Source organism: Nomascus leucogenys, chromosome 22a (genome assembly GCF_006542625.1).
Source record: "Nomascus leucogenys isolate Asia chromosome 22a, Asia_NLE_v1, whole genome shotgun sequence".
Classification (NCBI taxonomy): domain Eukaryota; kingdom Metazoa; phylum Chordata; class Mammalia; order Primates; family Hylobatidae; genus Nomascus; species Nomascus leucogenys.
In genome coordinates, this window is record NC_044402.1 from 18,128,922 (window position 1) to 18,201,010 (window position 72,089).

The window sequence follows — 72,089 nt, forward strand, 5'->3', positions numbered from 1 at the left end:
ATTTGGCTTCAGTGTCACCACTTGAGTTTGGAGGGGGATGCAGTATGAGAAATAGCAGCGTGGTGAGATAATACAGGTCTTGATATGCACAAAAGTTAAATCCTGGGCCTCATGCTTCTCTGGCTAAATCTATGCCACGGACTCTTCTGCTGAGTCAACCCCTTAGGTTTCCACCTGTACTCATTTCCTATTAGTGCCGTAACAAACATAAACATAGTAGCTTAAAACATCACAAATGTATTCTCTTATGGTTCTGGAGGTTAGACATTCAAAATGAATCTTCTGAGGCGAAAATCAAGCTATCAGCCAGGTTCCACTCCCTCTGGTGACTTTAGAGGAGAATTTGTGTCTTTCAGCTTCACGAGACCACCTGCATTCCTAGACTCATGGCCCCTTTCTCCATCTTCAAGGAGCGTCGCTCCAATTTCTGCTTCTTACGTCACATCTCCTCTGCCTCTGTCCCACCTGGCTCCCTCTTATAAAAACCCTTGTGATTACATTGTGTCCACTCAGATAATCCAGGATAATCTCTCCGCATCTAGTTTCTTAGTTTAATCACATCTACGATGTCCCTTTTGCTATTAAGGTAACATATTTACAGGTTCTGAAAATTAGGTTGTGGATATCTTGCCAGAATTAGGGGGAACATGATTCTGTCTACCACATCATCTTCCCAGGGGCACTAAGACACATTAGGACTCACTGCTGTGTCTCTCGAGTTAAGCACTCTCATTTGGGATTGCCTGACCTCTGCCTTCCAGCAGACCCTTATCTCTCTGCAACTCTGACCCCCACCTCAGCAACGTGCCTATTTGCTTCTTTGACGTGTTTATCTTGGAAATTCAGTTTATCGGGGCAGAGGAAAGAGTAGTTGCTACGTCATTTGCCATGACAACCCATATGATCCAGCAATACCACTCCTGGGTGTATACCCAAAAGAAAGAAAATCAGGGCCGGGCGCGGTGGCTCACACCTGTAATCCCAGCACTTTGGGAGGCCGAGGTGGATGGATCACGAGGTCAGGAGATGGAGACCATCCTGGCTAATTTGGTGAAACCCCGTCTCCACTAAAAAATACAAAAAATTAGCCAGGCTTGGTGGTGGGCGCCTGTAGTCCCATCTACTCGGGAGGCTGAGGCAGGAGAATGGCATGAACCCGGAAGGCGGAGCTTGCAGTGAGCTGAGATCACGCCACTGCACTCCAGCCTGGGCGACAAAGCGAGACTCCGTCTCAAAAAAAAAAAAAAAAAAAAAAAAAAAAAGAGAAAATCAATATATTGAAAGGGTATTTGCGCTTCCATGTATGTTGCAACACTATTCAAAATAGACAAGATTTGGAAGCAACCTAATGAGGCTGTGTGATCAAAGCTACACACAAAGACATATACGTGTATATGATGAAAGTTATAAACAAAGATGCTTACTCAGAACCTGACAGCTGGTAGGTGGCAGAACTAGGATTTCAAGACGAGTCTGTTTAAGTGCTGAGCGTACTTCCTCTCAATCAAGTAGACTTACTTTCTTCCATCTCAAAAAATTTTGTAGCCTCTGTTCCAGAACAAGAGCTATCCCAACTCTTTCCAACATTAACCCTGATATCTGGATTTCATCTCTTTCTACCTCCTCTGGAAGATTGGACCATTAATTGTTTCTTCTTCCTTCTTGATCCCTCCATCATCTTACTTTTTAAATTTTAATGGTTGTGGTTACCTAGTATGTATATATATTTATGGGGTACATGAGATATTTTGATAACAGGCATGCAATGTCTAATTGTTCCAGCTAGGACTTCCAGTACAGTGTTGAATGACAGTGGTGAAAGTGGGTATCCTTACTGTGTTCCAGATCTTAGAGGAAAGGCTTTCAGTTTTTTCCCATCCAGTATGATACTAGCTGTGGGCCTGTCATATACGGCTTTTACTATGTTGAGGTATGTTCTTCTTATACCTGGTTTTTTTGAGGGTTTTTATCTTGAAGGGATGTTGAATTTTATCAAATGTTTTTTCAGCATCAATTGAAATGATCATATGGCTTTTGTTCTTCATTCTGTTGATATGATGTATCAGATTGATTGATTTATGTATGCTGAAACATCCTGCATCCCTGGATTAAATCCCACTTGGTCCTGATAAATCTTTCTAATGTATTGTTGAATTTGGTTTGCTGGTATTTTGTTGATGGTTTTTGCATCAATATTCTTCAGATATATTGACCTGTAGTTTTCTTTTTTTTTGATGTGTCTTTGGCTGGTTTTGGTATCAGGATAATACTGGCCTTGTAGAATAAGTTTGGAAGTAGTCCCCTGTCCTCTATTTTTCAGAATAGTTTTAGTAGGATTGGTATTAGCTCTTCTTTATATTTGTGGTAGAATTTGGCAGTGAAGACGTTGGGTTCTATGCTTTTCTTTACTGGAAGATTTTTGATTATGACTTTAATCTCATTACATTTTATTGGTCTGTTCAGATTTTGAGTTTCTTTATGATATAATCTTTTTAGATTGTATGTGTCTAGGAATTTATCCATCTTCTCCTAACTTTCCAGCTTTGGGCATATAGTTGCTCATAGTAGCCATTAATGATCCTTTGAATTTCTGTGGTCTCCTTTTTCATCTCTGATTTTATTTATTTGGGTCTTCTCTTTTTTTTCTTAGTCTGGCTAAAGTTTGTCAATTTTGTTTACCTTTTCAAGAAACCAAATTTTCATTTCATTGGTCTTTTGTATTGTTTTCCTCATTTCAATTTCCTTTATTTCTACTCTGATTTTTATTACTTATTTTCTTTTACTAATTTTGGATTTGGTTTGCACTTGCTTTTCTAGTTCTTTAAGATATATCATTAGGTTATTTACTTGAAATTTTTCTTTTCTTTTTTTGATATAGGCACTTATACCTATATATTTTCTTCTTAGTACTAGTTTCACTGTATCTCATAAGTTTTGATATATTGTGCTTCCATTATCATTTGTTTCAAGAAATCTTTCAATTTCCTTCTTAATTTCTTCATTTAACCACTGATCTTTCAGGCATACATCATTTAATTTGCATGTGTTTGTAAAGTTTCCAAAATTCCTCATTATTAATTTCTAGTTTTATTCCATTGCAGTCAGAGAAATGCTTGATATTATTTTTTGGATGTTTTAAGACTTGCTTTATGATCTTGCATGGTTTATCTTTGAGAATTAACCATGTCCTGAGGAGAAAAAAATGTGTATTCTGCAGCTGTTGGATGAAATGTTCTGTAAATATCTATTAGGTCCATTTGGTCTGTAGTGCAGAATAAATCCTATTTTTTTTGTTGTTGATTTTCGGTGTTGAAGATCTGTCCAATGCCAAAAGTGGGTTGTTGAAGTCTGCAGCTATTATTTTATTAGGATATATCTCTCTATAGCTCTAATAACATTTGCTTTGTATATCTGGGTGCTCTCATATTGGGTACAAATGTATTTATAATTGTTATGTCCTCTTGTTGATTTGACCCCTTTATTATTATATAATGACCTTCTTTGTCTCTTTTCATAGTTTTTGTCTTGAAATCTATTTTGTGTAATATAAATATAGCTACTCCTGCTTTTTTTTTGTTTCCACTGGCATTAAGTATCTTTTTCCATACCTTAATTTTCAGTCTATATGCGTCTTCACAGGTGAAGTGTGTTTCTTGTGGGCAACAGATCATTGGGTCTTTTTAAAAAATCCATTCAGGTACTCTGTCTTTCAATTGGAGAATTTAGTTCATTTACATTCAACGTTATTGTTAATAAGTAAGGACTTAACTCCTGCCATTTTAAAATTTGTTTCCTGGTTATTTTGTAGTCTTCCCTTCCTTCTTTTTTTCTTTCCTGTCTTCATTTAGTGAAGGTCATTTTCTCTGGTGATACTAATGTCTTGCTTTTTATTTTTTCTGTATGCATTGTATTTTTTTATTTGAAGTTACCATGAGGCTTGTAAATGCTATCTTACAACCAAATCTTTTAAACTAATGACAACTTAACACTGATTTCAAAAACACACAACCAAGGAAAAAGAATACTAATAAAACTCTACCCTTTAACTTAATCCCCCTGCTTTTTAACTTTTTGTTATTTCTTTTTATGTCTTATTATATTGCCTTGGTCTTGAAAAGTTATTGTAGTTACTGGGAATGTACAAGACTTACTGATAAGTACAAAACTCAAATGATTTCTTCTTGCTCATTGACATCCTTTTCTTTCAGATTGAGAAACTCCCTTTAGAATTTTTATTTTTTTTTAAGGACAGTTCTGGTGTTGATGAAATCCCTCAGCTTTTGTTTGTCTGGGAAAGTTTTTATTTCTACTTCATGCTTGAAGGATATGTTCACTGGATATTTTGTTCTAAGGTAAAAGATTTTTTTCCTTTAGCACTTTAAATATGTCATGCTATTCTCTCCTGGGCTGTAAGGTTTCCACTGAAAAATCTGCTGCCAGACATATTGGAGCTCCATTGTACATTATTTTCTTTTCTATTTGTTTTAGGATTCTTTCCTTATCCTTGACCTTTGGGAATTTGATTGTTAAATGTCTTCAGGTAGTCATCTGTGGGTAAAATCTGCGTGATATTCTATAACCTTCTTGTACTTGAATGTTGATATCTTTCTACAGGTTTGAGAAATTCTCTGATATTATCCCTTTGAATAAACTTTCTACCACAGTCTCTTTCTCTATCTCTCTTTAAGAAAAATAACTCTTATATTCACCCCTTTTAGGCTATTTTCTAGATTTTGTAAGTGTGCTTCATTTTTTAAAAATTCTTTTTCCTTTTGTCTCCTCTTGCTGTGTAGTTGCAAATAGCTTATCGTCAAGTCACTGATTCTTTGTTTTGCTTGATCAATTCTGCTATTAAGAGACTCTGATGCATTCTTCAGTATGTCAATTGCATTCTTCAACTCCAGAATTTCTGCTTGACTCTTTTTAATTTTTTGAATCTCTTTGCTGACTTACCTGATAGAATTCTGAATTCCTTATCTGTGTTATATTGAATTTCTATGAGTTTCTTTAAAACAGCTATTTTGAATTCTCTGTTTGAAAAGTCACATATCTTTGTTTTTCCAGGATTGGTCCTTGTTGCATTACTTATTTCATTTGGTGAGGTAATGTTTTCCTGCATGGTCTTGATGCTTATGGTTGTTCATTGGTGTCTGGGCATTAAAGAGTTAGGTATTTGTTGTAATCTTCTCAGTCTGGGCTTTTTTTGTACCCATCTTTCTTGGGAAGGCTTTCTAGGTATTTGAAGGGACTTGATCCATAAGCCCATTAATGCTGTGGTTCTTGCAAACTCGTAGAGGTACCACCTTGGCAGTCTTGGATAAGATTTGGAAGAATTCTCCAGATTATCAGGCAGAGACTCTTTTTCTCTTCCCTTACTTTCTCATAAACAAACAGAATCTCTCTCTGTCTCTCTCTGTCTGTGCTGAGCCACCTGGAGCTACAAGTAGGTTGATGCCAGCACTTCTGTGGCCACCACCACTGGGACTGCATTGGGTCAGAACTGAAGCCAGCACAGCACTGGGTCTCATCAAGGGCCCTCTGTAACCACTACCTGGCTACTGCCTATGTTCACTCTAGGGCTTTGGACTGTACAGTCAACAAATGGGAAAGCCAGCCAGGTCTGTGTCCTTCCCTTAAAGGCAGTTGAGTTCCCCTAGGGCCTGGGTGGGTCCAGAGATGCTGTCTGGGAGTCAGGGACTGGCGTTCTTTTCTTCTGTGGCTAAGCTGGTCCTCAAACCCCAGGACAAAGTTCTTCCTGCTCTGCTTTTCCTCTTCCACAGGCAGAGAGCAGTTTTCCCTTGTGACCACCACCACCACAGGCCCATGGGGAGTACTGCCAGGCTACCACTGATGTTCACTTAAAGCCCAGGGGCTCTTCAGTCATCTTATGTTGAATGTTGCCAGGCCTGGGACTCACCTTTCAAGGTAGTGGGCTCCCTCTGGCCTAGGGCAGGTCCGGAAATGCTGTCCAAGATCCTAGGCCTGGACTCAGGGACCCCAGTAGTCTGCTTGGTGCTGTATCCCCACTGGCCTAGCTGGTACCTAGGGTGCAAGACTTTTCCTTCTGCTTTTCTCAGTCGGGGTCTCTCACTGTAGCCCCCACAGCTGGGAATCTCACTTGAAGCCAGCACATCTCAGAGTCTCACCCAAGGCTCATGGTGTACTACCTAGATATCACAATGGGTTATTCAGGGCCCAAGGGCTCTTTAGTTAGTAGGCAGTAGGCAGTGAATCCTGCCAGGACTGGGTCCTTCCCTTCAAGGCAGTGGGTTCCCTTATAGCCCAGGGTCAGTCTAGAAAAGTCCAGGAGCTGGTGCCTGTAAAGGTGGCCTCACGACTCTGCCCATTTCCCTATGTTATTATGGCAGAACTGGTATCCCAGATGCATGACAAAGTCCTCCTTACTCTTCACTGTCCTTGGCTCAAGCAGAAGGAAGCAGACACTCTTGTTGCTGTGAGCTGTGCTAACTGGGGCTGGGGGAGGGGTAGTGCAAGCACATCCTTATTCGCCTTGTCTGGTATCTCATGACGTCATATGCTGCACTAGTCCACTGGTTTTAAGCCCAGCCCAGCACTAGAAGTTGCCTAGGGGTGACCCTTGTGTCCTAGACCACCTTTCAAGTTTACCTTGGAATCCAAAGCTCTTCAGCCTATGGTGGCAAGTCTTGCCAAGAAACTCAATTGTGACAACTGGGATTGGTGATTCTTCTTTGGTTATGGCTGGTCTAAATGCGCCCTCCATGGGCAGCCATTGGCTGAACCCAACACTGTTTTGCTCTTTGTGGTGACAAGGTAGCATTGAGTTTAATGCCAAGTCCCCCCAGTGACCGTGCTTTCCCTCCCCCAAGCACATACTTTCTCCACATCATATGGCTACTGCCAGGGGATGAAGGAGAGGTGGTGATGGCAATTCAAGACTGTCTTTCCTACCCTCTTCAATGCTTCTTTCAGCAATACAAAGTTAAAGCCAGGTACTGTGGTTGCTCACTTGATTTTTAGTTCTTATGATGGTGCTTTTAATGTGTAGTTGTTAAAATTTGGTGTTCCTGCAGGGGGGACAATTGATGGAGATTTCCATTCAGCCATCTTGCCTCTTCATCATCTTTATCTCATCCTCTTCAGTTTACCGATGTGTGTATCTAAAACTTATCCAAAATTGTCCCTATTTTTTCATTATTTCACCGAATATCTATCCTTCACTTTACCATATTCTTTGAAAGAAATAGTGCACAACCACCTTTTCTCTATTTTGTTTCTTGGGTCCCTATAGTCTTACTTATGTAAAAAAAAGTTTCTACCTTAACCAACCTGTTTGCAAAATGTCACCATGTCAGCCACACATTTCATCTTTGAAGCTTTTCCTCCTTATCTTTCCAAAACACTTAAATCTTTTGATTCTTTTTCTTCTTGTTAGTTGATTCTGTGGTTGTCTTCCTCTCCTCTAATGGATCTTTTCTAACTTCCTTCATAATTGCACCATCCCCCATGAGTACACCTCAATATTCAACTACTCAAACTAAATTTCCAGCCCCATACTTGAGTTCTGCATACCACCTGCTGATTGCACATTTTCCCCTGAATTTCTGCCAACTTTTCAAATGTAGTGTGCAAATGTGAGCTCATTTATTCAGTAGGATTGCTTATATGTTTACCATGTGCCAAGTTCTTTGCTGTGAATGAGATGCAGGCTTCAGGGAGTCTAATAGGAGAGAGAGATGTAGCTACATCATTGTAATGCAGTTCAGAGGATCTATGGTACAGAGATGTGCTTAGGGGTACAATGAAAGCATAGAGGAAGGTCCTCAAGCAACCTGAACAGAGCATTAGAACAGAGGTATTATTAACAGGACAACAAAGGAGAATGGGTGGTGGAGGAGCAGGAAAGAATGCCCCATTCAGAGGGGATTGTATAGAGCAGAGCACACAACTGAGTGAAGGAAAGATCTGGTTTCTATCCAGTGATAAGGTCTTCTTCATAATTTCCCACTTTGGGTCAGTGAGACCTCCCTCTTCTTCAAGCAGTGGCTTAATGCATGTGAAAACGTTTGGAGTAGTTCCTGGCTTAACTGAAGTGTCCAATGAGTATTTGTTGAAGAGCAGGAGCGGTAAAATTTAGATGTTACCATTTCACAGATCATGTTTGCCACTCAGGGCACAGATTGAGGATTTCTTGTCTGTGTTAGCTGAGGTCTCTACATGGTTCTCTGGCAAGGGTACGTCTCCTGAAGGCCCTTCCTCCTGGCTTTAGGTGATTGTGACCTCATCTGCATGCCTTGTACTTATGTCTGGCTTAATTTCATACCTAGAACCCTCCTTGCTAATGTCTTTACTAATCAAACAGTCTCCAAGAAAGGATCTGAGCACATTCGTTGGCACTGTGTATCCTCACCTACTGGCTTTGACCCCTAAAAGTCCCCTGGCAATATTTAATGGAAATATTATGACTTACTAGAAGGATTTCAGACTTTTGAAGGTGAAGAAAGTGGTATTTATTTTTTAAGAGACAGTGGCCCTTCATGAAATCAGACCTGCCTATCTTAGGGCTTACTCAGAATGCCCAGATGCCATCTGCCTTTTCTCAAATTCCTGGATTTGGAGAAAGACGACAGGGGATGCTGAGTGTTTTGGTAAACTGGAACTTGCACACATTGCCTAAAGCGTGCTCTTTCTAAGGCTCTCGCTGGTGAAAGCAAGTGACAACGCTTTAATGCAAACCCAGTACTGCCAAATCCACTAGTGATTCCAGAAATCAGATATCTATGTGAAATATTCCCAATTTAAAAACACTGGAATCTAAGTTACATTTTTTTTTAGATGGAATCTCACTCTGTCACCCAGGCTGGAGTGCAGTGGCACGATCTCGGCTCATTGCAACCTCCGCCTCCTGTGTTCAAGTGATTCTCCTGCCTCAGCCTCCTGAGTAGCTGGGACTACAGGCATGCACCATCACGCCCCACTAATTTTTGTATTTTTAGTTGAGACGGGGTTTCACCATATTGGTCAGGCTGGTCTTGAACTCCTGACATTGTGATCCGACTGCCTCAGCCTCCTCCTCAAGTGCCAGGATCACAGGCATAAACCACTGCGCCCGGCCTCTAAGTTAATTTTTAAGAAAACATTGCATAGAACAAGTGAAGCACCCCTCTAGACTACCTCCTACCTGCAGGCCTCCAGCTAATAATCCCTGACACTTAGCAAATGAGAGTGAGTACAAGGCTAGTAGCTCCACTAGAAGAGAAATGTGCTAAAAATCTCTTACATTAAAAGCACCAAGAAATGACTCAGTAGAGTTAAATATGGGACAACGACATGAACACAGCTCTTGAGAAATCTCTTTACTCAGATATGAAAATCAGCCAATGTGCCTTTGCTATCATCCAAGTCCTGTAAGACTCACCAGTGTGTGCTTCTAGAATCCAGATGATCATTTCTTGCAGGGTTTTCCACCCACTGAACCGGAGATCCAGAGAAAGAGGTTGGTCAGCACCAGATTGTGGAGCAGAGAAAGAAATACCTAGAACTTTGGACTTTGTCTGAAAGCAGCATTATTTTCAGAGAGGTCTGAGGAGTGCTAAAAAAGGGCAGAGAGCCCAGTCTATGTTCTCCTCTACACAGAGCGGGGCTACAGATGGCAAACTGAGCATGAAATAAAATAAAACAAAACATCACTGGAGTTCACCAGGGCTGCTGACATAATACGGTGGCTGAGTCTCCCCTTGTTCTGGAAAACTTTCTTCTTGTGAAGCCACTGCCCCTTTATACTCCAGGTTACCATTACCATTCTGGGAGAATTTACGCTAAAATATTATATATATATATCTGATTCGAGGCTTTTTTTTTTTTTTTTTTGGTAAGACCATGAAAGTCCCTCTGGTACAGAATGTCACTAAGCATAAATTATGCAAAAACCTTGATTTGGATAAAATGATTTGCCTTTCAGACATTCTTTCCTATTTGTGCATGTCAAAGCAACTTACACCTTTTAGCATAATCAATGCAATTGATTTGTTCAGTGAGATGCATGAATGATTGAGGTACTGCAGAACTCATCGTCTTATTTCAAGGTAAAGAATCGTCCATGACCTATAGAACTGGCTTTGTTCAAATGGCAGTTCTGAATCAAAGTAAATGAGTCATAATATGTTCATTTAATCTTCCTAGCTAGATGCCATTCTTCCATCCTCTCTCTCTTTTTCTTTCTCCCTACTTACCTCCCAGTTCTCCTGTATTAGCTTTGGGATTTTTAAAAATTCCTCAGAAAGAACTTAATCCTGGCTAACTTAAGCAGAAGAGTATTTATTGGAAGGTTTTTGAGGGCTCAAAATTAAGAAAATAGAGAAGGTGAGTTAGGAATGAGTGCTTCCTGATTTGAAGGCTCTGTTGGGGCAGCTCCAGCAAGAACACTCAAAGTGGTAGGATTCTGGCTGGGAAGTCATAGAACTATCACTCCCTTTCATGCTTGCATTATTTGGTCAACAGAAACTGGTAGCAAATGCAGCAATAGGTTTAGTGAGGATGGATGACTGCCAACTTCTTTCCATTTTCTTACTGGACATTCAATCAGATTATGCCCCAGTCTCCCATGCAAATAGATGCAACCATGTAACAGAGTTGTGGCCATCGGAATGGGCAGAAGTAACATGGGCCCTGCCAGGTGGGTAATAGAAAACCCTCTCATGGACAGCTTACCATTCTCTTTCTCCAATCTGCCAGTGAAATGATGAGGACTCTGAGGATATAGAGTGTAGCTTTTTCTAGCTGTCAATCTGTTATTTATGTTTTCTTAAATTTCCAATCCACTAGGAAGCCACATGTGCTGGGTGAGTCTGACCACAACCAAAATGGTCTATACTCTGTTGAGTGAGAAAAATCCACTCACCATGAACTTGAATATTGCAGCAATGGCCAGTTTCTAAAGTTTCCATATGCTCTCCCTCAATTTCCGTACTTCCCTCATTGAGACCATTCATAAACGGCTCCTGGGCTAATCCAAGCCATGGACTGGCACTGGCCTGTGAATGAAAGTTTGCATGGCACTGATCTGGAGAAGTGGTGCCATGTTGGAAGGAACCTGGTCCTTGAGCCACCCCTTGGAGTGGAGCTGCTCAGGAAAACCAACAAACTGGAGACACCTGAGTTGTCACTTTCATAACAACAACAAAAAATCTATATTTAGCTTCTGAAATTAGGGGGTCAGTTGACAGAACCTAACAATGCAGATTACAGGTACAGTGCTTACCCCCTTCTTGCCAGAAAGCAGTCAGTCTCCTGCGTGGGCATTAACAGGAAGCAGGACACACACTGGATAAAAATAAGAGGAAAACCCCAAATCAGAGCTTGAAAATGGAGGTAAAAAATGACATACTGTTTTTTCATAGCACGTTTTTTTCCTAATTACCAAAATGATGTACATAGCCACCCTCACTTTTGGCAATGTCTCTAATGCCTCCAGAATGGATGGCTTAAGATGTAAAGTGGCCTTTGACTGCAGTGATGTCTCTGTGTCTTACATTATAGTCAATTGCACACCTCTCTCTCTCTCTCTCTCTCTCTCACACACACACACACACACCACACACACACACACACACACACAGAGAGAGAGAGAGAGGTAGAAAACTATTTGAGGGTAGGAATAAAAAGGTGCTCTTGTCTTCTCTCCAGTGCGAAGGGCACGAGCATACAGCTGAAGCTCCAGATGGTTTTACTGAATCACTTGATAAATATGAACATCCTCATTTTGGTAGCCATGCGGCTACATTATCTCAATTTTGCCATCCCTTTAGTCCCCACCTGCACAGCTGCAGGACCTCAAGGACCCCCTCCTCAGCTTCCCTCTTCCACCCACCCACCAACCGCCAAGTTTCCCAGGAGTTCCTTGTCGCACAGTTCTCTGGATGGCCTTGGACTGATCCTGTTCCTTCTTCAATCTTGCTTGTAGTTCTCAGGAATAACTGTACAATGTGCTGAGAATGCAACAGCCTGAGATAGGCAGGAACTAACCAGAACAGCTCAGGGTCTGCTCCATTTCTCCCTAGAAACAGGATGTTCTTTGGTGCTTTAGCCCAGCCTGTCATGTTGTCCCTGGGATATATAACCCAGGGCAGGCTGCATTCTGAGGTCCTTCAGCTGAGGTGTAAGTGAAGTACATGCAGATGAGGAGATTCCATTCATCCCAGGCCGATTTCCTGAGCCTTGGGGGGCCAACTTGCAATGAGTTGTAGGCTTCTGTTGTCCTTTGTCTATTGTTCCCATCTGTAAATCATACATCCATTTCATGTAACTTGTTGTGCTTAAGTGGGGCCTGTCTCAGCAGACTGACACAAGCTGGTAACCAGTGCACAGTGAACCTGCTTCAGACTGCTCATCTATGCTCAGGAAATATTCACTTAATCTTTTCATCCCTAATCTGCTTTTGAGGTTTACGTGGGCATTTGAGCCAGCCATGTCTCTCATATAATCCTACTCCCTGATATGCCAGCATATTGCTACGGTCCAGCAGGTACTGCATTTACCATCTGGTCACCAGCCTGGGCATCAGGGAGGCTCCACTGGAAGATAATGGCCTTCCCTCCACCACTTTATTGTGACAAGCCCATAGGCATTGGAGTCAAACACAATTAGGTTCAAAACTCAAATCTGCCACTTTGTGATTTTGGATAAGTCACGATATCTCTAAACCTATATTTAACCAGCTATTTAAAAAAATGAGTTAATAGGAGCCCCGAAGTGATAGTTTATGTTTCATAATCAAATGAGAAAACATACGTACAGCCCCCAGAAGGATAATTAGTCCATTTAGTAAGCATTCAATAAATATTAGCCACCAGAATTATCAGAACAGCTATTGATGTCAATGGAGTTGTTATAAACAATTATTGATGTCATCAGAGATGACTATTTCCTCTTCTGTTCTATACTACTGAGTTCTCAGTCCTAGACCCAGGTTTCTCTTAATCCTGTGATAGCAAGATTTTAAATAAGCACTTCAGTCTCTTTCTATAGTCACTGACTCTTTATGGTGGCATTTGTACCACCTGCACATGGGACTCTGTGTTTACTGAGGTATGGGCATAGAAGAGGAAACTTGTTACTCCTTTTTTTTTGTATATTTATTTGTCTGACTACCTAAACACCGGCATTTATTTTGATTTTTTTATGTAAAGGTACAAACCATGCTCCTGCTACTACTTAAGACATGTGCATGAAGAAAATATTTATTTTTTCTGAACATCTAAGCCAGCCAAACACACTTTCTGGTGATAAATTATGCCCCAATGGCTTTTTCTGATGAAGAGGCTCATGGCTTATAGTGAAAGGCTGTAGCTGCCCATATCGCAGTTATTACCATATAAATGCTTATTTCTGTCATGGATGTGCATAATCATGAAATGTGCTACCTTCCAAGTAGGAATGTGCAACAGATTGTTTTGCAGAACGTTATAGCATCTTATAGTATTGCAATATTTATGGTTGAATTTTCTTTTTCAGTATAAGCAGGTATAATAATTTCCTCCTAATATGTCATTATGAACTTTCTTAGACTTGACTAAAGACCAGAAGTAGATGATTTTGCTGGCACATGTGGACAACCTTAGCAATCCCCCCAGTATTGGTATAATTTATGTATTACACTTTAAATATCCTATCTATTCTGAGACATAAAATAGTTTGAATATTTTTGACTGAATTAACTAATGAACTGATAAACAATTTGAGGACTTACTTTTGAAATCCAGATTTTTGAAATCTAAAGAGGTACTAACATGCATCTTGCTTTCAAATTCAATAACCTAAATGGCATCAGCCTGGAAATTGTGGGTGGCGTGATGTCTCATCTCTGATATAGGCAAAATTATTGTGGATCTTTATTGTTTACCGTTGTATCTTCAGGGGCCTGTGACTTATCGATTAATCATTTATTGAAAGGATTCACAGCTTAGTAAATATTTGTGAATTGCACTTTGTTTATATTTGGAGACTCTCCTTTCCCCTTTGTGATCACCACCATGAGCTTGTGAGCTTGAATGTCCTTGCCAAGGACCACTGTGCCTTTTCCCCCATCTTTTACTCATCTATTCCCACTTACTTGTTTGTAGCAAGCACACTCACAGTAGTACCTGTGCCATGGATATTTGCAATTAACAAGGAGCAGAAACCTTAAAATGAAACAATAGCAATCTGACTGGTAAACTTTCAGGCAGAATGATGATTTTAGACATCTGCTTCTTCTTAGAGCCCCAGTACCACACTTGTTTGTGGTCACCAACTCTCATCTGCCTAATATTGCTCTGTTGAACTTAAAAAACAGCTGGACTAAATTGCGCAAATGCACTACTGTTTTTAAATAACTATTTTCAGTTACAAACAAAATTGGGTGTTTTAATATTTTGAATGCAAGGGCCAACTTGTGTACTTTCATGTACAACTTCTTTTACATATTTGACTCTTGATTGCTTCTTAATGTGGTATCTCATTTCCACCAGCAGTATTAGTCAGTGTTATTATTTGGACCAGCATGCTGCATATCCTAGTTCTCTGAAAGATGCTGCTAATAGCTGAACCCAAACAAACAAACCACATCACTTTATTTAATACTTATATTAATTTATTTCAAATATAGGTATATACTTTAAGTAAAATATACCAGATTTAGATTCTGCCAAGAGTAACACAGATTCCAAGAAGAATGACTTAAACAGAAATTTGTTTCTCTATTACATAAAAGAAGCCTATAGGTGGTATTCCAGCACTGCTATAGTAGCTCTATGAAATCACCTATGATCCAGCTTACTGTTCCACCTAGCATGGAGATTCAGTACTCATGGTCCCAGATGGCTGCTGTATATCCAGCCATCAAAATCTTATTTCATACTGCAGAATGAAGGGAAAAAGAAGGGTATTGTATTAGTCCATTTTCACACTGCTATAAAGAACTACCTGAGAATGGGTAATTTATAAAGAAAACAGATTTAATTGACTCACAGTTACGCATGGCTGGAGAGGCCTCAGGAAATTTACAATCACAGCAGAAGGCAAAGGGGAAGCAAGGCACGTCTTACATGGTGGCAGGAGAGAGAGAGCAGAGAAGTGCCACACCTTTAAATCATTACATCTCATGAGAACTCACTATCATGAGAACAGCAAGAGGGAAGTCTGCCCCCATGATCTAATCACCTCCCATCAGGTCCCTCCCCTGACAGATGAGGATTACAACTCCACATGAGATTTGGGTGGAGACACGGAGCCAAACCATATCATTTCACCCCTGGTCCCTCCCAAAACTCATGGTCTTCCCACTTTTCAAAACCTGATCATACCTTCCCAACAGTCCCCCAAAGTCTTAATTCATTCCAGAGTTAACCCCAAAGTCCAAGTCCAAAGTCGCATCTGAGACAAGGCAGATCCCTATCAACTATGAGCCTGTAAAATCAAAAGCAAGTAAGTTACTTTCAAGATACAATGGGGCTACAGGCATTGGGTAAATGCTTCCATTCAAAATGGGAGAAATTGGACAAAACAAAGGGCATATAGGCCCCATGCAATTCTGAAAGCCAGCAGGGCAGTTATTAAATCTTAAGACTCCAAAATAATCTCCTTTGACTTCATATCTCAAATCCAGGACATGCTGAAGCAAGAGTTGGGCTCCCAAGGCCTTGGAAATCTCCAATCCTGTGGCACTGCAGGGTTCAGTCCCTGTGGCTGCTTTCACAGGCTGGCGTTGAATGACTGTGGCTTTTGGAGGCACACAATGCAATCTTTCAGTGGATCTGTCTTTCTGGGGTCTGGAGGACAGTGGCTCTCTCCTCACAGCTCCAATAGGCAGTGCCCCAGTGTGAACTCTGTGTGGCAGCTCCAACCCCACGTTTCCCCTCTACACTGCCTTCATAGAGGTTCTCCATGAGGGCTCCGCTCATGCAACAGACTTCTGCCTGGACATCCAGGTGTTCCCATACATCCTCTGAAATCTAGGCAAAGGCTTCAAACTCTTGCCTTCTGTGCACCTGTAGGCCTAACACCATGTAGAAGCCACCAAGGCTTGGGGCTTGTACCCTTTGAAGCAATGGCCTGAACTGTACCTTGGCCTCTTTTAGCCAGAGCTGGAACTGGAGCTTCTGGGACACAGGGCACCATTTCAGGAGGCTGTACAGAGCAGAGGGCCCTGGGCCTGGCCCAAGAAACCAATTTTCCCTCCTAGGCCTCTGGGCCTGTTACAAGAGGGGCTGCTGCTAAGGTCTCTGACATGCCCTAGAGACATTTTCCCATTGTTATGGCTATTAACATTTGGCTCCTCTTTACTTATGCAAATTTATGCAGCCTTGAATTTCTCCCCAGAAAATGGCTTTTTCTTTTCTACCACATGATCAGGCTGTAAATTTTCCAAACTTTTATGCTCTGCTACCCTTTTAAACATAAGTTCTAATTTTGGACCATCTCTTTGTGAACTTATATGACTCTACACGTTTGGAAACAGCCAGGTCACATCTTGAAGGCTTTGCTGCTTAGAAATTTCTTCTGCTAGATACCACAAATCATCTCTCTCATGTTCAAAGCTCCACAGATCTCTAGGGCAGGGGCAAAATGCCACTAGTCTCTTTGCTAAAGCATAGCAAGAGTGACTTGCTATTGGAACTATTCCCATTAAGTTCCTCCTTTCCATCTGAGACCACCTCAGCCTGGACTTCATTGTCCATATCACTATCAGCATTCTGGTCACAACCATTCAACAGGTCTCTAAGAAGTTCTAAACATTCCCTCATCTTCCTCTCTTATTCTGAGGCCTCCAAACTGTTCCAGCCTCTGCCCATTACCCAGTTCCAAATTTGCTTCCACATTTTCAGGTATAGCAGTTTCCCACTCTCCTGGTACCAATTTTATGTATTAGTTCATTTTCACATTGCTAGAAATAACTACATGAGACTGGGTAATTTATAAAAAAAAGGTTTAATTGATTTACAGTTCTCCATGGCTGGGGAAGCCTCAGGAAACTTACAATCATGGCAGAAGGCAATGGGGAAACAAGACATGTCTTACAGGGTGGCAGGAGAGAGAGAAGGGGGAAGTGCCACATTTTAAACCATCAAATCTCGTGAGAACTCACTCACTATCATGAGAACAGGATGGGGGAAATCTCCCTGTGATCCAGTCACCTCCCACCAGGTCGCTTCCTTGACACGTGGGGATTAAAATTCCACAAGAGATTTAGATGCCTGGACATCCAGGTGTTCCCATACCTCCTCTGAAATGTAGGCAAGTGCTCCAAACTCTTGCCTTCTGTGCACTTGCAGGCCTAACATCATGTAGAAGCCACCAAGGCTTGGGGCTTTTGTACCCTTTGAAGACAGAGCCAAACCATATCAAGTATATACTCACTAAAAAGTGCTTCTGGAATATCTCAACATTATTTACACTTAAGTTTCACTGGTCAGAACTTAGTCACATGGCCACATTTCACTTCAGATAAGTCTGGTAAAAGCAGTTTTTAGCTGTGCAGCAATGTTATCAACTACAAATACAGATTACGCCACAAAAAGGGAATCACTATCAGATAATGTGTTCATTTTCTCTTGCTCTACAACATATCATCACCAATTTAGTGGCCTAAACCAATTATCCATTTATTATCTCATTGCTTCTATGAGTCAGAAGTCTGGAAATACTTGAGTTCGGTTTTCTGCCCAGTTTCTCACAAGGCTGAAATCAAGGTGTCAACTGGGTTTCAAACTCATTTGAAGTCTCAACTAGGAAAGGACCTACTTCCAAGAGCTTTCAGGTTGCTGGCAAAATGTATTTGCCTAGGGTTATAGAGTTCATAACATCTTGCTTCTTCAAGCTAGCAACAGAGAAAGTGTCTCTGCTACTTTGAATCTTTAACTTCAGGGAAGGTGTGGACCTGCTTTTAAAGGGATCACCTAATTATGTCGGGTGCATCCAGAATAATCTCCTTTTTTTTATTAACTCACAATTGACTGATTGGGCACCTAATGGCTTCTTCAAAGTCCCTTCACTCTTGCCATATTGGTTAGAAGCAAGTCACAGGTTCCATCAACACTCAAGGGCATGGGATTATACATAGAGTGACTCATTGGGGACCACCCTGGGGTGTTTAGGCATATGATTGGCAATATTTGCCCCACACAATATATGATAGTTCTTTTTAAGCTACAGTCATCCATTAAACAATGATGTGTCAGATCCAAAAAAAGAGTTGCCTGAGAAATTATTTGATGGATTTATGCAAGATATTTAAGCTACTCAATGCTGCATAAGCAAAATTTAGCTGCCACTGGTTAAACTGATGGATGCCATCTATTCAAGTTAGTTGTTTGTCTTATAATTTCAACATATGCTTGTGATATGGCTTGGCTATGTCCCCACCCAAATCTCATCTTGAATGGTGGCTCCCATAATTCCCACATGTCATGGGAGGGACCCAGTGTGAGGTAATTGAATCATGGGGGCAGATTTTTCCTGTGCTGTTCTCATGATAATGAGTAAGTCTCATGAACTTTGATGGATTTATAAAGGGGAGATCCCCTGCACATGCTCTTCTGCCTGCTGCCACATAAGACATGACTCTTTGCTCCTCCTTGGCTTTCTGCCATGATTGTGAAGCCTTCTCAGCCATGTGGAACTGTGAGTCAATTAAACCTCTTTCCTAATCCCAGCACTTTGGGAGGCCAAGGCAGACAGATCATGAGGTCAGCAGTTCGAGACCAGCCTGGCCAACATGGTGAAACCCCGTCTCTACTAAAATACAAAAATTAGCCAGGCAACGTGGTGCGTGCCTATGATCCCAGCTACTCAGGAGGCTGAGGCAGGAGAATCACTTGAACCCAGGAGGTGGAGGTTGCAGTGAGCTGAGATTGCACCACTGCACTCCAGCCTGGGCAAAAGTGAGACTCCATCTCAAAACAAAACAAAACAACAAAACATCTTTCCTTTATAAATTACCCAGTTTGGGGTATGTCTTTATTAGCAGTGTGAGAACAGAATAATGCAGTTTGTATTATTTTATAAAGTAATTTAACTTTTATTTTTAAATTTCACACTGTCAGAAATTAAAAATAATTTTTGCTATTCACTGTAAGTGCACATTGTAGTTGATAAGTACCAGTTCATCATTGTATCAAAAATTGTAACTAAAAATTCTCAATGTCAAAAGAATTTGAGAAATTCTAACCTTGACAATACCAATGGGTTTTTTGAATAGCGGTGAGAGTGGCTAGGAGTTTAACTCTTTCCATCAAATGCAGTCTCTTAATAGCGCTTTCACTTAAAGATGATTATTTAATAAGATTGCCAAGTCTGCAGCAATAAGACTGTCATCAAAAAGAAGCAGTGATATACTGCAGAAAATACTTAACACTTATGTATCCACAGGTCTCCTGGCTCGTGTCTATATCCAATAAGAAGAGTAATAAAGAAGAAGAAAAAAGTACCTGGTCTGTGAATAGATATTAAAAAGTTTGGATATTAACGTTCATGCATTTACTTGATTTAGGGACTGTCTTGGAAGCCTTCCCATTTGCTTTGTAATTCTATTAGTCTTAGTTATCTGGCTTCTTAGTCCTTATATGAGAAGAGAAATAATTGAACAAGCAGAGATTGAGACCCCAGGAGTGCCAAGAAGTGGCTTCCTTACGGAAAGACAGAACAAACACAAAACAGAACTAGTTCAAAATTTTGTGTGTGGAATGGTGAGACCATTTATTTCAGGGACATGACACCATGTGTCACTACATCTTTATAAACTGAACCATTCACAGGTAATCATAATCATAAGCTCAGGTTATAAAATGTATTGAATGCCTTTTACAAAGTTTCCAAACATGAATGATTCTTATTTTTTAAATTTTTTTCCCACAACATTACAATGAACTGATGGCTCTAAATGTATGAAAAAGGAGCTAAAATGTAGTAAGTCCTCAGTGATGTTAGTTGTTATTATCTATAACTGTTTATCACCTATGATTAGTTATTATTTGTAACTATAACAGTCGGTTTTGTGCAGCTATCACAGAATATCGTAGCCTGGGTCATTTATAAAAGAACAGAAATTTATTTCTCACAGCTCTGGAGGCTGGAAAGTCCAAGATCAAGGCACTGGCATCTGGAGTCCTCACATGGCAGCAGGCAGGAGGGCAAAAAGGCAATGAATGCTGTTTTCTCACCTGAGAGAAGAGCAGAAGAGAGTGAATCCACTCCCTCAAGACGTTTTATAATGCATTAATCTATTCATAATGGCAGAGCCCTCATGACCTAAACACCTCCAGAAAGGCTCAGTCTCCCAACACTGTCGCACTGGGGATTAAGTTTCCAACACATGAATGTTAAGGGACGTATTCAGACCACAGCATCATTACTTCTTGGCTAACCTCAGCCATGATAATTATCAATCTTAATATCTCCCATTTCATATCAGCATATCCTGATTCCCTTTCTAAGACACAATTAACCCAGGAGTTTTCTAACAATTTGGGGTCCATATTGGCCCAGCTAGGCTCTCATTCTCTTATTTTTGTAGCTAAGAGTCAGGAGAGCAGTATGAGGATTCCTCAAAAAATTAAAAATACAACTACCATGTGATTCAGCAATTACACTTCTGGGTATATGTGCACAAAAAATAACAAACATTTTGAAGAGACATCTGCACCCTCATCTTCCTTGCAGTATTTTTCACAATATTGAAGATACAGAAACTGTTCATTGACAGATGAGTGGACTAAAAAATGTGGTATATGTATGTGCGTGTGTAAAGATATATATATATATTATATATATGAATATTATTCTCATAAGAAGTAGATCTTAACCATTTGTGACAACATGGATGAGCCTGCAGGACATTATGCAAGTGAAATAAGCTAGACACAGAGAGAAAAATACAGTATGATATCACTTATATGTGGAATCTAAAAATGTCAAACTTTAGAAGCAGAGAGGAGAGTGGTGTCTGCCAGGGACTGGAATGTGGGGAAAAATAGGGAGATACTGGAAGATAAATAAGTTCTGGGGATCTAAAGTACATCATGATGACTCTAGTTAATAATACCGCATTGTTTACTTGAAATTCTATAGCAGTGTCCTCACTGCACACACATACACACACAGATAGTGTAACTGTGGATGGTGGTGGATATTAATTAATTTGACTGTGATAATCAGGATACAATGCATATGTAATCAAATCATCACATTGTTCACCTGGGATATGTACGATTTTATTTGTCAATTAAACTTTTTTTTTAAAAGAAATACATTAAATACATTAAAAATGTCTTATAGGTGTCTGTACATGGTATAAAACCACTCCAACTTTAAGAGCCTTATGTGGATCTGATCACTGAAGTTGCTTGGTGACTGAACACTTACTTTTCTAGTTATGGCACAGTTCCATGTGCCAACAAACAATTCAACAAATAAATGTGCAAGGACAATAGGTTGCCATGGAAACCAGTATTACAATGCCCAAAGTCATCTAGCTCTATGACAGTGATGCATTAATGAGATGTTTCAGCAGTTAGTGTGCTCTGGAAAAGTGTGTGCCTGCAAGGCTATGTATGTTCCCCTCTTAACACTTAACATAAGAATCTCATTTTGAGGTAGTTACTTTGTACATCATCATGCGAGATAAAATATAGATGGATATTTTCGTAATGCATCTTTTTTTAAAAAAAACCAGATATTGCAAATGCATCACTTTATTGTTCTTGTTATATATCCTGTGGGTGTAAGAATAATGGTTCCATTAGAATTTTATGTATCTCCTGAACCAGGGAATGGTCAATTATTGGCAACAATCACAGTCCCCACACCTCCCTAATGGCTAGTGGCCCACACTGTAAATTAAGTACAAGACATAGAGCAAGCAGAAAATGTGGACCCCTGCTTTGGCTAATTTAAAAGGTGTTTCATAACATTAACCCTGCGTGGAGAAATTTCTGCCAGTTGCCACAGTACCATAGGAATATGTGTAGAGTATGGATGTCAGATTTGGGTGCTGCATTTTGAGACTGTCATTAACTATCTGGATGGTTACCAGGGTAATGAAGGACGTGGAAACTGCACTGAATGGTTGAGTGATTGGTTGGAGGAAATGGGATGATTTCACTCAGGTAAAGGAAAATTTGGGGAAGACATCGCAGCTGCCTTCAAATATTTGAAAGCCTGTGAAGGAAAGCTGACAAATTCTGCTTTAAGTGGTCATAATTTGAACCATAGTTAGAAATTACAGGTTAGAAATCAGGCTCCATATAAGAAGGGGCTTTAAAATAATTAGAGCTATCCACCAAAGCAATGGTCTACTCTGCGAAGAAGTAAATGCGTACTCTTTAACATATCATTTCTTTGGAAATGTTCAAACAAACCCTGATGAATGTGATTGTGGATAGGCTTATTATATAGCAGGGGGAGTTAGACTAGATGATATTTTGGGTTTCTTTTATCTTAGGATTTACCTGACTTTCCCTCTTTCCCTCATGCCTCTGCTGTTTTGCTTTTGCACATTATCCTCAAATAGAAAGAATCTTCAGCAAAGAAACAGAGAGACTGACAATAATATTTCATTCATTCCACAGCCATACCTGTGTGCCTTACACATGCGAGCCACCCCTATGTGGGAGAAATTCATGGAGACTGTGGGTGCTTGTTTTTATAGGTTGGTTCTGCACCATTATCCTGTAATATCAATGAAAGAATAAATTAAGATCATACTAAATGATCTCTTGGAGTTGATCAGACCAAGGAGGCTTTTGCTTCCTGTCATATACTACAGCCTGCTAGATGTGGCCTCATGCCACCTGTTCTGTCTTTTGACCCTCACTTAGCTTCAGCTCAGTGCACCTGGTTGATAGCATAGTCTACACAATCTTAAAAAAAATTGCTGTTGCAAAGCATTTCAGAATGCATCCTTTTAGTTCTGGTAGCCTAGTTTCAAACTTTTTAGAGTTTTAAGGTAAGATTTATTTCCCCTAGAAAAGTTGATTGCAGAGTGCTAGTGAGCTCCCATAATTGAAAGTGTCAAGGGTCACTTGTGAAAGGAGGTAGAGCTGGCAGCTCTGCTGTGACAACTGAATAGATTTGCTGTTTAGTAACTACATCTTCACATTTGGTGAAATCTCCATCTCTGGCCTTGGGCCAAGTGCTCTGTGAGTACTCACTGAATGTGAGTTGGCAGAAATGATTTGTTCAGAGGCTATTTCCACGTAGCCCGTTCAGATTCACTCACACTTAATTGGCTTGGCAGTTTTTCTATTTAGGCTTAATAGAGGCTTTCTCCAGGACGGCACGGCAATGAGGGGTTGGGATTGTACTATGTCAAACTGTGTGTTCCAGCTTTTGACTAGCTATTGGAAATTGCAAGAATTTCTGGGAACATCATAAATGTGTTCTACAAAGGTGTCTTAAATTCATTTCAACTTTGAAAAGACAATGTAAGTTACATAGAACATTTTTGGAGTTTCAGGAAGTACAAAATATTAGGAGAATTAGACAATACCTGCTTAGGTTTTGGGAAAAATGGATATTGAGAAGTTATGAAGACTAATATATTGGACAAAATAATGCTTTGATAAAAACAATAGTAGTGCCATACTTTCACTACTCCTTTTGAATTGAAGAAAAAATGGAAGAAACAGGCTGATGTATCCTGTGTTTGGTGATTCTGCTGGCAGAAGTAGTGAGGAAAAAGACTGAATTTGCTTTTAACCCACTACATATCCCAGGAATGTATAGTTATGGCATAGAGATAACATGCTGAAAGTGTTCTTAGTATTTGTCAAAAAGAAGGGAGTGTGGAAGAGGAAAAGCTCTCCAGCCCTGGGTTATTGGGACTTAGGTTGCATTTCTGACCCCAGTAGGGTGTTCTTTGTCCCTTAGACCTGCCAGACTCTGTCTTTGTGGGTTGACTACAGGCAGCACGTTGCTCTTGTTCTCCAAACCAAAGTCAGCTATGTCAATCTCATTTCATTTTCAGCTTTGTGTGAAGCCATTCTCTTCGATATTTTTGACACACATTCTTAGATCAGATCCATATGCTTATTAATTCCAAAAGAAATCCAGTGGAAATCCGATCTGGGCAATTTATGACTCCTCAAACCCTGGAAAGATTATGAAAATATTTTAATAATAAATTACAATATGCAGTTATTCCAGAAATTTTTTGTCACTTATCTTCATAACCATAAATTATTTCATACCTAATTACAAACAGGCAGACTGAATAATTGTCTTCATTGAGGGATGTTTGACACTGAGAAAGTATAGCCTTATTTTATAAACCTTTTAATGTTCAGACTATAAATATGTCACAGCTAAGGAGTACTGCATCTTCAAGTATATTAAAGCCACTCTTGTGTAACCAAACATAATGGGATTTTTAAATGAATTATAACTAAAGTACTTAACAAACAACTTTTTAAACTTTCAACATGTATAAAGCTATTTGAAACTGTCCATTTCGTGTTAAATGTCCAAAGTATATTCTTAGCCATTTGGCAAAAATTTTGTATTGGTGGAGGCTTTGTCAAGATATAGATTTAATAGAAATTAAATTATTTGATAGAAAATTTAATAGCTGTTCTCCTCTCATATGCATAAGCTATCACATCAATGAGGTGTCAGAGCTCTGTTTTGTGTTTGCGAGAGTTTTGGAACAAAAGCAATGCATATGCATTTAATAAGAGGATTGTCCATCTGTATTTTGGTGCCTTGGAATGAAGTAATGAAGTTGTTAAAAACACAAGCCTTTCCTTTTCAATTCACACCACAGAATGGCTGTCTGGACCTTGAGTAAGAGTCTGAATCTTTATCTAGTCAGTCATTCATTCATTGCCCTGTGTATGTTATTTCAGAATTCTTATGACAGATTGTAATAGCCAGTTTATATAAATCTTCAGTTGACATCAAGATTGGTTCTTAAACTCTAGAAGAGTAAGGGCTCTGTTTTGATCACCACTGTATTCTGGAAAATAAATGAACATGTTTTGAATGAATGAATGAATGCATACATATTTATTGAAGTGTTGCTTGTTGGAATTTGGAAATATAAGGACAAGCAAAAAGCCCCTGCTGTCAAAGACCCTACTCTTCAAAATAGAGAATGATTCCATCAGCTTGTGAATCTGGAGAGCTTCAAAGAGAAATGTAGTGAATCCAGCACCATCTGCCATTTTGCTTTGGTGTTTAACAGGCAGTGACTTTGTGCAAGATGTACTGCCAGAGCATCTGGCTACAGCATTCTAGGCCTGACGGTTATAAAGGTTTGTTGACTTGCCTTGGGCCCAATTTAATTATGGGCAGAAGGACCCTACACTCCTAAATTTATGAGAAACCACTGCATTGTAAAGTCCTTTTGGTAGCAGAAAAAGGGGTGCCACCTTCATCTGAAAGAGATATGTTGGCCATGTCCATCAAAACCCATTGAGGTGACACAGTCTGCACAGTGGCATGAGGAATAATGTGAATGACGCTACTAGGGAATCACTTTTGCAGTATTTGAGCCTTGCTCTCAGAATAGAATGTTTTCTATTGAATTTATTGCAACACCAGTAGCCCAAGGTCCAAGGTGTGTATATTCGAGGCCTAGACTGGGGCCTTTGTTATAATCTCCATGGATTCTGGGTCAGGGAGGAACAAGTTATTGAGCTTGGGCAGTGCACAAATCTCAGCTGTGATTCCAGTGAGCTAAGAAAAAGTCGAGCCTAAAATAAATTATTGAATCTTATATCTTTAAGCACAATTCTATTCCAACAATAAGAAATAACCTGCATGAAGCAAAACCTTCTTTACCACTAGGAACTGATTACAACAATTTGAAAAGACAAAAAAATCTTCCTTTCTTTCTGCACCTTCTCTGATGATATATTCTAAATTCAGAGTATAAGCGTGGGGACCTAATTAATATTTTTATTTCATAAATAACAAACATCTCAGGCAATGGGGGAAATTCTAACCAAAGGAAGAGCAAAGGATTTAAGTGGTCTTCCCTTGTTCCCCCACTGCTTGTTGTTAAAAAGAAAAAAAAAAGTCAGATCTTTCTCCTTGTCCAATGGTGTTTTCTTCTTATCAGAACATCAGGAAATATAAAACTGAGGTTGACTGGGGTTCATGCTTTTCACTTCATCTTTCTGGTATCACTTCTGTGAATGCAGTTATTCTGGGAATAAAATTCATCCTTTGGCCTAAATGATGGTGAGAGAGAATGCCCCCCTCCAGCTGTTTGAGATTGTGGGTTGTTATCATGGATTAAAGAAAGATTACAAAACAGAACAGAGCAAAACAAGCAGGGCAGGTGGTACTGGATGGGATGGTCATCTGCTGGGTTATTTCAAAGAATGGTTCCATAGGGATATTTCATAATACAGGGGAATTTTGCTTAAAAATACGTACTTTCCTTTTTCCTCCCATCAACTTTGCCCTCTTGTCTCATCAACTCATTTCCAATAAAGTTGATTGTCTGATGCTGTTGTGCATCAAAAAAGTGAGAGACCTCTGTGGACTTCTCTTTTTGCTTTGTTTATGATAGCAAGAGCCAAAGCACACAGGGCCTGTTGAGTGTATCAGTCAGAGAAGTCAAAGAGAGTTTGTTTTATGCCAGGAAGACTCTGAAAGTCTTTATTGATTTTACTTTTTAAATTTAAGAACTAAATATTTTCCTCTTTCTAAAACTCAATGGATAAAGAGTGATGTGAATAAAGTCCAATGGGTCAGCCAAGGAGGTCACACCTAAAGAATGTTTCACATCAGCTGTTATCATTTCTGTATGCGTGTACACACATACCACTCAGAAGATGGAGCACACAAATCATAATAGCAAAGGTCCCATAATAATTCTGAAGCCTTGAGGAGGCCACAGGAAGTTCCTCTTGGGTTGTGTATTGGACTTGATCTCTCATAATTTAATGTCTGGCCTGGCAAGGTTAGGCGGAGATGACTTGTGGAGCTGAACTCCTCGGATGGCCTCCATTGCTCTCCCAGAGCCCTGGGACAAAAGTCCCTTTTCTATGTGTGTGATGTGGAGGGCAAGTTACATGATCTTCTCTTTAAAATCCTCATCCCTATGAAATGGGAATCTCCTGCTTCTGTCTCTGGACCATAGAGCTGAACACTGAGTCAGCCAAGCAAGCTTCCTTGATGTTAGACAGGATGGTATAGGGTTCAGAGCATGGAGTCTAGATCCAGAGTGCTAGCTGCAAATACTGGCTTTGCCATTGACCAGCAGCCAGCTGGGAGTAAGTTCTACTAACCTAGGAGCAGGGAAGGTTCTTCACCTGTAAGATGGGGGGACAATGGCAGGCTGTGCCTGAAACAAAGCAGTGCTGCAGGGCTTATTGTTATGATTGACACTTATTATTATTCACTCATTCATCCGTTTCTGAATCCAGTACGTATTCACTCAGTGCCAACTCTATACAAGACACTGTGTGCTAGGATCTAGGCTGTAGTGGTAAAAATCAATAAGCTTTTCCTTAGAGATTCCAATTTGGCATGCAGAGACAACGTGTAAAAAACATAGATATATTATTAAGATAATTTTAGATTTAATAAGTGCTGGTGATAAGTGTGATAAGAAGGAGATAAAGCAGGGTAAGTAGAGAATACATGGTGGGGACTTCTTTGGATCAAGGTACGCAAAGATGCCCCCTCCCAGGATCAGAAGCAATTTTACCACAAAGAGAAGGAACCATGGGCCTCAGGGACCTTCTTGTGCCCGGGCCCCTTCCAAGGCTGCAGATGTGTTTTTATATGTAGTTGTGTGTTCTTTTTCATAAAAGATTCCCAAAGGTGTATAAGTTTCAGACCCCATAAAACCTGGACGTGCCTCTGCTGATGCAGTAATAAGTGAGGAACCACTTGATGGTAAGTGGGGGCAGCACATCTCAGAGGAAGTGCCTTCCAGGTAGCGGCAGCCAAGAGCTTCAAGCTGGAGGAATGTCAAGAGGCCAGTGTGGTGAGGGCTAAGTGAGCTTAGAAAGACAGACAGGTAGGGCCTTGCTAACTGAGTAAGCGAGCTCTTCAGGTTTGCTCTAGGTTGATGTGAGTTGCATGTGTCTCCCCCCCAAAAGATATGTTGAAGTCCTGAGGCTCAGAATCAGAATGTAATCTTATTTGGAAATAGCATCTTTATTGATATAATAGAGTTAAAATTACATCATTAGGGTGGGCCTAATAAAAAGGCCTGGTGTCCTTATGAAAAGGGGAGATTTGGGCACAGAGACAGACAACCATAGATAGAAGATGAACGAAGACACAGACACAATGCCATTTGAAGCTAGAGAAGTAGAAAGATCCCTCTATGAGCAGAGGAATGCCAAAAATTGCTAGCACACCACAGAAGCTAGAGGAGGCAGAGAGGGATTGCCCTATGGGTTTCAGAGGGGCTGTGGCCCTGCCAACACCTTGATTTCAGACTTCTAGCCTCCAGAATTGTAAGACAATAAATTTTTGTCCTTTACAACCACCCAGTTTGTGGAACTTTATGATAGTCCCTAGAAAACAAATACAGATGAAAAGACATTGGAGGATTTTAAGTCTATGAGTGACAGGATTTACATTTACATAAGATGACACCTGCTTTGTAAAGAGTACATTGAAAGGAAGTGGAAGAAAATAAACCAGTCTGGGACTTGGAGGGATCCAGGTCTTAGGTGATGTTGGCAGGGACTGTGGTCATGGCTGTGGAAACAAAAAAATAGATGGGCCTTATTAAGGTAGGGGTGAGAAAAAAAAAGAAAAAGAAAAATGTCAATGGTTCCCAGATGAGTTTTTGACAGTTGACCTGATGAGATTTGCCAGTGGGTTGGACATAGGGAGTAAGGATGACTAAATCCTTGAGATTTTCCATCCATCTTACCTAGTATGTGGTCTGTCTTCTAGCTGAGAAACATTCAAAGTGCCTCTGAAATCCTTACTCACCAATTTCATGGCACCATTTCACTTAATAATCTCTCTTGTTTATTAACTTTAATGGCATTGTATCATTTAGTTCCCACGCTACGAGGAAATCCGTTATGCCAGATGATTCCACAATAATGATCATCATACTTACATGAGTTGTACATGAGTGCACTGTTTGTTTTTGCTGATTACTGGTGCAGTTTTGAACCCATTAAAGCCCTAAAGCTCTGCCAATAGACACCTAAATAAGGCCCTATAATCCTGAAGAAGAATTTAGTATGTGGTTGTTGAGCTACTAAACTCTCCCCAGCTACACTACTGTTTCAGTCATTGAGAGTTTAACGGAGGAGAAAATCAGAATGTATTGATTTTCTCTTCTGCCCCTTGGAAGAGGCATTCCAAGTTGTTTTTATGATGTTTTGAAGCACATGTGACAGTGCCTTTTAAGGATTAGAGAAAATCCAAATCTGCTACATGAACGTAGAGCCAGCTTTCACTTGGGGTTTGGCTTGGAGCGAATGTAAAGCCATGTGTCAGGAACACAAGGCAGAGGGAAATTGGGACAGACTTTCTCTCCTTAGAAGCACGTGTGTGTGTGTGTGTTCATGTGCCAAGCATTCTGACCACAGGTCAGATTCAAGCACTGAGTTTTCCATGCTGATTTCAAGGATTATACTTCAGCTCTGTGAAACTTTTGGACATTTGCTCACAGCTCCTTTTTACAATTTTGTATGTAAAAAATATCACTAGAAATAACCCCTTATAGTTTTAAATTCCCCTAAAGCTACTGCCAGACACCTCTTCCTTTGTCCCTTTCCTTTTTTCCACTACCTTTTTTTTTTCTCTCTTCCTCTCTATTAATTTAGATCACGAGGTCATATATTTTTGGGGTCATGGATATGAAAGATTACAGAAACTTGCCCAAGCAAAAATGTTTTAATGATGAACACATGTCAAGGGGCCATAAGGCACATTTAGTAAGAGTTTGTGGGCACAGACACGTTGCTGAAATAGAGCACTGGGATGGGAGTGGCTGAATCTGGGATTTATTTCTGACTTTTACTACCTCTCTGACCCTCAGAATTTTTTATCTATGAAAGATGTGGATAATGATCATTGTAGTGAAGGTCTGATGAAACAATGTATGTGAAAGGACTTAACAAACTGTTAAGTGCTAGATTAGATGCAAGTGAGGTATTGCTACTAGGGATCTTCAAAATAAAATACTATGCTGACTTGGAATGAATTTCAGGATTTGTTGTGAAGTAAAACTAAGCAAAACAAAAAGCAATATGTATGGTGTGATTTGCATTTATGTGAATTTTTATTTAAAAGAAAACCAGAAGTAACGTGTGCATTTGTGTCCAATGTATAGAAAAACAATGGGAAGAGCCAGGCGCTGTGGCTTACACCTGTAATCCCAGTACTTTGAGAGGCTGAGGTGGGTGGATCACCTGAGGTCAGGAGTTCCACACTAGCCTGGCCAACATGGCGAAACCTTATCTCTACTAAAAATACAAAAACTAGCTGGGCCTGGTGGCGTGTGCCTGTAATTCCAGCTACTCGGGGGGCTGAGGCAGGAGAATCACTTGAACCAAGGAGGAGGAGGTTGCAATGAGCTGACATTGAGCCACTGCACTCCGGCCTGGGCGACAGAGTGTGACTCTATATCAAAAAGAAAAGAAAGCAAGAAAGAAAAATGATGGGATGGATGTGATGCACAGATCTGTGGTCATATCTCAGACAGGAGACACTGGTTATCTCTGCGGAAGGAACAAGCTGGAGCCAGCTAAGGGGACACTTTGCATATTGAACTCTCATATTGCATGACAGGGATGTTTTATGTCCTGTCGACCCTTGAACAGCGTGGATTTGAACTACATGGTTTCACTTTTATGTGGATTTTCTTCAGCTGCTGCTGCCCCTGAGACAGTAAGACCGACTCCTCCTCTTTCTCCTCCTACACTATGTGAGGACGAGAATGAAGACCTTTGTGATGATCCACTTCCAACGAATGATTAGTAAATATATTTTCTCTTTCTGATGATATTCTTAATAATATTTTCTTTTCTGTAGCTTACTTCATTGTAAGAATCAGTTTATCGTACATATAATACACAAATATGTGTTAATTGACTGCTTATGTTATCACTGAGGTGCCTGGTCAACAGTAGGCTTTCAGTAAAGTTTTTGGGGATTGAAAAGTTATAATTGGATTTTCAACTGTGCAGGGGTTTGGCATCCTTAACTCCCATGTTGTTCAAGCGTCAGCTGTATTACTGAATAAAATACAGATAAAATAAAACCAAGTTAAGCCTTTTAAGTTAAAAATGTAATCACTAAGAGACTGTGGTCAACAATGGAGGTCATGACAGTAAAATTCTGCTTTTGTTATTTATCCAAGTTACATTTTGTCATTCATCTCCTCAGTCAGCAACAAATACTTCTTCAGTACTTTGTGTCAGTTCTGCAGTCTACCAGGCACTGATCCTCCCCCCAAAATACAATGGAATGGTTTCTTTGTAGTTGGCATCCTTTACAATGTTTAAATTCTTGTGACATCCTGGACTGTAAGGGAAACAAATATTTCCAATAGGATGAAGATAAAACTATATTTAAAGATAAAGAATTGTGGCATGCTCGGTTACCTACTTAATATTCATTTCACCTTCTTTCCTATAAAGAGGATCTTCATTGTGTTCAGACAGTAACACACCCAGAACCTCAGGTCATGATCATGAGATCCTGTTGTCTCTTTTCTTATTTCCCTTGTAGCTAAGAGTATCCATGTGACCTGAACCTGGGTGCGTGGGTCCTTGAAAAATTTTTGCTTTCTTACTACTCTTCCTTCTTCCCACTGGAATGTAAATGTAAAGGGTGGAGCTGCAGCAGCCATCTTGCTATCACAAAAGAAAGATTGAGAGAATAGCAGCCAAGAGTTGACCTTAATGTTGTTGAACCACTGAATCAATGCTGTAAACAATCTATCTCCAAAATTCTTGGTATGTGAGAAACTAAACTACTATTTATTTAAGTTGGATTGTCTGTTAAGTGCAGCTGAATGTCTTCCTAATTGATATAGAAATGCATTTAAAAAATAGCATGTACACTTTTTAGTATGAGCTAAGAAAATAAGAACACAGCACATTGAACCCAATTTTGCATATGCAAACCCCAAAGAACCCTGGTACACTTTCGTAGAATATTAATGTGAAACCTAAGTTTGGGGAATGTCTCTGATGGGAAATTGGGAAACAGAAAGTGCCAGAGACCGATCTATGGTGCAAAGATAAATTTTGGTTAGAAAGAAAAGAGCAAGAACATGCACAGAAATGTGTAGCAGAACCAGGCTGTGGGCAGGAACCAGAGGAGCTGTCTACTATGGTTGTATTTAATATGACTGCTGATGATAAAGCTCTGATTTTTTTATCTGGCCCAAATTCCTATCTAAGGTGTCTGGAGAGTCATGCCTTACAAACCATACATTCTCATCAGATGGGTTTTATTTAACCCCATATATTGTGACTTACTTTCCAGTCTGACTCTGGCATAACATTATGTGACAAAAAAGAAAGTCAAAATATCTTACCCCAAAACATCTTTCTTTGTCATATTTTGAAATGGCCCTGCAAATCTGTCCTTTGTGGGGGGAAATTTATATCTGTAAAGAATCTCTATTAACATAGCTATATCCTTTTCTTCCAGGCCCTCCCAATCCTGAAGAGATTAAGTAAGAGTCTAGCACCTTTTAAAGGTCTGAATAGGAAACATTTGTCATCTATTCCCCCTAAGAATAGCCACTGTAAGACTTCAAAAGAACTTTGGTCTCCACAATCTTTTATCTTAACCTGAACATTTCTTTTCTATGGAACCCAGGTCTTTAGACAAACTCAACCAATTGTCAACCAGAAAATGTTTAAATGTTTCTATAGCCTGGAAGCCCCCTCCTCCCCACCACCACCCCATTCCACTTTGAGTTGTCTGGTCTTTCTAGACCAAACCAATGTATTTCTTAAATGTGTTTGTTTGATGTGTCATGCCTCCCTAAAATGTACAAAACCAAGCTGTGTCCGACCACCTTGGGCACATGTCCTCAGGACCTTCTGAGGGCTGTGTCACCGGATGTGGTCATTCATATTTGGCTCAGAATCAATCTCTTCAAATATTTTACAGAGTTTGACTCTTTTTCTTGACACATAACTGCCCAAGGGGTTCACCTTGTCTGCTGCGTAGACAGAGCCGATTCATCAAGACCGGGGGAATTGTAATAGAGAAAGAGTGATTCACGCAAAGCCGGCTGTGCAGGAGACTGGAGTTTTATTATTACTTAAATCAGTCTCCCTGAGCATTCAGGGAGCAGAGTTTTTAAGGATAACTTGGTGGGTGGGAGAAGCCAGTGAGCCAGGAATGCTGATTGGTCAGGGATGAAATCAGAGGGTGTTGAAACAGTCTTCTTGTCCTGAGTCATTTCCTGAGTGGGGGCCACAAGATCAGATGAGCCAGTTAATTGATCTGGGTGGTGCCAACTGATCCATCAAGTGCAGGGTCTGCAAAATATCTCAAGCACTGATCTTAGGAGCAGTTTATGGAGGGTCAGAATCTTGTAGCCTGCAGCTGCATGACTCCTAAACCATAATTTCTAATATTGTGGCTAATGTTGGTCTAATCCCCAGGCAAGAAGGAAGTCTGCTTTGGGAAAGGGCTGTTACTGTCTTTGCTTAAACTGTAAATTACAAACTAAGTTTCTCCTTTAGTTAGTTCAGCTTATGCCCAGGAATGAACAAGGACAGCTTGGAGGATGGAAGCAAGATGGAGTCTGTGAAATGAGATCTCTTCCACTGTCTCAGTCATATTTTGCAAAGGCAATTTCAGACACGGTCAAATATTTCCCATTTTCCTTCTTAACAGATAGGGTTGCTAGATTTAAAAATACAGATGCCCAGTTAAATCTGAATTTCAGATAAACAATGAATGACTTTTGAGTATAAAGCATGTCCCATGTAATATGTAGCATTATTTAACTCAAAAGTTATTAGCCATTTATCTGAAATTCAAATTTAACTGGACATCCTGTATTTAATCTGGCAACCCAATTTTCAGGCCTGTGCTAGAACTCTATTTCTTAATCTCCTTCTAGTTCAGATATTAACTAACTAATCGATTCCTCAATGTCCAGTCTTACAGAAGAGTTCTTGTTAACCTTGTACCCTGGACTGGAGGAGCTCAGGTTCCATCTGCTACTCTGTTTCATCCAACGATGAGACTGGAAGTTGCATTGTTTTGTGCCTTAGGTTTTCTCACCTGGGTTTTAGGCCAGTTACTTCTTGACATCATAATTAGATCCTAAAATTGAATTGCTCAATAATAGATACACGCAAAATCTGGAGCCCAGCAGTGAAACAAAATGTAAAACAATTTACAGGGCCTGACATTGGGCTTTGAAGCAAATGTTAGGAAATGATCTCCCCCTAAGTGTTCAAGAAATGGGAGTAGATTCACCTTTCAGAAGATATTTAGTTCAGTAATGGGAAGGGTTCTAGAAACAGCAGGGTATTGTTATGACAGAGGCACATAAATTGGTGAAATTAAGTGAGCAAATGCGCTTAACACAGAACCTTTGTTCTCCAAAAGTAGGTTATCACTGCTTGTCAATGAGTTTTGTGAAAAGAGTTCCTTCCGTTTTCTCAGTATGTGTGCTGTTGATTTCTTTTTATTGTCTGTGCTTTCTCTATATATATTTAGAGATTAAAAAAGTGAGTCATGACACGTTAGGTTGACTTAGACCCACTGCGGATTCTCTGGTGTGGTTCCTTTTATTCTCTCTCTGAATTTGGGTGGAGGCTGGAATCAGAGGAAAGGTACAGTGGGAGGGGCAGGCAGAGATGAGGCTGGCTTGGGCCATGGTACTTCAAATCAGACCCCTGGCCGAGTGTCACAATCTGCTGCAGGGCACCACGTCGGACAGCACGCATTCAAAGTTGAATGCCACCTCAAAGTTGAATGCCACTGGCATTCTCAGATGCGCTGCCTGCCCATCAGCACTGTGCCCGTGCCTGATGCAGTTTGGCTCTGCAGACCTTCTCACGTCAATCTTCATCTAAATTAGAAGGAGAAGAGATATTCAGCTTCGGATTTCTGCCAGGCTTTAATTAATCCTCTAGACACAGGCAGGATCTGTCTCACTTGTTCCTTTTCTTCCCCAGCAAAATGACACTTAAGGAAGAAGGTACCTCTGAACACGCTGCTACATCCCTGACAAACTTTCATAAATATGCCCAGCTGTTTCCCCAATCTCCGCTCTCTGTGTCGCCTGCAAATCACTGATTAATTTGCACACAGCTGCTACAGATTCTAGAAAGACAAGCTCCTGAGAAACATTCAGTGTTGCTGGTATTAAGCCTCTAATTTCCCTAAGTGAAAAGTTTCTAAAGCTGTTCAAATTGTCTAAGGAAGCTGCAAAGCCTGGGCGGCTGGGCTTCCTCTCTGCTTGTCTGACAGACTCACTGTCTTGCTGAAAAATCCACTCAACTATCCTATGTCTGTTCTCCAAAATCTAGGAGCTATCAAGCCACAGTCTGGCACTTTCTATTGAAGCCTGTTTTGAAAACCTATTTGTGAAAGGCACAAAAAAGGAGACAGTGTATTGTCATGGATAGGACCTTGAATTGTAGTCAAAGAAACTGAAGGTACAATCCCTTCTTTTCTGCCTAGCTTGGCCTCAGGCCCTGTACTTACTGTAATAATTGAGCCTACCTCAAAAGGCTCTCGGTTATTTAATGAGTTAATATATTCAACAGGAAAATCTTAAAGCGTTTTCATTGCCTTTTCCTCATTCACCGCCTAAGGGAAATTTGGGATCCTTTTGCCTGCTCCCGTTGTGCAAATCAGGATAAGGGGATGAGAAGGCAATTTGGAAAAATCGGAAGACCATCTGGAATTCCCTTGGAAAGGGCAGATATCTACTCCTGGAAGAGAATTATAACTGCAGAGAGATGAGAGGAAGAGGGAGGATAGGAGAATGGACTGAATATTTGAGAAAGCACTTGGGAACCTGGGAAGAGAGGAAGGGGGTGAGGGATCACGTCTCCTGTGCTCTGCCACTTGGGACAGAGCAAGAAGAGGAAAGATAAAGGAAGGAATACATGTGGCTGTGAGTTATTAATAAACTTACTGGAGTTTTTCAATTCTTTTTTGATGTCGGAGCCACTGAAACATTTTGGACATGGAAATGATGTGGCCATAGCTTTGTTTTATGGTGATTACAAGGCAGGATGCAATATTCCCTGGGGAAGGAGAGCCTAGGAGAAGATAGACCATCATAAAAATAGACTAGAGAGGAGATAAGGACTTAGTGACTGGGTATTCGGTGGCACAGCCGGCAATCACTGAGATGAGCAGATGGCGTTAGAATTGGGTCCTTCCTCTAATGATTCTACTAATTACAGATACTTTTCCCGTTCCTCCCTGCTGACCACATTCTTCTCATTCCTGAAGGTCCAATTCAGATTCTTACCCTCCTTGAAGTCTCTCCACCATTCTGAACAGCATCATTTCTGAAGTTCAGATTTCTGAATCAAAGCCTGTTCCTCTATCTTCATATCCATACACCATTATTGGATTATTTCCTGGCCCAGGTCCATTTTTCAATTAGATTGCAAACTCCTCGAAGACAGTTAATCTATAGCTCTCTCTCTCTTTTATCCTTGGTGCCAAGCACACTGCTAAAAACAAATAATAACTATTAGATTGAACTGAGTTGAGTTTCAGGGTGCACCTTGCAGGATGACTGGTAAGAAAAAACTACTAGGGAAGGGTAAAAAGGAAAGAAGTATTAGAAACATGGGCAATGGATATAGATGATCCTTGAATATTCCATGACAATGAAACTCGCCTTGTAGTATCTTTGAAGAATTTAGAAAAATCAGCTTAATATAACATAAATATATATGGTGAGTCACAATCTCTGCTAAGCTAAGAACTGACCATTCCTGGAAGCATATAAAGAAATGAACGAGTCACTGTTTTGATACACCCAATGTGTGAGTTGCTCCTTCTTTAATGGAAGCCTGTCCAAAGAGACTTTAATTTATTAATACAGATGGTTTGGATGGTTATATATTTATTGAATTTCGCTAATCTCGTTTCTTCGAAAATCCTGAAATGATTCCTTGAGAAGCCATTATCTTAGTTTAAATAAGATTTTTGTTGTTGTTGCTTAATTTCATGAATTGAATCAAGGAAACAGAGTCCCTAAATACAGAAATCAAAACCTCTCCACCTTCTGAGAGCACAAAAGGTGAAGTCTATGCTTGACAGTGATCAGGGAGAAATGTAGGGGAGGGGAAATGTGTACCAGAAAATAAAGAGCAAGTTTGGCAACTTTCAAGATATTTGGTTTGTCTGTATTTTTACAGAGAACTTTAAGAAGCAGAGAAGTTGAAAGGTGAGGTCGGTGGCTGGAAAATCTTAATTTTCCCAGTTTCACATGAATAAACCGAGATCCAGGAAGGTGACATCATTTGAAAATAACCAGTTAAATAATGCTGGTTTGGTCATTGGGGGAATCTGGCTTTAAAATATTTATCATATAAAAGCTTGTAAGATCTATGCATGAAGGGAGTGTCTACTCCTATAAAAAAGGAATTATTTACTTAACAGAAGTTAAGTTTCTTTCCCAAAGTTTCTTTATAAACCACGCCAGCCAGTGCACTTAAATTCAGATTTGATTTTTAAATATTTGATTTACCCATTATTTTTTTCAAGAATTCTTCGATTTTATAAAAACATATTGAAACTCAGGCAAAGGTAGGCCAGTTCAGTTTCAACTTGAATTAGAAATGACCACAGTGTCTAAAAAGGCACTATTTCCTCCAGATCAGCTTGTATTTAACTTTGTTTCTTTACAGAGTGGATCTTTTTTTTTTTTTTTTTAACTTTGTGTGACTTTCCAGTAAAGATAGATATTTTTAGGTGTGATTCAGCTTTAGCTTCTATTTTCTTATCTGCCTAAGATGCAGTTGTTCAAAACCAATTTACTTGGCTAATTCTTTCCTCTGTCATCATTGTAATTATTTCCCATAGGCTTTGGCCAAACAATTCTTTCTCCATCATGTGGTTTCAGCTCAGCTGAAAGTTTGTGTCCACAAAGTCAGTTACCATGGTAACAGCTGGGCTGTTACCAGCTCGATATTAAGTCTTTGCTGCAAGGAAAGGAAAAGGGAAATGAGTGGGGGTGGAGAGAAATAAGTGGCCATTTCTACATATCTGTTTTTAAGTAATTTATCTCATCCCTGTTAGTTAATTCTTTTGCACGATTCTCTCCTTTTAAGGACCTTGAGTTCCAGTATATTCATCATCTTGTGCACATTTATAATTTAATTGATATTTATTGAGAAGGAACCATAAGGTGTGGTCTAGCAGAAGCTCAGTAATTCTTTCATTTGTATGTGCACTTTATAAATACAGATTGAGCGCCTGCCCTGTGCTAGGCCAGGTTTTAGGATCTGGACTCAGCAGTGAGAAAGTCAGATCAGTTGGTGGCTCTCCCAGAGCCTACATTCTAATGGAAGAGTCAGGCAGTGAAAAGTGAATGCATCAGTAAGATGGATTCAGATAATGACATGTTATATGAAGAAGATAAAGTAGAGCGCTGTGTTAGAGCAAAGGGAAATGTTTGAAAGGGCACTTGGGGAAAGCTTGAAGAGTGGATATTGGAGCTGTTTCCTCAATGATGAGAAGCAGAGGAGCATGTGAACACCACAGGGAAAGGTTTTCAAGGTCGAGGGAACAGAACGTGTGAAGGAACTGAGGCATGAAATTGCTTGAAAATATTTAACAACTAAAAATGGCCGAGTCTGGAGAGTAGGAAGCAGGGGAACAAAGAGCCAGAGAGGAGGTCTCAGATGCAAGCAGGAGTCCAATGACTGGTGGCAACAACCAGAGCCAACTTCATACGTGTATGACCTGTGAAGTCATACAGGGCCTCCAAATCAGAAGGGTACTGCCTCTGGTTTAATACTCTGCTGTGGCTATCTTGAAATTCTTAATAATTTTATTTTTGAACTTGTGTTTTGCCAAATGATATCTGATGGGACAACAGAGCATGCATGTGGGCAGAGGAGATATGCACAGTGTGTCTGTCTGTTGTTGTCACCCCATTCGTATATAGAGCTCTTGATGCCTCATCAATGCAGAATTCTGGTGGCCCCACCATGTGTGGAGTTTAGCAAGACTTAAAGAAGTACAAAGTAATTGTGCTGTATTAATGACTCTATAATCAGAGGCACTGTTGCCCTAGATTCTCCATGCACTCCTTTGGAACCAGAACTGGTCTTGAATAGAGAAAAAAGGCAATGGCATTCTAGAAAACACTAAGGACAAAGGCACTCTATCATATTCTTTCTCACTCATGTTTCTTCCCTCTATTAGTCAACCACTTGTGATGAAAGTGATGACATCAATGAAAGGAATAACTCATAGTTCATTTTCCTTTCAGTCCTTCCTTATTTGTCAGTAAGCCAAAGGCAGAGAGTGTTGCATCTACAAGTGAAATAAAAATATTTAAGTTGTGCACTTATCCTGTTTAAATGAAATGTATATACATGTATGAATTCTCAAATACAGAAATCTATCTGATTTCACATAGAAATTAAATGTACTTATATTTGCATTTAAAACTGGCATTGCATAATATAAAGATACATGGTAAAATTCATGTTAATAATTTAAATTTTTTATTTTTCTTTACTGGGAATAACATTAAGTAGCAAGTAAAAATGACCATAAAATATAGAGGGTGAGAGGGTGGAAGAAAAGAAAAGGTATTATATTTTAGTGCACTTAAGAACACTGTTTCCTGTTTTGTTTGAACAAGGTGCTCTGAATTTTAATTTTTCAGTGGATTTCACAAACTTTATGGCCATCCCTGGTAATAAGTCACAGGCAACAGATATTTCACAAAAGAACTCAGGATAAGTTACTTAGCATTTCTGAGCTTTCATTTCCTCGGGGAGAGAAGAATACTTGATGAATAAGGTTGTCATGAAGATAATTTCAAAAGATACGGTACATCCCTCACTGAACAGAGTCCTTTATGTTTGGCAGATATTCAATAAATAGTAGATGTGGTACTTGCAAATGCACCCTACAAAATAGGTTCTGTGTGGACATACTTTATCTTGAGGTTATAGAGATGGGAAAGGCTCTTCAGGTGTAACAATCTTTATATCTGCATAGAGAAACTCTTGCTTTAAAAAACTTGAAAGATAGCATGTGACAATAAATCTGTAATGGCTAATTTTATATGTCAACTTGTTTTATATGTCAACTTGACTGAGCTAAAGGATGCCAAGATAGCTGGTAAAACATTATTTCTGGGTGTGTTTGTGAGAGTGGTTCCCAGAAGAGATTAGCATTTGAATTGGTAGATGAGTAAAAAGATCACCCTCTCCAATGTGGATGGGTATCATCCAAACCACTGAGGAACCCAATAGAACAAAGCAAACAAACAAGCAAAACAAATGAGGAAGGGCAAATTTGCTCTTTGTTCTTGAGCTAGGACATCCATCTTCTCCTGCCCTCAGACACTGGGGCTCCTGGTTCTTGGGTGGCTGGACTCTGGGACTTAGACCAGTAACCACTCCTCTCACTGCGTCACCTCCACCCTGATTTTCAGGTCTTTGGATTCCATAATAAATCTCTCTCTCTCTCTCTCTCTCTGTGTGTGTGTATATATATATATATATATATATATACACACACACACAAAAAAATATACACACATATATGCACACACACGTGTGTATATAGATGATACATATCTATTTATCTATATATATGTGTGTACATGATAGATAGATATAAACAGAACCAATGGTGTGTGTGTGTGTGTGTGTGTGTGTGTGTGTGTGTGTGTATGTATATATAGTGGAAGGGCCTTTCCCATCTCTGTAACCTTAAGAAACATAATTTGTTGGGCCAGGCACGGTGGCTTATGCCTGTAGTCCCAGCACTTTGGGAGGCCGAGGTGGGTGGATCACAAGGTCAGGAGATCGAGATCATCCTGGCCAACATGGTGAAATCCCGTCTCCACTAAAAATAAAAAAAATTAGCCGGGTGTGGTGGCGGGCACCTGTAGTCCCAGCTACTTGGGAGGCTGGGGCAGGACAATGGCATGAACCCAGGAGGTGGAGCTTGCAGTGAGCTGAGATTATGCCACTGCATAAACTAAGATAATGGCTGGGTGACAGCCTGGGTGACAGAGAGAGACTGTCTCAAAAAAAAAAAGATAAATTATATCCACACATAACCTCCTGTTTTGTAGGGTACATTTACAAGTGCCATATCCACTATACACACACATACACACACACACACACACAACCATTGGTTCTGTTTCTCTGGTGAACCCTGATGAATATAGTATCCTATCATACCTTGGCTTCAGGAAGCATTTGATAAATTATCTCCTGCTCGTTTGTGGAAAAAGGAGAAAGCAGGCTAATTTTGCTTTCAGTAATTCTGAAAGATTTGTGTTAGTTTACTGACTTTACTAGGAGAGTTTGATGTATAGATTATGGTAGCTTGGAGAGTGAGTTCTAGTGACACAACAGAAAACTCTGTTGTTGACTCTGGCTTATATAATATTTTAATTCAGCAGCTTCCTTGAACATATGTCAGGCATTATTACCAAATATGTGACTGAAGCAATGTTAGATGGAAGAGCTAAAAGTTTAGGAATGGATGATCAAAGTTATTTTGATAAGCTGGAATAATGAAACAAATCTGTTGAGCTGAAATTTGATGTGGTTAAAAGTTAGTTAAAAGTAAAATCATAGGATGGCATGTCATAAGATTATAAGAGGTTCTCGTGTCAAAGAACTAAGGGTCAGAATTGGCTATAAGCCATTCATTCAGCATGGTTTCCTTAACATATAAGTGCCAATCACCAGGCTGGTTGCTATCCAGAATATGGAAGTGCTAGAAACTGGAAATACAGTGTGAACATGGCAGAGACAACATGGCCCAGCCATGTGAAGTGACCTGGGGAAGGGCAAGAAGTGTTGATGTCAGCCCAACATGTGAACTTTGTTCATGGGATATTTTGTTTGAATCCAGAGATTACAGACTTACACATAGTCCTGTTGAATAGTGTGATTTATGTCTAGTTCTAGGAAATACTATCACAACATCCATCCAGAAGAGAAGCGATATGGATAAAACATTAAAAATTCTGCCACGTGAGGAATGAATGGATTAATTGAGCATTTCTCATGGTTATTGCTGTTATAATTGATAAAAGATTATGATATAAAAACCAAAAAAGAATCTCTGAGTCAGCCAGTTTTCTCTGTTTAGCCTGGAAAAAGCACTTGGGAAATACCCAATTGCTATCTTTAAATATTTAACAGACTTTTATGTGAAATATAAAATTAGGCTTTCTTTTTGTTGAATCTTACTTAGAATTAAAACAAATGAGCAGATGTTAGAGAAAAAAGGGTTTTAGGTCAATGTACAAAAAGTCTTTCTGCTAAGAGTTGATCTTCCCATCAATGGAATTGTCCTTTTTGGGCCTGAATGACCACTTTCCAGGTGTGATACCAAATTAAAATTGAACCATATAGCTTCTACGGTTCTTTCTTACACTAAGAATGTTATGGAATTTAATTCAACAATCATGATGGCCCCTTGGCCAATATATGTGACAGCCACGTTACAATGCAAGTCAGAATTTATGCAAGCACTCAGAAAATATTTTGCTTTCAATGAACATATGTTTTACGTGACTGACCAAAAATATTTAACCAAGAAAAGTTATCCCAAAGACATTCAGTTTGAGTTAAATGTTGAATAAGGCACGGACTTTAGTTCCAGAAATATATGAACAAAATGATAGAACAGAAAAATGTTGTATATGAGATTCTTATAAAAATCAGCAGAAATTTAACTTTACTAGTATCTTGGAAGTATATCCTTAGTTGTTTGCTGCAAAGTGAGCTTTAGGTAAAGTTAAGCCCATTTTAAGCAGTTGTTTCCGTATAATGTGTTGGGTATATTGAGGAGACACAGAAGGGTCAGGAATTGTGGAAATGGCTTTGTGGAACTTGTCCTCCAGAGCAACCACGTGTTTATCTCATGCTCACCCCTGTCTGAGTGGTTCTTTATATATGGGTCACACTTCTTGGCACCATATGAAACTGGCATCTGGGCCACAGCTAATCAGAATGAGGACAAGTACACTGGGTGACCAGAGTAGGCAGGGGTCACATTTTTGCAAGTGTGAATATGAAATATGGAAAGGAATCAGCCAACAGTAGGACATGGTAGAAGCCAAGACACACAGAGGGATGGCAGAGAACAGAATACACGAGGTAGCAGAGTAATGGCATGCAGATAGTGAGAGTAAAGAGAAAACCAACAGAGCAAAGCAGGCACAGCTGAGGCAGAGAGGGACAATAAGTAGGTCATGACCACAATATCAAAGTTTCAGACACTGAAACAATTGGACGCTAGGGAGACAAGATAACAACATAGGCATTGAAGGTCCACCCAAGTATCAACTTCTCTGCTAAATAGTGAAACTCGTAAAAAAAATAAGAGAGGGACAAGATCACATGGACTTGGCAGGGAGAGAGGGCTCCCTGGAAAAGGTAATATGGTTTGGCTCTGTGTCCCTACCCAAATCTGATGTTGAATTGTAATCTCCAATGTTGGGGGAGGGATCTAGCAGGAGGTAATTAGATCATGGGGGCAGATATCCCCCTTGCTGTTCTCATGATAGTGAGTGAGTTCTCATGAGATCTGGTTGTTTAAAAGTGTGTATCACTTCTCTCTCCACTCTCTCCCTCTCTCCAGCTGCCATGTGAAGCTGTGCTTGCTTTCCCTTCACCCTTTTGCCATGATTTTAAGTTTCCTGAGGCCTCCCCAGCCTGCCTCCTGTACAGCCTGTGGAACCATGAGTCAATTAAATTTCTTTTATTTATGCATTACCCAGTCTCAGCCAGTGCTTTATAGTAGTGTGAAAACAGACTAATACCGACAATTGGTACCATCAGAGTAGGGCACTGCTATAAAGATAACCTGAAAATGTGGACGTGACTTTGGAACTGGGTAACAGGTAGAAGTTGGAAAAGTTTGGAGAACTTAGAAGAAGACAGGAAGATATGGGAAAGTTTGGAACTTCCTAGAGACTTGTTGAATAATTTTGACCAAAATGCTGATAGTGATATGGACAATAAAGTCCAGGCTGTGGTCATCTTAGATGGAGATAAGAAACTTACTGGGAACTGAATTAAAAGTCACTCTTGTTATGCCTTAGCAAAGAGACTGGTGACATTTTGCCCCTGGCCTAGAGATCTGTGGAACTTTGAACTTGAGAGAAATGATTTGGGGTATCTGGTGGAAGAAATTTATAAGCAGCAAAACATTCAAGAAATGACCTGAGTGATTTTGAAGATGTTCAGTCATATGCATTCACAAAGAGATGATATGAAACTGCGACTTTTATTTAAAAGAGGAGTAGAACATAAAAGTTTGGAAAATTTACAGCTTGACCATGTGGTATAAAAGAAAACCTTGTTTTCTGGGGAGGAATTCAGGCTGGCTGCAGATATTTGCATAAGTAATGAGGTCCTGAATGTTAGCAGCCAAGACAATGGGGAACATGTCTTAGGGTATGTCAGAGATCTTCATGGTAGCCCCTCTCATCAGAGTCTTGGCGGCCTGGGAGAAAAAAATTGTTTCCTGGGACAGGATCAGGGTCCTGGTACTCTGTGCAGCCCCAGGACGTGGTGCCCTGCATCTCAGCCACTCTAGCTCCTGCCATGGCTAAAAGGGGCCAAGATACAGCTCAGGCCATTGCTTCAGAGGGTGAAAGTCCCAAGCCTTAGAGGCTTCCGTGTGATGTTGGCCCTGTGGGTGCACAGAATAGAAGAGTTGAGCTTTGGGAGCCTCCACATATATTTCAGAGGATGTATAGAAATGCCTGGATGCCCAGGCAGAAGTCTGCTGCGGGGTGGGGCCCTCATAGAGAATCTCTGCTAGGCCAGTGCAAAAGGAAAATGTGGGGTTGGAGCCCCCACACAGAGTCTCCACCAGGGCACTCCCTAGTGGAGCTGTGAGAAGAGGGCCATTGCCCTCCAGACACCAGAATGGTATATCCACTGACAGCTTAAATCATGTGCTTGGAAAAGCTACAGCTCATGAAAGTAGCTGTGGGAGCTGTACCCTGCAGAGTCACAGTGATGGAGCTGTGTGGGAGCCCATTTGAGATATGGAGTCAAAGGAGATTTTGGAGCTTTAAGATTTAATAACTGCCTGGCTAGGTTGTAGACTTGCATGCAGCCTGTATCCCCTTCGTTTTGGTCAATTTCTCCCATTCAGAATGGGAAAATTTACCCAATGCCTGTATCTCTGTTGTATCTACGAAGTAACTAACTTGCTTTTGATTTTACAGGCTCACAGGCAGGAGGGACTTGCCTTGTCTCAAGTGAGACTTTGGACTTGGACTTTTGAGTTAATGCTGGAATGAGTTAAGACTTCAGGGTACTGTTGGGGAGACATGATTCTGTTTTGAAATGTGAGAAGGACCAGAGATTTCAAGGGACCAGGAGCAGAATAATATGGTTTGGTTCTGTGTCTTCACTGAAATCTCATGTTGAATTGTAATCTCCAATGTTGGGTGAGAGACCTGCTGGGAGGTTATTGGATCACAGGGGTGGATTTCCCTCTTGTTCTCATGATAGTGAGTTCTCACAAGAACTGGTTGTTTAAAAGTTTGTAGCACTTCCCACTTTGCTCTCTCTCTCTTGCTGTCACGTGAAGATGTTCTTGCTTCCCTTTCACCATTTTAACATAATTGTAAGTTTCCTGAGGCTCCCCCAGCCATGTTTCCTGTATTGCCTGTGTAACTGTGTGCCAATTAAGTATCTTTTCTTTATAAATTACACAGTCTTAGGCAGTTCTTTATAGCAGTATGAAAATGGACTAATACAAGAGGCAAAGTTTAAGGCGATATGGATAGAATTTGAATTGCCAAGGATGCTGTCAGTGGAAAATGAGAATGGGAAGGCTTATTTGTGGGGACACAAAGACCAATGTTTTTAAGAGATTATACCTGGGAAAAATGGAAGTGTTTCTTGCCAAGTGAGGGCAGAGAAGACTCATTTCACAGAACCCATTTCTTGCTTTAAAAATGTCAAAATGTCCTTCTTGGGATGCTTTCTTGTATAACAGCTTATTCTACAGAAGATAAAGTTCCTGCTGGAGAGGGAGCATCAACGTTGAACCTCTCTTGCTTACTCTCTCATCCTCAAGATCTTTTCCACAGACACACTGAACTCCAAGCTTTTACATTCACCTTTACTGTGACAGGGCATTGGGCTTGTACTGATGGTTTAATACTCTCTCCTGACAAAATGTAAATTGTGGGAGTGATGTGGGGACTGTGGACAACTGACCATGAGAGTAGGGTAGAGGGCTTCTAATCATTTTCTTTTCTTTGTTTTTTTCTTTTTTTTTTTTTGAGACAGAGTTGTGCTCTGTCAATCAGGCTAGAGTGCAGTGGCACGATCTTGGTTCATTGCAACCTCCATCTCCCAGGTTCAAGCAATTCTCCTGCCTCAGCCTCCTGAGTAGCTGGGTGCACACCACCATGCCCAGCTAATTTTTGTATTTTTGGTAGAGATGGGCTTTCATCATTTTGGCCAGGCTGGTCTTGAACTCCTGACCTTGTGATCTGCCCACCTCAGCCTCCCAAAGTGCTGGGATTACAGACATGAGCCACCGTGCCTGGCCTCTACTCATTTCCTATAAATAATTGAACTTTTTTTTCAGCTGGTAATGATTTTCTGTCTTCCTTGGCAAAGCCTGAACTTGAACCAAGAAGCAAATTGTTCTTTCTCCACAGGTTGTCTGACTAAAAAACAATGGGGTCAATAATGGACACAGGTGGTTACAGGAAGAAAGCATGGTTTTTCTTTTGCCACTGATGAGTTTTAAATAAATCTGTTTCCTAGGGTTTAAATTAAGAATCCATCACAGTACAGTGAGAGGTATAAACAGAGCTCCCTCTCTACTCCCTGCTGAGGGTCAGAGAAAGCTGTTTCTGTGTTTGTTCTGAATAGAAAAATTTAGCTGAGGGTCAAAATGATAGGACAAAACTTCAGTAAATGCACATAACACAAAGCAAGGCCTGGTTTATTAAGATCCTATTAACTGGCTCGCAAATTTTCACAAAAATACTGCCAAATTTGCCTGTTGGTTTAGTATTCATACACCAGGAGAAGTCTCTTGGAGGAGATCAAGAAGACTATTTTGACCAGCCAATCCAACTGAGGGTTTCTGATGAAATGACAAACACAATAGAATTCAGAAGGGTTAAGAAATGAGGTAGAAAATGAAAGCTAAGTTGTATTACTGTGATTTGCCTTGTGTGAAGCAGCTGGAGAGATAAGTGGGTTAACATTTTTTTTTTTTTTTTTTTTTTGAGATGGAGTCTCACTCTGTTGCCTAGGCTGGAGTGCAGTGGCATGATCTCTGCTCACTACAACCTCCGCCTTCCAGGTTCAAGCAATTCTACTGCCTCAGCCTCCCGAGTGGCTGGGACTACAGGTGCCCGCCACCACACCCGGCTAATTTTTTGTATTTTTAGTAGAGATGGAATTTCACCATGTTAGTCAGGATGGTCTTGATCTCCTGACCTTGTGATCTGCCTGCCTCGGTCTCCGAAAGTGCTGAGATTACAGGTGTGAGCCACTGCGTCCAGCCTAAAGAATTTAAAAATCTGCACACATCCTCTAATAATAGAACCTGGGATCCCTATCTGTCTGCTTCATGAGTAGAGGACAAGCCTGGTTGCACAAGCTAGGAGATTAACCTATGAGAGCTACCACCACTTTGCTACATCCATAGGATATTGGCACCGTGGCCTATGAGAAGAGCCTAGTCTCCAGAGTTGCCTGTTTTTGCCTTGAATCTGTAACACTTAAGACTTAACTGCTACATAATGGGTGAATCTGCATTCATACTAAAATTACTCTGAGTTCTAGGACATTGGACCCAGGGAAGAATTATGTTGGAGGAGTGGTCACAGAAGATAAAATGGCTGTCAGTGACTGCAAACTACAAGTCCCTTGAAAATACTTTCTCTGTGTTATTAGATCAATGGGCATTCATTAGGATTTATTGATAGGCCAGGGTGATCTACTAAGAAGGTCTGGGTTTTAATGTACTGTTTAGAGAACTAGAAGAGGATTTGATGACCTGCCCTGGAAGCCTATGTGACTTTGGTTAGAAAATCCACCTTTGTGCCTTGATACTTCAGATGATGGAATGACAACAATGACAATTGCAGGCCATTAATGGAGGACTGGTACCTGGGCTCCTCTTGCCTCCTGCTGCAGGGAGGAGGACACTAAACTAATGGTTGAGCCTAGTAGATGCTCCCTTTAGGAGAAGACACTTATCACCTCAGCTACTGAGAGTGTTAACTATTGACAGCTCATTGCTGTGTTCCTTTCAGGACAGGGCTACACTGCTCAAGGTCATCCCCTTCCCCTGTTATAACCTTTATCCAGTGACTTCTCATGACAGGATACAACGGCCCAGCCTTCATGCCTCAACTCAAGACAACTTGAAGTGCCATCTCAGATCCAGAGCTTCATGTATGATTGACTGAGGCCTTTGTCGCACCTGCGTCACAGTTCAACTTCTCTTTCTGCCCAGCCTTGCTCTTCTGCTGTCCTTTCTCTACCAAACCCAAAGGTTGATCCTGAGATGTCCTTCAGTAACCTTTCTGCATGTGAATCTTTGCTTCACAGTCTGGTTTCTAGGAAGACCAGTCTCAGAGAAAGAGAGTCTAAGATACTGATTATAACTAATATATTCTAGAACTGGGATTTTAGCTAAGTTGTTTAGTTTGAGTTTTTAAATACCATTGAAGAAGAGCTTGAGAGATGTTTATCATAAAGGGCCATGAATTAGAAAAGGCTTAGCCATGCTATCATATACTTTCAGGGACCTGCAAGTAGCCAGGAGATGGATTTTGTGTGGACCTGGGAACATTCTAGAACATTAAATATAACACCTGTCATCTAGGTGTCAGGTTTCTTGGATGGGTACGTCTGCTTGCTTAGTGTTATATTGTGTTTACAATGCAGTTTTTATTCAGCCGGCTTGGCTGTTAAAGGGCAACAATCCTCTCGTTCACACCCTGAACGTTGGCGGATTCTAATCCTCCCTCTGTTCTGCTGCACTTCCTCTTACTGCAGAAAATTTGGGGAACTTCATTTCCTTTGTTGTCTTTCTCTTGTTCTACACTGAGGCAACATTGTTGTTTCCAGGGAGACAGTGAAAAGAAAAAGTTAATTCAAAGAGCTCTAAAGAGAAATATTAATAAAGTACATGAGAGGCCAGTAATTTAGAGGAAAGCAGAAACATCTTCGAGGAGGCTGCAGATAAACAGCTTTTCACAAGGCCATATGAATATTCAAAGCTCTTCATCAAAGCTGAAATATATTTATTTAGTGATTATAGCAATGGATTAATATTTACCATTAGGGAGCCTATTACTCAATAGTTGGAAAAGCCACAAAACATCTAGGTGCAAAAAGTAAATTATAGATGATACATTTTCTTAACGTCTGTCGTTGAGAGCAACCTATCTTTTTCAGTACCCATCCATCAACATAATACCTCTTGTCATTTTCTGTAGTTCACTGTTCTATTCTCCCTAGTACCTTTTATTACCTTTCATGTTATAGAATTTTGCGACTTTTTGGAAGAGATCAAAGATAGTCATTATTATCAACCACTGCTATGCTTCTTTTTATTTAAATCAGAATAGGGAGATTATGTGGCACTACTGGACAAAAGTCTATTACCACTATTGAAAAAGCAACTTGAGAAATCTTAGGTGTGCAAATTAGTGTGGGAGTGGTCAAAGAGAGACAGAGGGTGAAGTGATAGACCAAGGTGAATTGAAGTCTAACAATGGACAGTGAAGAGGCAGAGCAAGAGGTATTTAGTCATCTGGATGCGTCATCTTAAGTCAAATGAATGGGAAAGAGGCAAATTCAGCTTTTCAAATAACTGCTTTTTCTAAAACAACAAAACTATCAAAAAATGACTTAATAGTGAGAAGGTAGGCAGAATAAATGATCTGTGGCCTTTTATGTATTGGTCTGTGCTTACGTAAGTAATAGCTGTTTTGATATAGTCAATGGCCGCTGGCCATGCACCTGGGGGCTTTCTTCAATCCAAGAAAAAGTGTGGCTACTGGCCACTAGGGAGCAGCAGAGAGCTAAGAACAGATCTGAGGCTCCTGATGGAGGGACTTCCACACAAGGTTACTTCCTCCATCAACCCCTTACCTGAGAGAGATGTACTCCCCACCCCAACTCGCTTTGTTGTTTGTTTGGGGAAGATATTCCAATCAAGACGCTGCTTCTGAGGTTGGATGATGCCGGGTGATCGTTCAGGAAGTTGTAGCTGTAAAACCTCTCTGTGCCTCAAGGTTGTCATCAGTAAAATGGGGCTACTAATAGCACATATTAACACAGAGCTCCTGTGAGCACTAAGCACAAAGACACGGGCATTCAGTGGCCACTCAGTGAACAGTGCCATCATAAACATCATAGTGATCATTCTGTGGGACGGGGCTTGTTCAGAGCGTTTGGGGTTAGGGTTTCTTTAGACTACTTGGTGCAGGACAGATTTCCTAATTAATTCTAGTAGTGTTTCCTTCTGAGCTCAGAAGTGGGTTTACAGTCTGCGTCCCCACATGGTGCAGCTGCAATCACTCTCAAATAGCCTCTCACAGATGAGGAGACCTGGCTCACTAAAGATGATAGAGCTGATGGGAGATGGAATTAAAGTCTTAAAGAATCCCCTGCCTCGACACCATTCAGGACATAGGCAGTGGCAGAGATTTTATGATGAACATGCGAAAAGTAATGGAAACAAAAACAAAAACTGACAAATGGGGTCCAGTTAAACTACAGAGATTCTGTACAGCAAGCAAACAAACAAAAACCACCCCCCTCCAAAAAAAACTATCAACAGAGTAAACAGACAGAATGGTGGACAATTTTTGCAAACTATGCCTTCAACAAAGGTCTAATATCCATCATCTATAAGAAACTTAAAAATCATTTACAAGAAAAAAACCACAACCCCATAAAGAAGTGGGCAAAAAAAAAGACACTTTATAAAAGAAGATATGCATGCAGCCAACAATCATATGAAAAAAGCTGAACATCACTGATCATTAGAGAAATGCAAATTAAAACCACAATGAGATACCATCTAACACTAGTCAGATGGCTATTATTACAAAGTCAAAAAATAACAGATGCTGGCGAGGTTGTGGTGAAAAAAGGATGCTTATTAGTTCAGCCATTGTGGAAGACAGTGTGGCGATTCCTAAAAAGCCTAAAGACAGAAATACTATTAACCCAGCAATCCCATTACTGGATATATACCCAGAGGAATATAAATCATTCTGTTATATAGACACATGCATGTGTATGTTCATTGCCACACTATTCACAATAGCAAAGACACGGAATCTACCTAAATGCCTGTCAGTGACAGACCAGATAAAGAAAATGTGGACCATATTATGCAGCCATAAGAAACGAATGAGATCATGTCCTTTGGGGGGACATGGATGGAGTTGGTAGCCATTATCCTTAGGAAATTAACACAGAACGGAAAACCAAATACCGCATGTTTTCATTTATAAGTGGGAGCTAACTGATCAGAACACATAGACACAAAGAGGGGAACAACAGACATTGGGGCCTTTCAGAGGGTGAAGGGTGAGAGGAGGGACAAGATCAGGAAAAGTAACTACTGGGTACTAGGCTTGATACCTGGGTGATGAAATAATCTTTACAGCAAACCCCCCATGACACACACTTGTCTGTGTAACGAACCTGCATTTGTACCCCTGAACTTAAAACTTAAAAGAAATAACCCCCCCGCCCCCCGCTTAAAAGTGATGTTCCTTCTGAAAGTAGGAGAGGCTGGTTTGGAACAATGAAATTAGAAAATATGGTTTCATTACCTTTCAGCCAATGGTCACTTTAATTGGACAACTATATTTTAATTAGAAGTTTTTAGGGTCTTGCTGTTCCCAAAATGTTGGTCTTCAAGAAGGTTAATATTTCTGTAATATAGGTAAATTCCAAACTGGCCATTGGTTGGATATTCCAGTAAAATAAGAGCTTACTGAGCCCCTGCTCTGGACACATTATTGTGCTGGATTCTATAGGAGATTCGGTCTACAATCCAGGATCATAACAGCCGACACAGTAGGGGGCTGGATGAATCCAAGATGCTTTCCCGTATTTATTACTTCCTGAGGGATTTTTCTGCACAGAAAGGTAACTAGAAGATGTAAATCACTAGTTTTCCAAATAATGACTCATACGGTTAAGACTAGAGTCACAATGCCAGAACCATATTTCTTTTGTTCACACTGTGAGGGGTGTCGTAAATATCACCGACTATTGACTTTTCACTACCTGTTTTCTCTTTTTTCTGGTTAATGATGCATCCAAATTGGCTTAATGGACAAAGTTACTCACTAATCACCAGGAGAGACAAATAAACAAAAATGATCTACAGTAAAAGTATAGTGTGGGGAAAATAAATTGGGGTTTTGGTTGAAGTACGCTAAATATAAGTCAATGGTGGGATGTGGCAGGCAAAAGAGATAACGCAAACTGAAATTACTAATGCACACTGTCTGAAGGAGGGAAGTGTTAGACCGGTGGCTCTCAATATCTTTAATCACTGATTTATTTGAAAATATGTAAGCTATGAAACTCTCCTAAGAAATAGTCGTATACATATACAAATTTGAACAGACTCTTACAGATTAAATGTTCTTACCTCACCACAGTGTCCTGTCAATATTTAATTAATTTCATATTAATCATGTCCTGGGTATAGATGTACAGGCACTGTTCATGCCTATGAAAAAAATAATCAGTCTCCTGTTCCCTCCACCCACCTGAGAGTATGTAGGTGAGTGGGTTCTTGCATCATAGTGATTCTAAATGACTAGAAGTGAAGGGTCTGTCTGGCACAGCAGCTGGGGACCAGTACTGACATTTCAGGACTTCCTATATGACCGTCTTTGTGGATCAGGCTGCCTTTACATTCAAGGTCGGAAGCGGAGGTGAGGATAAAATTCAATAGCTGCTAACTGCATTGCAGTCAATAGACCCATAAAGTAGGGGAGTTATGTTGGAATTTACTAGATAATGAGATGCATCCTAGAATGTTTAGGGGAAAGTGTGTGGATGTATAGAGTTAACTTTGAAATGCATCAGAAATAAGATGGATGTATGGACAGTAGAGTAAATGGTTAGATAAATGGTAAGCTAAAAATGTTAATGGTGAAATCTAAGTCACGTACACTGTAAAATTCTTTCATTTTTCTGTTCCATATTAAAAGTATAGAGAAATATAATTTGGAATTCACTCAGCCAAGTCAATCCCAATGGCAGTAACTAATTCAATGGAAATATTCCATCACTGTGATTATTTCCAGGAAACTAAACTTAACTCACAATAATTAATGTTGATTGCGCTTGTCATTAATCTTTTTGGAATCTGTCTCACTCCATTTTCTCAGTTTTGTATGACAGCCATTCATAGAGAATTGGGTTTCATAGAGCAACATTTTCTCCTCATGTTTGAAGAAGGTGGCTGTAGTGGTGGGAAATGTTCTGTGTGGAGGGCATTTGCTGTTCTAATTTTCTCAAGGGGAAAAATGTAATGGATGAACATAATAGAGTAAATGCTCATGAATGTAAAGGGTTTTTAAAAAGTTGCATTTTTATGTGTTTCTATCTTTTATTTTTTTTTAGATGGAGTCTTGCTCTGTCGTCTTAGGCTGGAATGCAGTGGTGCAGTCTCGGCTCACTGCAACCTCCGCCTCCCATGTTTAAGCAATTCTCCTGCTTCAGTCTCCCAAGTAGCTGGGATTACAGGCATGTGCCACCACACCTGGATAATTTTTGCATTTTTAGTAGTGACAGGGTTTCACCATGTTGGCCAGGCTGGTCTCAAACTCCCTGACCTCAGGTGATCCCCCTATCTCAGCCCCCCAAAGTGCTGGGATTACAGGCATGAGCCACTGCACCCGGCCAGCATTTTTATGTGTTTATTTAGAGCATCGTTCATTTGCTTTAGATCAAGATAAATAATACCAGCCATTTCTATATTTAAGTCATTCTGTCTCTTCTGGACCCAAAATATATTAGTTATACCATCCCTGTGCTTAGGCTCACTCAGTGTTTAGGTCAACAACCTGTTGGCTGTTTTATTGCTTTGCGTTTCTTAGCAGAAGTGTGTGTGTGTGTGTGTGTGTGTGAGAGAGAGAGAGAGAGTTTCTGTCCTCCTTGCCCTGGAGCCCATCACCTGTACATTTAATTTTCATTGCATGTAATGGTAAAAGACAGTCCTTTGTTATTTAATTGAAAATAAACCTCCTTTTGCTTTATTCCATGACACAATTTTTAGAATTTCTTATGACCTTTTTTTTGGAGTTGGGGGGTAAATTTATACTTAAAGGAAAGTCACAAAAATAGTACAGAGAGTTCCCATACACTCTTCACCCGCATTCTCTAATGCTGACAAATGACATAAGCATTGTATAATCATTAGCATCAGGATATTGACGTGGTTACAATAGTGTTAATGAATCCATGGACTTTATTTGTATTTCACTGATTTCCCCACAAATATGGTTCCCTTTTTCTGGTCTGCGATCTAGCCTAGTATCTCACGTTGCATTTAGCTGTTGGGTCTTGTCTATAAAGTAGTCTCTCTAGTTTCACTTTCCACTATTTCAGCTACCTGCGGTCAACCATGGTCCAGAAATATAAAATGGAAAATTCCAGAAACACACAATTCATAAGTTTTAAACTCAGTGCCCTTCCGAGAAGCATGATGAAGTCTTGCATCGTCCTGCCCAGGATGTGAATCCCCCCTTTGTCTGCCATCTCCACATGGCTTATTCCACCACCTGTGAGTCACACAGTAGCTGTCTCAGTGATCAGATCAACTGTCACTGTACTGTAGTGCTTCTGTTCAAATCACTTTTTTTTTTTTTTGAGATGGAGTCTCACTCTGTCACCCAGGCTGGAGTGCAGTGGCGTGCTCTCAGCTCACTGCAACCTCTGCTTCCCGGGTTCGAGTGATTCCCCTGCCTCAGCCTCCCCAGTAGTTGGGACTACAGGTGCATGCCACCATGCTCAGCTAATTTTTTGTATTTTAGTAGAGACGGGGTTTCACCATGTTGGCCAGGATGATCTCGATCTCCTGACCTTGCGACCTACCTGCCTCGGCCTCCCAAAGTGCTGGGATTACAGGCGTGAGCCACCATGTCTGGCCTCAGGTCACCTTTATATTTAATAAGGGGCCTCAAAGTGCAAGATGAGTGATGTCGGTAATTCAGAATTGCCAAAGAGAAGCCAGCAAGTGCTTCCATCAAGAGAAAGGATGAAAGTTTGCAACTTTATAAGAAAATTTAAAAAATCATATGCTGAGGTTGCTAAAATCTTCACTAAGAACAGATGTTCCATTTGTGAAACTATGAAGGGTATTTTGTTATAATTATTCTATTTCATTATTAGTTATTGCTGTTAATCTCTTACAGTGCCTAATTTATAGATTAAACTCTATCATACATATGTATTTTTAGGTAAAAACATAATATGAATAGGATTTGTACTATCTATGGTTTCAGGCATCCAAAGGCAGTGTTGGAATATATTCCCTGTGTATAATGGGGTCTACTGTAAATTCCTAGAAGTGAAATTGCTGAGTTAAAATGTAATTCTATGTAGTTTTATTAGACAATGCCAGAAGTCTCCCAGATGTTTATACCAGTTTGCATTCCCACCAGCAATGTATGAGTGTGCCTATTTCCTAAAAACATAACCAGCAGAATGTGTTCTCATACATTTTGTTCTGTCAGTCTAATAGGTGAGAAATGGTATCTCACTGTTTATTAAAATTGGCATTTCTCTAATTATGAATGAGATTTAACATTATTTATTTATTATTTGAGGACTATTTTTATTTAATTATTGTGAATGGTCTGTTGATACCTTTTCTCCACTTTTCTATTGGGATTTTGGTTCTTTTCAATTTTTAAGAGTTTTTTTAAGTTTCTCTTTGGTATTTTTCCTATATACTTTCTTCCATGGAGTCAATTATCTTTTTACTTTGATTTTGACTTTTTTTCCTCTATAAAAAGATTTTAAAAAGTTTATGCAATCACATTTATCAATCTTTTATTGCTATACTAAGTTATAGTTAGAAAGCTTACTGTATACTGAGGTTAAAAGGGAATTCTCTTGTGTTTTTCTCTGAGACCTGTACACTTCCTTCTCTTCTTCCTTCTTTTTTTTTCACTTTTTATTTTGTTTTTAATTGATACATAATAATTGTACATTATTTGTGGGGTACAGAGGGAAGTTTTGATACATGTGTACAATGTATGATGATCAAATCATGGTGTTCAGCATATTCATCACCTCAAACATTCATCATTTCTTTGTGGTGAGAACATTCAGCCCCCTCTTTTCTAGTTATTTAGATATTTAGAAATATACACTATAATATCATTTACTAGAGTCACCCTATTGTGCTATAGAACACCAGAACTTACTCTCATCTAACTGTAATTTTGTACTCTTTTTTTTTCTGAAGACATGCCAGTTTTATTATTTTTTTTGCACACAAAACAATAAACATTTTCTAAAAATACATACAAACAAAAAGATGCATATCAAACATATTAGGAAGGTTGCACATGGGAAGACGGGGAATAGAAATGGGGGGTAGGAATTAACGAAAATAAATGAGAGAGGGACTTTGTATGGATCAATGATAATAACTCAATCCTCTATTTGACAAAGAAGAAGGAGAAGGAAGAGGAAGAAAAAGAAAGTGGGATAAAGGATCAGAAAGGGAGGAAAATAGAAAAAATTAGAGTATGACTCCAGGGTAGACCTGTTTTGTTGTCGCTGGGTTGGTTGGTTGGTTTGTCTGTAGTATTTTTCACATGTTTCGCCATGTTGGCCAGGCTGGTCTCGAACTCCTAGCCTCAAGTGATCAACCCACCTCAGCCTCCTAGAGTGCTGGGACTACAGGCGTGAGCTACCACGTCCAGCCCCCACATTGCATCTGGCCTCCGTGGTAGACCTCCCAGACAGGGTGGCCAGGCAGAGGCGCTCCCCACATCCCAGACAGGGCGGCCGGGCAGAGGCGCTCCTCACACCCCAGACGATGGGTGGCCGGGCAGAGGTGCTCCTCACTTCCCAGACGGGACGGCCGGGTGGAGATGCTCCTCACTTCTTCCCAGACGGGGCGGCCGGGCAGAGGCGCTCCTCACTTCTTCCCAGATGGGGCAGCCGGGCAGAGGCGCTCCTCACCTCTCAGACGGGGCGGCCGGGCAGAGGCGCTCCTCACCTCCCAGACGGGGCGGCCGGGCAGAGGCGCTCCTCATTTACCAGACGGGGCGGCCGGGCAGAGGCGCTCCTCACTTCCCAGACGGGGCGGCCGGGCAGAGGCGCTCCTCACCTCCCAGATGATGGGTGGCCGGGCAGAGACACTCCTCGCTTCCTAGATGGGGTGGCAGCTGGGCAGGGGCGCTCCTCACCTCCCAGATGGGGCGGCCGGGCAGAGGCTCTCCTCACATCCCAGACGATGGGTGGTCAGGCAGAGACGCTCCCCACCTCCCAGATGGGGTGGCGGCCGGGCAGAGGCTGCAATCCCAGCACCCTGGGAGGCCAAGGCAGGCGGCTGGGAGGCAGAGGCTGCAGCGAGCCAAGACCGTGCCACCGCACTCTAGCCCGGGGAACACGGAGCACCGAGTGAGCGAGACTCTGTCTGCAGTCCCAGCACCTCGGGAGGCCGAGGTGGGCAGACCACTCAAGGTCAGGAGCTGGAGAGCAGCGTGGCCAACATGGTGAAACCGCGCCTCCAGCCAAAGGACGAAAAGCAGGCAGGGGTGGTGGCACGCGCCCGCAATCCCAGGCAGCCCACAGGCCGAGGCAGGAGAATCACGGGAGCCGGACGCAGGGAGTCTGCAGCAAGTCGAGTATACTCCAGCCTGGGCCACGGAGAGAAGAAAAAAGAAAAAAAGAAAGAGGAAGGGAGGGAGGGAAGGAAGGAAGGAAGGAAGGAAGGAAGGAAGGAAGGAAGGAAGGTCTTTTTCCTTCTTCTTTGCATTTAGATTCCTGATACATTGGAGTTCATTCTAGTGTATGGTGTGAGGTATTGATCTTTTCCTAAGTGACTGTATAGTTGTCCCAGAACTCTTTATTTGAAAAGTTTATCATTGTTCCAATGATTTAAGATAACATTTTTATCTTATATTAAGTTTTCACTGGTATTTGGCTTGACTTCTAGACTTTGTATTTTGTTCTACTGATCTATTTGTATATTCGTGTACCAGTATCATCTTGTCTGAAATACAGAGGCCGTGTAATATGTCCTAACTTCTAGAAGGCCTAGTTGCCGTTGTTTTCTTGTTCACAGGACTGACAAAAGCCTTCAACATTTTTTCCCTCTTGTTCATTTTAAAAATCATGTTTCTCTTTGTCTCGGTTAGTGTTCCTTATATTGAATTCAATTTTGTTAGATGTGACCACTACAATACTTTCTTTTACAAGTTTGCATTTACCTGCATATTTTCATTTTTCCCCTTTAAGGAAGAAAAAATCCAAGTAATATATTCACTAAAACAAATTGTGCTAAAAAGCTTATTTTTAAAAAAAGGAAAAAATAACAACAAAAATCGGTTTCCTGGTCTCTCTGCACCCTACCTGCATTGTTACTTATCAGATGCAACCAACTCCTTATACCCCTTTTCATGTTTTTAGTATTTACTTCTATATCGTTAATATTGTGCTTATATCATTATTGCTTTATTTGTTATTTAAAACATAGTTTTCTGACTTTCAAGGTAGTGGAGATGTTGCTTTACGTTCTCCCCTCCTTGAACCGCAATCATCTTTAACCGGGAAAATCCCAAGACAACACCACACATTTGCTTCCTTGATGACTCTACTCTTTTTAACATTGAACTTGACTTTATTTTTCAGTAATTTATTTCCCTCCAGTAATTTGGAATACATAATCAAATTTTTTGTTCTTCTTGTAATTGATTTGAGTATTTAGCTAAAATGCTCAATATTTATCAGTTTTTGAAATTAAAACTGATTTGGTGAGTACTGATTACTCCCATGAGAGATGAGGAAACTAGTTCACTTTCTGTGACTCACAGAATACCTACAACCCCTTTCTACTTTCTGTCTTGTATTGGTAGACTCAAGAGATTTCATTACACTTCATTATAATTAACATAATAAATAGTTACATGAAGTATAATGGAACTATTATAAATTATAATACTATAATAAATACTATAATAAAATGAAATACTATAATAAACTATAACATAATACTGTAAGACTGTAATAAAATATTTTTTTGTTCAAGAATTAAAATATTCACATTCAGTTTTATAAACATAGCCAAAATAGCCCCCTAGATTAAATTATCTGCTAAGATAGTTCTAAGGTCTTCCCAATTCCTTCACAGAAAGATTTGCCTTTTTGCGATTTATTTTGATTTTTATCTTGATTAGCAGGGTTATGTCCTTGTGATATTTTAAAGAATAGTAGATGTTAATATGCTTCCTGGATCCCTGCATATTTGAGAATTTCTCTGTGTTTTTGTTATAAAGAGTGAAAACTAAGTTGGGGAAAATTCTTGGATTATACATGCCAGCACAAGAATCATGCTTCCTGTACAGCCTGTGGAAGCATGAGCCAATAAAACCTGTTTTCTCTATTAAAAAAAAGAATTTAGTAGACTTGCTGCATTGTTTTTTGGCATCTACATTTGTTTGAAGAACTCTGGGGCTGGTTTTCAAATTCAATAACTTATTCAAGAATAAACATACAATCCTCAATGTTTATAGATGTTAAGTGGTGAATGTTGATTCTTCTAAATCTGCATCCCAAATGTATTTCAGCTCAGGAACTTAGTTAAATTTGTGCTGCTGTAACAGAATACCTAAGACTAGGTATTTATAATGAACAGAATATATCTCTCACGGTTCTGAGGCTGGCAAGTCCAAGATCAAGGTGCCAGCAAATTCAGTTGTCTTGTGAGGGCTGCACTCTGCTTCCAAGATGGTGCCTGGTTGCTGCATCGCCTGGAGGGGGAGGAACGTTGTGTCCTCCCATGGAATGACAGGGCCCAAAAGCTGCATGAAGCATTTTTAAATAAGGGCCTAATCCCATTCTTAAAGGAGGACCCCTCATGGTCTAATCACTTCATAAAGGCCTTGCCTTTTAATCCTATCACATTGGCCACTAAGTTTCAAGACTTAGTGTTTCTATTTTTTTATTATAGATAATGTTTTACAAATCCAGTACCATTTTTTTTCTGCAGCGCTTATTCTGTATTTTGCTGCTGCAGTTGTTTTAGTTCCATTTCCCTTTATAATTAAAACTTTTGTTATTTCCTCTTTAATATGAATTATAGGATATATATGTTTCTTCAATTTCCTTGAGAATTTGAAACATTGTTGAAATATTACTTTTCTTTCCTGAGATAATTTTTAACACAATTGTCTTCTTTATTTATATGCTGTTTTTCTTTCTTTCTATTTGGTGTTGTCATTGCAGACTACTTTTACATATGTCTCCCCTCTTCCATTTAAAAACTTTTATTAATCTCTTGAGTGTTGACAATTCTATCCAAGTCTTCCTTTTGATACTTCAGTCTGCACAAAAATTCATCGGGTTCCCTTCTTTGTTTTCATGGTGATAGGGTTTGGCTGTGGCCCCACTCAAATCTCATCTTGAATTCCCATGTGTTGTGGGAGGGACCTGGTGGGAGATAACTGAATCATGGGAGCAGGTCTTTCCCGTGCTCTTCTCATGATAGTGAATAAGGCTCATGAGACCTGATGGCTTTATAACGGAGAGTTTCCCTGCACAACCTTTCTCTTTGCCTGCTGTCATCCACGTAAGACGTGACTTGCTCCTCCTTGCCTTCCACCGTGATTGTGAGGCTTCCCCAGCTATGTGGAACTGTAAGTCTATTAAACCTCTTTCTTTTGTAAATTGCCTAGTCTCAAGTATCTTGATCAGCAGTGGGAAAAGGGACTAATACAGTAAATTGGTACCAGTAGAGTGGGACACTGATGAAAAGATACCTGAAAATGTGGAAGCATCTTTGGAACTGGGCAACGGATAGAGGTTGGAACAGTTTGGATTGCTCAAAAGAAGACAGGAAAGTGTGGGAAAATTTGGAACTCCCCAGAGACTTGTTAAATGGCTTTGACCAAAATGCTGATAGTGATATGGACAATAAGGTCCAGGCTGAGGTGGTCTTAGATGAAGATGAGGAACTTTTTGTGAACTGGAGCAAAGGTGACTCTTGTTATGTTTTAGCAAAGAAACTGGCAACATTTTGCCCCTGCCGTAGAGATTTGTGGAACTTTGAACTTGAGAGAGATGATTTAGAGTATCTGGTGGAAGAAACTTCTAAGTAGCAAAGCATTGAAGAGGTGACTCAGGTGCTGTTAAAGGCATTCAGTTTTAAATGGGAAACAGCATAAAAGTTTGGAAAATTTGCAGCCTGACAATGAGATAGAACAGAAAATTCCATTTTCTGAGGAGAAATTCAAGCTGGCTGCAGAAATTTGCGTAAGTCATGAGGAGCCAAATGTTAATCACCCAGACAATAGGGAAAATGTCTCCAGGGCATGTCAGAGACATTTGCGGCAGCCCCTTCTAACACAAACATGGAGATGTAGGAGGAAAAAATGGTTTTGTGGGCTGAGTCCAGGGTCCCTTTGTTGTGTGCAGTCTAGGAATTTGGTGCCCTGCATGCCAGCTGCTCCAGCCATGACAAATAGGGTCCAGGGTACAGCTCAGGCTGTTGCTTCAGAGGGTACAAGCCTCAATCAAGCCTTGGCAGGTTCCATGTGGTGTTGAGCCTGCCAATAAACAGAAGTCAAGAATTGGGGTTTGGGCACCTCCACCTAGATTTCACAGGATGTATGGAAAAGCCTGGTTGTCCAGGCAGAAGTTTGCTGCAGGGGTGGGGCCCTCATAGAGAACTTCTGCTAGGGCAGTGCCTAAGAGAAATGTGGGGTCAGAGCCCCCACACAGAATCCCCACTGGGGCACTGCCTAGTAGAGCTGTCAGAAGAGAGCCACCATCTTCCAGACCCCAGAATGATAGATACACTGACAGCCTGCACTGTGCACCTGGAAAAGCCACAGACACTCAACACCAGCCCATAAAATCAGCTGGGAGGAACCAGTGCCCTGCAGAATCATAACGATGGAGCTACTCAAGACCATGGAATCCACCTCTTGCATCAGTGTGACCTGTATGTGAGACATGGAGTTAAAGGAGATAATTTTGGAGCTTTAAGATTTGCCTTCCCCACTGGATTTTGGACTTGCATGGGGCCGGCCTGTAGCCCCTTTATTTTGGCCAATGTCTCTAATTTGGAATGGCTGTATTTACCCAACGTCTGTACCCCCATTGTATCTAGGAAGTAACTAACTTGCTTTTGATTTTACAGGCTTATAGGCAGAAGGGACTTGCCTTGTCGCAAATGAGGCTTTGGACTGTGGACTTTTGAGTTAATGCTAAAATGAGTTAAGACTTTGGAAGACTGTTGGGAAGGCATGATTGGTTTTGAAATGTGAAAACATGAGATTTGGAAGGGGCCAGAAGTGTAATGATATGGTTTGGCTGTGTCCCTACTCAAATCTCATCTTGAATTCCCATGTGTTGTGGAAGGGACCTGGTGGGAAGTAATTGAATCATGAGGGCAGGTCTTTCCCATGCTGTTCTTGTGATAGTGAATAAGTCTCACAAGATCTGATGGCTTCATAATGTGGAGTTTCCCTGAACAACCTCTCTCTTTGCCTGCTGCCATCCATGTAAGATGTGACTTGCTCCTCCTTGCCTTCTGCCATGATTGTAAGGCTTCTCCAGCCACGCGGAACTGTAAGTCTGTTAAACTTCTTTCTCTTATAAGTTGCCCAGTCTTGGATATGTCTTTATCAGAAGCATGAAGACAGACTAATATACATGGGTAGCATTCTAAGATTTCCTTAGGGAACAAGCACAGATGTGGGGAGCAGTATTTGATAAGTTTCCCTCCAGTTCTCTTATTTGACTGCCTGTTGCTGACATGAGAAATGCTGGGAGTACAGACTGGCCACACATGGCCAGAAAAATCTTCTTACTATTTTCTTACTCTTTTTAATGAATTATTTATTCTGCTTTTTGGAGGAAAATTTACAAACCTCCACTTATGACACTGTCTTTTTATCCAGGGGTTTTTTCTGTCTTCCTCTCTGTCAGTTTGAAATTTTATTTACTTTCTGTTTTTCAACGTACATGCAAATGTTTGTGTGCGTGTGTGTGCATGCATGTGCATATGTAGTATTTGCGTGTGTTTAAAGACAGAGAGAGAGAGAGAGAGAGAGAAGAGAAAGGAGAGAGAAAAATCAAAGAAGAGAAGATAGTAAGAGGTAATCCAGCTAGATAATGATACACTGTAGGTTGAAAGCTCTCTTATCCCTTTTCATATAATCCATGTGCCCAACTCAGTGCCTTTCTTAAAGTAAATTTGCATCCCAAATTTATTTCAGTTCAGGGACTTTGTTTTGTGCTGCTGTAACAGAATACCTGAGACTCAGTATTTATAAAGAAGAAAATTTGTTTTTCACAGTTCTGAGACTGGGAAGTCCAAGATTAATGTGCCAGCAAGTTAAATTATCTGGTGAGGGCTTCTCTCTGCTTCCACATGGTGCCTGGTTTCAAGTGGCAATAACAGTAATTGTGTTTGGGCCACTGACTCAGCCAGGCATGCTACTGAGCACTTTCGCATAAAATATTTTATTTCACATACTCAACAGTATTAATGTGATATTTACCTTATTGTTCTATTTTATATAATAAATTTATCAGAGGCTACATTGTCAGTAAATGGAGATGCCATGACTCCAACCCTGGACTGTCTGACTCCAAGGCAAATCCTCTTGACCAGAACATGTCCCTCTTAAACAACTTCTAATATTCTCCTTTAGCTGTGGGCCTGGACTGCCTCAGATCTCAGGGAGCCAGGACCGTGAACACCTGAGCAGTATCTACTGTTGTTTTGTGTTTGTTTGTTTTTATACAGAGCGACCAGATTTCAATCCCCCTCATGAAAAAGTTGAAGATACCTCATAATTTCTTAGAATTTAAAATGACATATAAATCCAAACTTTAGTGGCTGAGAGCCAGCCATGGGAGCTGCCTTAGGAGGACTTGGTACTTTCCATTGGTGGCACATACTCGTGAACTATAAGCTGCAGCATTATCCTGGGACAATTGGAGGGAGCTCTTTCAGTCCTTCCTGGTAGTTTGGCATATTAAACTTTGTCTGGTCTGTGTCATCCTAAATAACAAACAGAGAGAGGTTCTGTAAAAGAAAACATACTTATTTGACAATAGAGTGTTGTAACGGTTACATAGTTATATGTAAACTATGTAATGACATAGCTTACATTGTCAGTAAACTATGTGTTTTCAGGGAGGTAAAAGATAAGTGTTTGGATGGAAAAATAAGGAGGATTATATAACTGTTTTGAAATAATGATCTTGGCTACAAAGAGCAATAATAAAGGTCACTCTAGTCTGAGGCTGCACAGGCAGTTGCTGGGCAGATGTCCTCATAGGAGTATTGTTGTGTATGGCTGCAATGGCCTTTGCATAAGGTTATACTTTTCATAGGGTAGGGTCTTTTGTTGTTATAATGTATAACAATAAAACCCTTTCTTCATGAGGGTCCTCTCTTCAGGGTCTTCCTTGGCTGTGTTTGTCAGAGCTTTTTTGTGCTTTTTACACTAGTGACTCTGTTTTCACTTTGACAGCTTTCATGCCTGATTGGATCTTGCCTTCTTCAGCCTGTTGTGGATCTCAGGCAGTTGATCTTAGGAACTTGGAATATGCCTGTACTCTTGATTTCATGGCATCTCACTGACCACATAAGCCACGTTCTCGAACCTTGGCTTTCCTGCTTTGACCTTCATTGCACTGGATTTCAACATGACCTGTAAGGACAGTGGTGCCCTGGTTCCTTCTAAACATTAGATCTTGCCCAGGATGTTGACACTGAAAGGGTAGACAGGACAGTTTCTATGTGTGGATGACATTTTAAATGAATAGAAGCATTGAAGAAATGGGAAATCATTTCACCTAGATCTATTAAGAAGAAGAGAAATAAAAGAAGAAAAGGGAAGAAGGGAGAGAGAGAGAGAGACTAAAAGTTCGTTTGTCTCAAACTTTCTTTAAGCACTTCACAAGCTTAGGGATGAAAGCTCTGTTTGGGGCAGCACAGAACAGCTATATTGATAATTGAGGGCAGATAATAACAGAAATAATTGCTAACACTTTTACAGCACTTACTAGTGGCCACATTTAATATTTAATCCTCACAGCAAGCCTATGTGGTAGGTATTATCGTTACATTTCTGCTTTAGAGATGAAGAAATTCCAGCTCATGAAGAGGGTGAGTGGCACTTCCCATGTTCTGAGTGGGTGAGCATGACCCAGCCCTTCCTTGTTGTAGACTGAAATGGAGAGAAGATTTTCACTGGGACTAACTTGAATAGTCTTCAAGCCTTGAGCTGTTATATTTTCAGGACTGAGTGCCCTGCTGTCTGCTGCCAATATGGCCTGAGATTCCAGCCACAGTGGGCTTGATGGTACCGTGTCACTCAGAAATGGGGGACAAAATGCCTGTCACATGCCAGGAAACTCTGAATGTTACCCTGAAGTAACAATTGCACTTAACAATCAATAATCAATTTTAAACAATTCACAGATATTTCTTTTCCCCTTTCTGCCCTTTCAGATTCTTTGCTCCATTCCTTGTTTTCTTTTTCCAAAAATAATTCACATATTCTTATCCAAGAAACCTTAATTCTCTTGAATTTTTTTTTTCAGAATTCAATGTCTGAAGATCATGCTTTGATTTTAAAATGGCCACTACTCCAGTACTAGATAGATTCTGAAGTGGGCTGACCTGGACACTGGAGGTTTCTTGGATAAGGATATGTGATTTCTGCCCTTGTGGACACTTCCTTGAGTGTGTAGAGAGAGGTGGAGGGAGGTAGGACTGGTTAGTTTCAGTCTCCTTTTATTGGAGGTCCTAATATTGCAAGCTGTTGAATACTTGGTAACCAGTGCAAGTGAGGTGTCCTCTATAAAGTGATTATAGCATCATTATCTCATAAGCCCTCAAGGAATCGAGATACTCATGGAAAGGATATGTGATTAATTGCCTTTTCTAGTTTACAGAAATTTATGCAGAAAACTGTTTCTTTCAATTAATGTTGAGACCCTTTTTAAAAACAAAGGCATTATAGGAAGCACAAATGAATCCTTTCTTTTTGTCCTGGAAAATTTATGGTACCTGAGGGCTGTCATTCTGAACTTGATTTTCATTATGTAGTAATATAGTTGTAGAAGGTATAAGTAAACAGCAGAATGTGTACAAATCCCAGGTTATCCCTGAGAACATAGATTACAAATAATTCTTGACACAAACCTGTTTTGTTGCCATTTTTTTCTTTAGGGTAATAAGGTGTAATGGAATGAGAACGGAACAAGCACAGGATCTGGAGACACAAGCCAGGTCTCCAGTCACTGCTCAGCCAGAGATGAATGGCTGGAGACCTTGGACACAATGCCCCCTTGGGTCTCCAGAGGGGTTGCACCAGAAGATTTGTAAGGAATCTTCCAGCAGTAATATTTGATGATTTATGAGTTTGGGGAGGGAAAGAAAAAAGAATAAAAGAAGGAAGGAAGGGAGACAGAAGGAGACAGGGAGGGAGGAAATTGAAAGAAATCAGGACTGGTTCAAATTAGTTGGGTTTCTCATCTGCTTGTAACAAGGACAACACTAGTGATGCATAAATATTCAAACCTCCCATCCCTCTGCTTTTTAACGGGGGTGGGGGTGGAGTTGGGGGGGAAATGAGTTACTTGGTGTCCAGCCAATTGTCTGGCCATGGTTCTTTTTGGATGATCAGAGTAGATGTTTAAAGCTGCATAATTGGGAGTAGCTGAGAAAGACTAGATTTATCCACATTTAAAAAGGCAGACAAACCAAATCTGGGAAAGTAAGTTTCTGGGGGAGAGATTGTTGAGCAGCTGCTGGGAAGATTTGGAGGAAATAGATGAGCAGAGAGGATATTTAGGAAATTTTGCTATGTGTGTCATGAAAATGTAAACTACGCTTTTCACTCTTCAAGACTTCTGTCAATGCTTAAATTGTTTCTTAATGCTCTTTATTTGTTCGACTTGTGTCTTCCTTGAGTATCACACCATGCCAAGAATGGCCCCATTTTGTCAGTGTTAGAAGGGATTTTGTTCGATTGGGAATGGGGAAATGTAGGCAGATTCAAACTCTCACGGAGCATCCAGACAATACTTGTGTTAGGCATTTTTGGAAGTGGACTTCAGAGGCTATAGAGCTGAAGGAAAATGGAGAATCACAAAGGCAGGACGAAACTTTGACAATAATATGCAGGTCTTTGGTTGCTAGTAGAACTATTAATAAAGTTGTTGCTTTGTTCTTAAAGGAGAAATGTTCTTTTGATTGCCTATCTGCCTTTTTTGATTCTGAAAAGTCTTTCTCCAGCAGTCACATGCCCTCTTGGGAGTGGCCAGCAGGGAAATGATGACAGAATGGGGCAGAGTCTCAGTGAAGGCAGAGCTGATGCAAGAGCCTTGTGGTTGAAACGGTCCCTGAACAGTGCTCAGTGAAGCCCCTGAGTGTGGCTGCTATAGGCACTGCAGGAGGAGCCCCCTCTGACAGCAGCATCTGCTCCAGGCAGCTGCTTCTCCCTGCAATATGTTGGAGATCAGCAGGGGAGGAATGCATGGCAGGGATTTTTCTAACTTGCCCCTTATTTCGGGTTCTCTGGTAATTTGAGGGTCCTCTGCAGCTGTGAGATTGTCTAACCTGGCTAAAAGCTAACATATTGCTGTGAATGCATGACAATTAGAATTAGATAAAATCATTTATAAACATTATTCTAAATATGAAGGCTCCAGCTGCTGATGGCTTTTTTGAAGGCATTTTGTTTGCAGTTTAGAGTGTAGGGATTTATTGCTCTGCATCAAGTATTCTCTTGGCTATCTCATTTTTTTTTTTTGGGAATTTCCTTTAGGCATTTTCACTTCTAAAAATCTGCTCCTGGAAGGATTATTTGAGTTGGGAGATGGTCTGAGGAATGAAAATTAGTAGCTAAAATTCTAAAATATAGAAATTATTGGAGAGAAAGTAAAAATCTTCCTTACACATGTTCCTGGACCAGGGAAGGCCACTGATATGTCTATTTGGTGATGGGGTCTCTCTGCCAAAATATGTCTCTGAGATTAAAAACAAGAACAATACTTTCTGAGTATGTATGTGTTGAAGAAAGTGGTTTCTTTTAATGCTGCTAAATATTTCATTTTTTTTCTTTAGGTTGTAATTTAAAACACAAATACAAAGGCAAGACCGTGTCTTTAAAATAGAAATAAAACTAGACCATCACTACTCATGTGAAAATGCAAAATAAAAATGTATGTTAGTAACCATATACTCCGCTAAAACAAATTTTAGAAAGCTGAAATAGCATTTTTAACTCACCTTAGTGGCACAGGAGATACAAATAAGTTTTTCAAGTTTTTTTTTTTAAATAATTTATTCTTTTTACTGTCTATTGACTGCAAGGTAACTCTACACTGTGGGAAAATCTCCTAGGATAGATGATATATGAAATTTCCTATCTTATTCCCTGGCATTGGGACTTTTGCTGTTCAGTTAGTTCTGCTATGTATTATAACCTCTGCATTGTAACTAAATTGAATGTGCTCTCTACAGAGAATTTACCAGATAGAATTTTGCAATTTAATATAGTAGGTAAAAGAGAATCCCAGTTGTTCATTTTTAGGTAAATGCTGAGAAGATGTGTGGAAAAGCAAACTCACTTTGTACATATAAATGTGCTCTCCAGTGCTTTACCAAACCCTGACACAGGACCTCTTGACTATTTGGGCTGCTGGAACCTGAGAGAGAGAAGGCCTTTTTGGGGTTGGAGCGCCTGCTGGGGGCTGCTTGCTCCACAGCCGGTTCTGGAGACTGGGCACACCAGGAGGCACGTTGACCTAGGCCAATAAAGACAGTGAGGCCAGGAAAGTCAGAATAAAGACCTGGAGAAGTTCTATACTAGGACCCCAGGGGTGAAATGCAGCAATAAATGTGGAATGAAACATAAGGGAGAGAAGCACGTGGGGGTAGAGGTGTTAAATGGGCTTACAGATGGTGTCCAAGGTGAGCAAAGTGGGTGATATGGGTTGATTTGTGTCCCCACCGAAATCTCATGTCAAATTGTAATCCCCAGTGTTGAAGGAGGGGCCTGGTAAGAGGTGATTGGATCATGGGGGCAGATTTCCTCCTTGCTGTTCTTGTGATAATGAGTGAGTTCTCATGAGATCTGATTGTTTAAAAGTGTGTAGCACCTCTTCCTGCTCTCTTTTCCTCCTTCTCCAGCCATGTAAGATGTGCCTGCTTCCCCTTCACCTTCCGCGGTGATTGTAAGTTTCCTGAGGCCTCCCCAGCCATGCCTTCTGTGCAGGCTGTGGAACTGTGAGTCAATTAAACCTCTTTGCTTTATAAATTACGCAAGCTCAGGTAGTTCTTTATAGCAGTGAGAGAAAGGACTAGTACAGTGGAGATTTTATGTTTCAAATTATATTTTTTTCTTTTTATAAAAATGAAAACTTTACTGCAGAAAAATTGGAAATGGAAGAAAACTTTTTAAAAGAAAGAAATTGTGTGCACTTTCTATATTTTCCCTCATTATAGGTAACCATTTACAGTGTTTTACTGAGTGTCCTTACTTTAGTTCATTTTCCCAAGCCTAAATACCTAATTAAGATTACATTATCCATTTTGTATATGACTAGAGTCCTACATTCCTTTTATGTCACTATAAAGAAATACCTGAGGCTGGGTAATTTATGAAAAAGAGAGGTTTATTTTGGCTCATGGTTCTGTAGGCTGTACAGGAAGCATGGCACTGGTATCTGCTCCTGGTGAGGTCTCAGGAAGTTCTTACTCATGGCAGAAGGTGAAGGGGAGCCAGCATATCACATGGAGAGAGAGAGGAAGCCAGAGAGAAAGGAGGAGGAGCTAGTCTTTTTTAAACAACCAGCCCTCCTGTGAACTCATTGCTGCAGGAAGGGCATCAAGACATTCATGACGGATCTATTGCCCTGGCCCAAACGCTTCCCACCAGGCCCCACCTCCAATATTGGAAATAACATTTCAACATGAGATTTGCATGGGATACACATCCAAGCCATGCCAATAATTATATGTCATTCTTTTTTTCTCTTAATGCTAGTCATTTATTCAACATTGAGGAAGCATTTGCTTTATGTTTGCTTTTGGTCTTGGGGTTTAATAATGAGCAATACACAGGTTCATCTTTCACACTGCTTCTGTTTTTTGGAGAATAAAGTATACCATCAGGCAGGGACAATGTGGCATTATTTACTTGATGCCATTTGAAGAGAAACCTCCAAAGGAATGCATGGTGAAGACTACTTTGGAAACATGTGGAACTCCATGGTCAATAAGCATGCCCTTAGTACCAGACTGGGAGCCTTAGGAAAGCTTTTCTGCAATGGAAGCTGTGCTCAGGGAAGGACCTGTCCGGGGTGATGAAGAACATTCTAGGTAGAGGCCATAATGCATGTAAAGGTTGGAAAATTAGAGAACATACTACCCTAAAATGACTCCCCTGGGGATATGGAACAGGAGGCAGGTCTCAGGTCTTTAAGGAAGCATGTTGGAGTTTTCAGCTGTAAACAGGCTAACATTTGCCCTTATGAAGGCCATGTTAGGTTCTGGTTGAAGATAAGTAGGGTAAAGGAGAAGTGTGAAAATTAGAAGTACCTCCTCTTATGAAGCTTATACATAGTTGGCTGGTCAAGTTGTAAACACTTGAAAATAAAGATGATGAGGCAAGACTACTGCTATGGCTTTAATGTGTCCCCAGAAGTTTGTTAAAAACTTAATTGCTGTTACAATAGCATTAAGAGGTGGTACCTTTAAGAGGTGATTAGGCTATGAGGGATCTTCTCTCATGAAGGGATTAATGCCTGTATTGTGAGAGTGAGTTAGCTACCCTGAAAATGGGCTCCTGATTAAAAAAAAAAAGTTTGGCCCCATTGCTCTCTCTGTTTCACATGCTCACTTGCCCTCCTGCTATGGAACTGTGCAGCAAGAAGGCCCTCACCAGAGGTCAATGCCGTGCTCTTAGAATTCACAGCCTCTGGAACTGTAAGACAAATGCACTTCTGTTCCTTATAGATATCTCATTCTTTGGCATTGTGTTACAGCAGCAGAAAACGGACTAAGACAACTGTTGTCATATTCCCACCACCCAATTTATCAACATTACCTCTACAGATACTCAAATGCATTCTCCTGTTACAGGGAATTTGACACTGCTTCTAAGACCAATCTGTTATCTGTGTTCAGGATCCTGTCTTCTATCATCTCCTCAACGGCTTTGCTTTTTCTCTTTTCCTGTTGTCTACTGCTCTTTCCTGTGCATCAGCATATACACACACTCTCAAGTCCTCCATATTAAAAAAATATATATTGACTTCATATTCTTCTCCAGGGATGAACTTATTTCTCTACCTTCTTTCACAGAGTAACATCTTCAACGTGATTCAACTGTTGTCTCCCCTTTCTTCTCATTTCCCCTTTTCTTTCCATTTCCCCTTTTCTTCCCCAAACTCCAGTAAGACTTCTGTCATGTCCACTCTTCTGCCATCAGTTACATCCAGGTTGCCAAATGTGGTGATTTATCTGTGCTCTTCTTATTAGTACTCACTGGAGCTTTTAACATAGTTGAACACTCCTCCTGTTATGAAGCACTTTATATCCAAAACATCCATGGCAGGACACTCACCTGCTATTCACCCTACCCTTCGGCTCTGTCTCTTCTGCTCAATCTATTAAGGTTGTAGTGCCATGGGGCTCAGTCCTGGACCATCCTGTTTTTTGTT

General features: G+C 40.4%; 1 long non-coding RNA gene across 1 annotated transcript; it reads left to right on the forward strand.

Moving 5' to 3' along the window:
* Positions 1-10,496: 10,496 nt before the first annotated feature.
* Positions 10,497-31,949, forward strand: LOC115832495. The gene is made up of 3 exons (XR_004028011.1): positions 10,497-10,654; positions 30,812-30,920; positions 31,675-31,949. It is a non-coding gene; the product is annotated as an uncharacterized LOC115832495 (long non-coding RNA).
* The last annotated feature ends 40,140 nt before the right edge of the window (positions 31,950-72,089 follow it).